Below are 72,089 nucleotides of genomic sequence, written 5' to 3'. Positions count from 1 at the left end.
GTAACATTCCATTATGATGTCATAATGCAAAATTCCATTATGATGTCATAATGCAAAATTCCATTATGATGTCATAATAAAAAATTCCATTATGATGTCATAATAAAAAATTCCATTATGATGTCATAATGTAACATTCCATTATGATGTCATAATGCAAAATTCCATTATGATGTCATAATGCAAAATTCCATTATGATGTCATAATGCAAAATTCCATTATGATGTCATAATGCAAAATTCCATTATGATGTCATAATGCAAAATTCCATTATGATGTCATAATGCAAAATTCCATTATGATGTCATAATAAAAAATTCCATTATGATGTCATAATGTAACATTCCATTATGATGTCATAATGCAAAATTCCATTATGATGTCATAATGCAAAATTCCATTATGATGTCATAATGCAAAATTCCATTATGATGTCATAATGCAAAATTCCATTATGATGTCATAATGCAAAATTCCATTATGATGTCATAATGCAAAATTCTATTATGATGTCATAATGTAACATTCCATTATGATGTCATAATGCAAAATTCCATTATGATGTCATAATGTAACATTCCATTATGATGTCATAATGCAAAATTCCATTATGATGTCATAATGCAAAATTCCATTATGATGTCATAATGTAAAATTCCATTATGATGTCATAATGCAAAATTCCATTATGATGTCATAATGCAAAATTCCATTATGATGTCATAATGTAAAATTCCATTAAGATGTCATAATGCAAAATTCCATTATGACATCATAATGTAACATTCCATCATGATGTCATAATGCAAAATTCCATTATGATGTCATAATGCAAAATGCCATTATGACGTCATAATGTAACATTCCATTATGATGTCATAATGCAAAATTCCATTATGATGTCATAATGCAAAATTCCATTATGATGTCATAATAAAAAATTCCATTATGATGTCATAATAAAAAATTCCATTATGATGTCATAATGTAACATTCCATTATGATGTCATAATGCAAAATTCCATTATGATGTCATAATGCAAAATTCCATTATGATGTCATAATGCAAAATTCCATTATGATGTCATAATGCAAAATTCCATTATGATGTCAAAATGTAAAATTCCATTATGATGTCATAATGCAAAATTCCATTATGATGTCATAATGCAAAATTCCATTATGATGTCATAATGTAAAATTCCATTATGATGTCATAATGCAAAATTCCATTATGACATCATAATGTAACATTCCATTATGATGTCATAATGCAAAATTCCATTATGATGTCATAATGCAAAATGCCATTATGACGTCATAATGTAACATTCCATTATGATGTCATAATGCAAAATTCCATTATGATGTCATAATGCAAAATTCCATTATGATGTCATAATAAAAAATCCCATTATGATGTCATAATGTAACATTCCATTATGATGTCATAATGCAAAATTCTATTATGATGTCATAATGCAAAATTCCATTATGATGTCATAATGTAAAATTCCATTATGATGTCATAATGCAAAATTCCATTATGATGTCATAATGTAAAATCCCATTATGATGTCATAATGAAAAATTCCATTATGATGTCATAATGTATCATTCCATTATGATGTCATAATGCAAAATTTTATTATGATGTCATAATGTAACATTCCATTATGATGTCTTAATGCAAAATTCCATTATGATGTCATAATGCAAAATGCCATTATGACGTCATAATGTAACATTCCATTATGATGTCATAATGCAAAATTCCATTATGATGTCATAATGCAAAATTCCATTATGATGTCATAATGTAACATTCCATTATGATGTCATAATGTAACATTCCATTATGATGTCATAATGCAAAATTCCATTATGATGTCATAATGTAACATTCCATTATGATGTCATAATGCAAAATTCCATTATGATGTCATAATGCAAAATTCCATTATGATGTCATAATGTAAAATTCCATTATGATGTCATAATGCAAAACTCCATTATGATGTCATAATGTAACATTCCATTATGATGTCATAATGCAAAATTCCATTATGATGTCATAATGTAACATTCCATTATGATGTCAAAATGCAAAATTCCATTATGATGTCATAATGTAACATTCCATTATGATGTCATAATGCAAAATTCCATTATGATGTCATAATGCAAAATTCCATTATGATGTCATAATGTAAAATCCCATTATGATGTCATAATGCAAAATTCCATTATGATGTCATAATGTAACATTCCATTATGATGTCATAATGCAAAATTCCATTATGATGTCATAATGCAAAATGCCATTATGATGTCATAATGTAACATTCCATTATGATGTCATAATGCAAAATTCCATTATGATGTCATAATGTAACATTCCATTATGATGTCATAATGCAAAATTCCATTATGATGTCATAATGTAACATTCCATTATGATGTCATAATGTAAATTCCATTATGATGTCATAATGCAAAATTCTATTATGATGTCATAATGTAACATTCCATTATGATGTCATAATGCAAAATTCCATTATGATGTCATAATGTAACATTCCATTATGATGTCATAATGCAAAATTCCATTATGATGTCATAATGCAAAATAACATTATGATGTCGTAATGTAAAATTCCATTATGATGTCATAATGCAAAATTCCATTATGATGTCATAATGCAAAATTCCATTATGATGTCATAATGTAAAATTCCATTATGATGTCATAATGCAAAATTCCATTATGACATCACAATGTAACATTCCATTATGATGTCATAATGCAAAATTCCATTATGATGTCATAATGCAAAATGCCATTATGACGTCATAATGTAACATTCCATTATGATGTCATGATGCAAAATTCCATTATGATGTCATAATGCAAAATTCCATTATGATGTCATAATGCAAAATTCCATTATGATGTCATAATGCAAAATTCCATTATGATGTCATAATAAAAAATTCCATTATGATGTCATAATGTAACATTCCATTATGATGTCATAATGCAAAATTCCATTATGATGTCATAATGCAAAATTCCATTATGATGTCATAATGTAAAATTCCATTATGATGTCATAATGTAAAATTCCATTATGTCATAATGCAAAATTCCATTATGATGTCATAATGTAAAATCCCATTATGATGTCATAATGAAAAATTCCATTATGATGTCATAATGTATCATTCCATTATGATGTCATAATGCAAAATTTTATTATTATGTCATAATGTAACATTCCATTATGATGTCTTAATGCAAAATTCCATTATGATGTCATAATGCAAAATGCCATTATTACGTCATAATGTAACATTCCATTATGATGTCATAATGCAAAATTCCATTATGATGTCATAATGTAAAATTCCATTATGATGTCATAATGCAAAATTCCATTATGACATCATAATGTAACATTCCATCATGATGTCATAATGCAAAATTCCATTATGATGTCATAATGCAAAATGCCATTATGACGTCATAATGTAACATTCCATTATGATGTCATAATGCAAAATTCCATTATGATGTCATAATGCAAAATTCCATTATGATGTCATAATAAAAAATTCCATTATGATGTCATAATAAAAAATTCCATTATGATGTCATAATGTAACATTCCATTATGATGTCATAATGCAAAATTCCATTATGATGTCATAATGCAAAATTCCATTATGATGTCATAATGCAAAATTCCATTATGATGTCATAATGCAAAATTCCATTATGATGTCAAAATGTAAAATTCCATTATGATGTCATAATGCAAAATTCCATTATGATGTCATAATGCAAAATTCCATTATGATGTCATAATGTAAAATTCCATTATGATGTCATAATGCAAAATTCCATTATGACATCATAATGTAACATTCCATTATGATGTCATAATGCAAAATTCCATTATGATGTCATAATGCAAAATGCCATTATGACGTCATAATATAACATTCCATTATGATGTCATAATGCAAAATTCCATTATGATGTCATAATGCAAAATTCCATTATGATGTCATAATAAAAAATCCCATTATGATGTCATAATGTAACATTCCATTATGATGTCATAATGCAAAATTCCATTATGATGTCATAATGCAAAATTCCATTATGATGTCATAATGTAAAATTCCATTATGATGTCATAATGTAAAATTCCATTATGATGTCATAATGCAAAATTCCATTATGATGTCATAATGTAAAATCCCATTATGATGTCATAATGAAAAATTCCATTATGATGTCATAATGTATCATTCCATTATGATGTCATAATGCAAAATTTTATTATGATGTCATAATGTAACATTCCATTATGATGTCTTAATGCAAAATTCCATTATGATGTCATAATGCAAAATTCCATTATGATGTCATAATGCAAAATTCCATTATGATGTCATAATGTAACATTCCATTATGATGTCATAATGTAACATTCCATTATGATGTCATAATGCAAAATTCCATTATGATGTCATAATGTAACATTCCATTATGATGTCATAATGCAAAATTCCATTATGATGTCATAATGCAAAATTCCATTATGATGTCATAATGTAAAATTCCATTATGATGTCATAATGCAAAACTCCATTATGATGTCATAATGTAACATTCCATTATGATGTCATAATGCAAAATTCCATTATGATGTCATAATGTAACATTCCATTATGATGTCAAAATGCAAAATTCCATTATGATGTCATAATGTAACATTCCATTATGATGTCATAATGCAAAATTCCATTATGATGTCATAATGCAAAATTCCATTATGATGTCATAATGTAAAATCCCATTATGATGTCATAATGCAAAATTCCATTATGATGTCATAATGTAACATTCCATTATGATGTCATAATGCAAAATTCCATTATGATGTCATAATGCAAAATGCCATTATGATGTCATAATGTAACATTCCATTATGATGTCATAATGCAAAATTCCATTATGATGTCATAATGTAACATTCCATTATGATGTCATAATGCAAAATTCCATTATGATGTCATAATGTAACATTCCATTATGATGTCATAATGCAAAATTCCATTATGATGTCATAATGTAAATTCCATTATGATGTCATAATGCAAAATTCTATTATGATGTCATAATGTAACATTCCATTATGATGTCATAATGCAAAATTCCATTATGATGTCATAATGTAACATTCCATTATGATGTCATAATGCAAAATTCCATTATGATGTCATAATGCAAAATAACATTATGATGTCATAATGTAAAATTCCATTATGATGTCATAATGCAAAATTCCATTATGATGTCATAATGCAAAATTCCATTATGATGTCATAATGTAAAATTCCATTATGATGTCATAATGCAAAATTCCATTATGACATCACAATGTAACATTCCATTATGATGTCATAATGCAAAATTCCATTATGATGTCATAATGCAAAATGCCATTATGACGTCATAATGTAACATTCCATTATGATGTCATGATGCAAAATTCCATTATGATGTCATAATGCAAAATTCCATTATGATGTCATAATGCAAAATTCCATTATGATGTCATAATGCAAAATTCCATTATGATGTCATAATAAAAAATTCCATTATGATGTCATAATGTAACATTCCATTATGATGTCATAATGCAAAATTCCATTATGATGTCATAATGCAAAATTCCATTATGATGTCATAATGTAAAATTCCATTATGATGTCATAATGTAAAATTCCATTATGTCATAATGCAAAATTCCATTATGATGTCATAATGTAAAATCCCATTATGATGTCATAATGAAAAATTCCATTATGATGTCATAATGTATCATTCCATTATGATGTCATAATGCAAAATTTTATTATTATGTCATAATGTAACATTCCATTATGATGTCTTAATGCAAAATTCCATTATGATGTCATAATGCAAAATGCCATTATTACGTCATAATGTAACATTCCATTATGATGTCATAATGCAAAATTCCATTATGATGTCATAATGCAACATTCCATTATGATGTCATAATGCAAAATTCCATTATGATGTCATAATGTAACATTCCATTATGATGTCATAATGCAAAATTCCATTATGATGTCATAATGCAAAATTCCATTATGATGTCATAATGCAAAATTCCATTATGATGTCATAATGCAAAATTCCATTATGATGTCATGATGCAACATTCCATTATGATGTCATAATGTAAAATTCCATTATGATGTCATAATGCAACATTCCATTATGATGTCATAATGCAAAATTCCATTATGATGTCATAATGCAACATTCCATTATGATGTCATAATGCAAAATTCCATTATGATGTCATAATGTAACATTCCATTATGATGTCATAATGCAAAATTCCATTATGATGTCATAATGTAACATTCCATTATGATGTCATAATGCAATATTCCATTATGATGTCATAATGTAAAATTCCATTATGATGTCATAATGCAACATTCCATTATGATGTCATAATGCAAAATTCTATTATGATGTCATAATGTAACATTCCATTATGATGTCATAATGCAAAATTCCATTATGATGTCATAATGTAACATTCCATTATGATGTCATAATGCAAAATTCCATTATGATGTCATAATGCAAAATTCCATTATGATGTCATAATGTAAAATTCCATTATGATGTCATAATGCAAAATTCCATTATGATGTCATAATGCAAAATTCCATTATGATGTCATAATGCAAAATGCCATTATGATGTCATAATGTAACATTCCATTATGATGTCATAATGCAAAATTCCATTATGATGTCATAATGTAACATTCCATTATGATGTCATAATGCAAAATTCCATTATGATGTCATAATGTAACATTCCATTATGATGTCATAATGCAAAATTCCATTATGATGTCATAATGTAAAATTCCATTATGATGTCATAATGTAAATTCCATTATGATGTCATAATGCAAAATTCTATTATGATGTCATAATGTAACATTCCATTATGATGTCATAATGCAAAATTCCATTATGATGTCATAATGTAACATTCCATTATGATGTCATAATGCAAAATTCCATTATGATGTCATAATGCAAAATAACATTATGATGTCATAATGTAAAATTCCATTATGATGTCATAATGCAAAATTCCATTATGATGTCATAATGTAAAATTCCATTATGATGTCATAATGCAAAATTCCATTATGACATCACAATGTAACATTCCATTATGATGTCATAATGCAAAATTCCATTATGATGTCATAATGCAAAATGCCATTATGACGTCATAATGTAACATTCCATTATGATGTCATGATGCAAAATTCCATTATGATGTCATAATGCAAAATTCCATTATGATGTCATAATGCAAAATTCCATTATGATGTCATAATGCAAAATTCCATTATGATGTCATAATAAAAAATTCCATTATGATGTCATAATGTAACATTCCATTATGATGTCATAATGCAAAATTCCATTATGATGTCATAATGCAAAATTCCATTATGATGTCATAATGTAAAATTCCATTATGATGTCATAATGTAAAATTCCATTATGATGTCATAATGTAAAATCCCATTATGATGTCATAATGTATCATTCCATTATGATGTCATAATGCAAAATTTTATTATTATGTCATAATGCAAAATTCCATTATGATGTCATAATGCAAAATTCCATTATGATGTCATAATGTAAAATCCCATTATGATGTCATAATGAAAAATTCCATTATGATGTCATAATGTATCATTCCATTATGATGTCATAATGCAAAATTTTATTATTATGTCATAATGTAACATTCCATTATGATGTCTTAATGCAAAATTCCATTATGATGTCATAATGCAAAATGCCATTATTACGTCATAATGTAACATTCCATTATGATGTCATAATGCAAAATTCCATTATGATGTCATAATGCAAAATTCCATTATGATGTCATAATGCAACATTCCATTATGATGTCATAATGCAAAATTCCATTATGATGTCATAATGCAAAATTCCATTATGATGTCATAATGCAACATTCCATTATGATGTCATAATGCAAAATTCCATTATGATGTCATAATGCAACATTCCATTATGATGTCATAATGCAAAATTCCATTATGATGTCATAATGCAACATTCCATTATGATGTCATAATGCAAAATTCCATTATGATGTCATAATGTAACATTCCATTATGATGTCATAATGCAAAATTCCATTATGATGTCATAATGTAACATTCCATTATGATGTCATAATGCAATATTCCATTATGATGTCATAATGTAAAATTCCATTATGATGTCATAATGCAACATTCCATTATGATGTCATAATGCAAAATTCTATTATGATGTCATAATGTAACATTCCATTATGATGTCATAATGCAAAATTCCATTATGATGTCATAATGTAACATTCCATTATGATGTCATAATGCAAAATTCCATTATGATGTCATAATGCAAAATTCCATTATGATGTCATAATGTAAAATTCCATTATGATGTCATAATGCAAAATTCCATTATGATGTCATAATGTAACATTCCATTATGATGTCATAATGCAAAATTCCATTATGATGTCATAATGCAAAATGCCATTATGATGTCATAATGTAACATTCCATTATGATGTCATAATGCAAAATTCCATTATGATGTCATAATGTAACATTCCATTATGATGTCATAATGCAAAATTCCATTATGATGTCATAATGTAACATTCCATTATGATGTCATAATGCAAAATTCCATTATGATGTCATAATGTAAAATTCCATTATGATGTCATAATGTAAATTCCATTATGATGTCATAATGCAAAATTCTATTATGATGTCATAATGTAACATTCCATTATGATGTCATAATGCAAAATTCCATTATGATGTCATAATGTAACATTCCATTATGATGTCATAATGCAAAATTCCATTATGATGTCATAATGCAAAATTCCATTATGATGTCATAATGTAAAATTCCATTATGATGTCATAATGCAAAATTCCATTATGATGTCATAATGCAAAATTCCATTATGACGTCATAATGTAAAATTCCATTATGATGTCATAATGCAAAATTCCATTATGACATCATAATGTAACATTCCATTATGATGTCATAATGCAAAATTCCATTATGATGTCATAATGCAAAATGCCATTATGACGTCATAATGTAACATTCCATTATGATGTCATAATGCAAAATTCCATTATGATGTCATAATGCAAAATTCCATTATGATGTCATAATAAAAAATTCCATTATGATGTCATAATGTAACATTCCATTATGATGTCATAATGCAAAATTCCATTATGATGTCATAATGCAAAATTCCATTATGATGTCATAATGTAAAATTCCATTATGATGTCATAATGTAAAATTCCATTATGATGTCATAATGCAAAATTCCATTATGATGTCATAATGTAAAATCCCATTATGATGTCATAATGAAAAATTCCATTATGATGTCATAATGTATCATTCCATTATGATGTCATAATGCAAAATTTTATTATGATGTCATAATGTAACATTCCATTATGATGTCTTAATGCAAAATTCCATTATGATGTCATAATGCAAAATGCCATTATGACGTCATAATGTAACATTCCATTATGATGTCATAATGCAAAATTCCATTATGATGTCATAATGCAAAATTCCATTATGATGTCATAATGTAAAATTCCATTATGATGTCATGATGCAAAATTCCATTATGATGTCATAATGTAAAATTCCATTATGATGTCATAATTAAAAATTCCATTATGATGTCATAATGCAAAATTCCATTATGATGTCATACTGTAAAATTCCATTATGATGTCATAATGCAAAATTCCATTATGATGTCATACTGTAAAATTCCATTATGATGTCATAATGCAAAATTCCATTATGATGTCATAATGCAAAATTCCATTATGATGTCATAATGCAAAATTCCATTATGATGTCATAATGTAAAATTCCATTATGATGTCATAATGCAACATTCCATTATGATGTCATAATGCAAAATTCCATTATGATGTCATAATGCAACATTCCATTATGATGTCATAATGCAAAATTCCATTATGATGTCATAATGTAACATTCCATTATGATGTCATAATGCAAAATTCCATTATGATGTCATAAAGTAACATTCCATTATGATGTCATAATGCAATATTCCATTATGATGTCATAATGTAAAATTCCATTATGATGTCATAATGCAACATTCCATTATGATGTCATAATGCAAAATTCCATTATGATGTCATAATGCAAAATTCCATTATGATGTCATAATGCAATATTCCATTATGATGTCATAATGTAAAATTCCATTATGATGTCATAATGTAAAATTCCATTATGATGTCATAATGCAAAACTCCATTATGATGTCATAATGTAACATTCCATTATGATGTCATAATGCAAAATTCCATTATGATGTCATAATGTAACATTCCATTATGATGTCAAAATGCAAAATTCCATTATGATGTCATAATGTAACATTCCATTATGATGTCATAATGCAAAATTCCATTATGATGTCATAATGCAAAATTCCATTATGATGTCATAATGTAAAATCCCATTATGATGTCATAATGCAAAATTCCATTATGATGTCATAATGTAACATTCCATTATGATGTCATAATGCAAAATTCCATTATGATGTCATAATGCAAAATGCCATTATGATGTCATAATGTAACATTCCATTATGATGTCATAATGCAAAATTCCATTATGATGTCATAATGTAACATTCCATTATGATGTCATAATGCAAAATTCCATTATGATGTCATAATGTAACATTCCATTATGATGTCATAATGCAAAATTCCATTATGATGTCATAATGTAAATTCCATTATGATGTCATAATGCAAAATTCTATTATGATGTCATAATGTAACATTCCATTATGATGTCATAATGCAAAATTCCATTATGATGTCATAATGTAACATTCCATTATGATGTCATAATGCAAAATTCCATTATGATGTCATAATGCAAAATAACATTATGATGTCATAATGTAAAATTCCATTATGATGTCATAATGCAAAATTCCATTATGATGTCATAATGCAAAATTCCATTATGATGTCATAATGTAAAATTCCATTATGATGTCATAATGCAAAATTCCATTATGACATCACAATGTAACATTCCATTATGATGTCATAATGCAAAATTCCATTATGATGTCATAATGCAAAATGCCATTATGACGTCATAATGTAACATTCCATTATGATGTCATGATGCAAAATTCCATTATGATGTCATAATGCAAAATTCCATTATGATGTCATAATGCAAAATTCCATTATGATGTCATAATGCAAAATTCCATTATGATGTCATAATAAAAAATTCCATTATGATGTCATAATGTAACATTCCATTATGATGTCATAATGCAAAATTCCATTATGATGTCATAATGCAAAATTCCATTATGATGTCATAATGTAAAATTCCATTATGATGTCATAATGTAAAATTCCATTATGTCATAATGCAAAATTCCATTATGATGTCATAATGTAAAATCCCATTATGATGTCATAATGAAAAATTCCATTATGATGTCATAATGTATCATTCCATTATGATGTCATAATGCAAAATTTTATTATTATGTCATAATGTAACATTCCATTATGATGTCTTAATGCAAAATTCCATTATGATGTCATAATGCAAAATGCCATTATTACGTCATAATGTAACATTCCATTATGATGTCATAATGCAAAATTCCATTATGATGTCATAATGCAACATTCCATTATGATGTCATAATGCAAAATTCCATTATGATGTCATAATGTAACATTCCATTATGATGTCATAATGCAAAATTCCATTATGATGTCATAATGCAAAATTCCATTATGATGTCATAATGCAAAATTCCATTATGATGTCATAATGCAAAATTCCATTATGATGTCATGATGCAACATTCCATTATGATGTCATAATGTAAAATTCCATTATGATGTCATAATGCAACATTCCATTATGATGTCATAATGCAAAATTCCATTATGATGTCATAATGCAACATTCCATTATGATGTCATAATGCAAAATTCCATTATGATGTCATAATGTAACATTCCATTATGATGTCATAATGCAAAATTCCATTATGATGTCATAATGTAACATTCCATTATGATGTCATAATGCAATATTCCATTATGATGTCATAATGTAAAATTCCATTATGATGTCATAATGCAACATTCCATTATGATGTCATAATGCAAAATTCTATTATGATGTCATAATGTAACATTCCATTATGATGTCATAATGCAAAATTCCATTATGATGTCATAATGTAACATTCCATTATGATGTCATAATGCAAAATTCCATTATGATGTCATAATGCAAAATTCCATTATGATGTCATAATGTAAAATTCCATTATGATGTCATAATGCAAAATTCCATTATGATGTCATAATGCAAAATTCCATTATGATGTCATAATGCAAAATGCCATTATGATGTCATAATGTAACATTCCATTATGATGTCATAATGCAAAATTCCATTATGATGTCATAATGTAACATTCCATTATGATGTCATAATGCAAAATTCCATTATGATGTCATAATGTAACATTCCATTATGATGTCATAATGCAAAATTCCATTATGATGTCATAATGTAAAATTCCATTATGATGTCATAATGTAAATTCCATTATGATGTCATAATGCAAAATTCTATTATGATGTCATAATGTAACATTCCATTATGATGTCATAATGCAAAATTCCATTATGATGTCATAATGTAACATTCCATTATGATGTCATAATGCAAAATTCCATTATGATGTCATAATGCAAAATAACATTATGATGTCATAATGTAAAATTCCATTATGATGTCATAATGCAAAATTCCATTATGATGTCATAATGTAAAATTCCATTATGATGTCATAATGCAAAATTCCATTATGACATCACAATGTAACATTCCATTATGATGTCATAATGCAAAATTCCATTATGATGTCATAATGCAAAATGCCATTATGACGTCATAATGTAACATTCCATTATGATGTCATGATGCAAAATTCCATTATGATGTCATAATGCAAAATTCCATTATGATGTCATAATGCAAAATTCCATTATGATGTCATAATGCAAAATTCCATTATGATGTCATAATAAAAAATTCCATTATGATGTCATAATGTAACATTCCATTATGATGTCATAATGCAAAATTCCATTATGATGTCATAATGCAAAATTCCATTATGATGTCATAATGTAAAATTCCATTATGATGTCATAATGTAAAATTCCATTATGATGTCATAATGTAAAATCCCATTATGATGTCATAATGTATCATTCCATTATGATGTCATAATGCAAAATTTTATTATTATGTCATAATGCAAAATTCCATTATGATGTCATAATGCAAAATTCCATTATGATGTCATAATGTAAAATCCCATTATGATGTCATAATGAAAAATTCCATTATGATGTCATAATGTATCATTCCATTATGATGTCATAATGCAAAATTTTATTATTATGTCATAATGTAACATTCCATTATGATGTCTTAATGCAAAATTCCATTATGATGTCATAATGCAAAATGCCATTATTACGTCATAATGTAACATTCCATTATGATGTCATAATGCAAAATTCCATTATGATGTCATAATGCAAAATTCCATTATGATGTCATAATGCAACATTCCATTATGATGTCATAATGCAAAATTCCATTATGATGTCATAATGCAAAATTCCATTATGATGTCATAATGCAACATTCCATTATGATGTCATAATGCAAAATTCCATTATGATGTCATAATGCAACATTCCATTATGATGTCATAATGCAAAATTCCATTATGATGTCATAATGCAACATTCCATTATGATGTCATAATGCAAAATTCCATTATGATGTCATAATGTAACATTCCATTATGATGTCATAATGCAAAATTCCATTATGATGTCATAATGTAACATTCCATTATGATGTCATAATGCAATATTCCATTATGATGTCATAATGTAAAATTCCATTATGATGTCATAATGCAACATTCCATTATGATGTCATAATGCAAAATTCTATTATGATGTCATAATGTAACATTCCATTATGATGTCATAATGCAAAATTCCATTATGATGTCATAATGTAACATTCCATTATGATGTCATAATGCAAAATTCCATTATGATGTCATAATGCAAAATTCCATTATGATGTCATAATGTAAAATTCCATTATGATGTCATAATGCAAAATTCCATTATGATGTCATAATGTAACATTCCATTATGATGTCATAATGCAAAATTCCATTATGATGTCATAATGCAAAATGCCATTATGATGTCATAATGTAACATTCCATTATGATGTCATAATGCAAAATTCCATTATGATGTCATAATGTAACATTCCATTATGATGTCATAATGCAAAATTCCATTATGATGTCATAATGTAACATTCCATTATGATGTCATAATGCAAAATTCCATTATGATGTCATAATGTAAAATTCCATTATGATGTCATAATGTAAATTCCATTATGATGTCTTAATGCAAAATTCTATTATGATGTCATAATGTAACATTCCATTATGATGTCATAATGCAAAATTCCATTATGATGTCATAATGTAACATTCCATTATGATGTCATAATGCAAAATTCCATTATGATGTCATAATGCAAAATTCCATTATGATGTCATAATGTAAAATTCCATTATGATGTCATAATGCAAAATTCCATTATGATGTCATAATGCAAAATTCCATTATGACGTCATAATGTAAAATTCCATTATGATGTCATAATGCAAAATTCCATTATGACATCATAATGTAACATTCCATTATGATGTCATAATGCAAAATTCCATTATGATGTCATAATGCAAAATGCCATTATGACGTCATAATGTAACATTCCATTATGATGTCATAATGCAAAATTCCATTATGATGTCATAATGCAAAATTCCATTATGATGTCATAATAAAAAATTCCATTATGATGTCATAATGTAACATTCCATTATGATGTCATAATGCAAAATTCCATTATGATGTCATAATGCAAAATTCCATTATGATGTCATAATGTAAAATTCCATTATGATGTCATAATGTAAAATTCCATTATGATGTCATAATGCAAAATTCCATTATGATGTCATAATGTAAAATCCCATTATGATGTCATAATGAAAAATTCCATTATGATGTCATAATGTATCATTCCATTATGATGTCATAATGCAAAATTTTATTATGATGTCATAATGTAACATTCCATTATGATGTCTTAATGCAAAATTCCATTATGATGTCATAATGCAAAATGCCATTATGACGTCATAATGTAACATTCCATTATGATGTCATAATGCAAAATTCCATTATGATGTCATAATGCAAAATTCCATTATGATGTCATAATGTAAAATTCCATTATGATGTCATGATGCAAAATTCCATTATGATGTCATAATGTAAAATTCCATTATGATGTCATAATTAAAAATTCCATTATGATGTCATAATGCAAAATTCCATTATGATGTCATACTGTAAAATTCCATTATGATGTCATAATGCAAAATTCCATTATGATGTCATACTGTAAAATTCCATTATGATGTCATAATGCAAAATTCCATTATGATGTCATAATGCAAAATTCCATTATGATGTCATAATGCAAAATTCCATTATGATGTCATAATGTAAAATTCCATTATGATGTCATAATGCAACATTCCATTATGATGTCATAATGCAAAATTCCATTATGATGTCATAATGCAACATTCCATTATGATGTCATAATGCAAAATTCCATTATGATGTCATAATGTAACATTCCATTATGATGTCATAATGCAAAATTCCATTATGATGTCATAAAGTAACATTCCATTATGATGTCATAATGCAATATTCCATTATGATGTCATAATGTAAAATTCCATTATGATGTCATAATGCAACATTCCATTATGATGTCATAATGCAAAATTCCATTATGATGTCATAATGCAAAATTCCATTATGATGTCATAATGCAATATTCCATTATGATGTCATAATGTAAAATTCCATTATGATGTCATAATGCAACATTCCATTATGATGTCATAATGCAAAATTCTATTATGATGTCATAATGTAACATTCCATTATGATGTCATAATGCAAAATTCCATTATGATGTCATAATGTAACATTCCATTATGATGTCATAATGCAAAATTCCATTATGATGTCATAATGCAAAATTCCATTATGATGTCATAATGCAAAATTCCATTATGATGTCATAATGCAAAATTCCATTATGATGTCATAATGCAAAATTCCATTATGATGTCATAATGTAAAATCCCATTATGATGTCATAATGCAAAATTCCATTATGATGTCATAATGTAACATTCCATTATGATGTCATAATGCAAAATTCCATTATGATGTCATAATGCAAAATGCCATTATGATGTCATAATGTAACATTCCATTATGATGTCATAATGCAAAATTCCATTATGATGTCATAATGTAACATTCCATTATGATGTCATAATGCAAAATTCCATTATGATGTCATAATGCAAAATTCTATTATGATGTCATAATGTAACATTCCATTATGATGTCATAATGCAAAATTCCATTATGATGTCATAATGTAACATTCCATTATGATGTCATAATGCAAAATTCCATTATGATGTCATAATGCAAAATTCCATTATGATGTCATAATGTAAAATTCCATTATGATGTCATAATGCAAAATTCCATTATGATGTCATAATGCAAAATTCCATTATGATGTCATAATGTAAAATTCCATTATGATGTCATAATGCAAAATTCCATTATGACGTCATAATGTAACATTCCATTATGATGTCATAATGCAAAATTCCATTATGATGTCATAATGCAAAATGCCATTATGACGTCATAATGTTACATTCCATTATGATGTCATAATGCAAAATTCCATTATGATGTCATAATGCAAAATTCCATTATGATGTCATAATAAAAAATTCCATTATGATGTCATAATGTAACATTCCATTATGATGTCATAATGCAAAATTCCATTATGATGTCATAATGCAAAATTCCATTATGATGTCATAATGTAAAATTCCATTATGATGTCATAATGCAAAATTCCATTATGATGTCATAATGTAAAATTCCATTATGATGTCATAATGTAAAATTCCATTATGATGTCATAATGCAAAATTCCATTATGATGTCATAATGTAAAATCCCATTATGATGTCATAATGAAAAATTCCATTATGATGTCATAATGTATCATTCCATTATGATGTCATAATGCAAAATTTTATTATGATGTCATAATGTAACATTCCATTATGATGTCTTAATGCAAAATTCCATTATGATGTCATAATGCAAAATGCCATTATGACGTCATAATGTAACATTCCATTATGATGTCATAATGCAAAATTCCATTATGATGTCATAATGCAAAATTCCATTATGATGTCATAATGTAAAATCCCATTATGATGTCATAATGAAAAATTCCATTATGATGTCATAATGCAAAGCTCCATTATGATGTCATAATGTAAAATTCCATTATGATGTCATAATGAAAAATTCCATTATGATGTCATGATGCAAAATTCCATTATGATGTCATAATGTAAAATTCCATTATGATGTCATAATTAAAAATTCCATTATGATGTCATAATGCAAAATTCCATTATGATGTCATAATGCAAAATTCCATTATGATGTCATAATGTAAAATTCCATTATGATGTCATAATGTAACATTCCATTATGATGTCATAATGCAAAATTCCATTATGATGTCATAATGCAAAATTCCATTATGATGTCATAATGTAAAATTCCATTTTGATGTCATAATGCAAAACTCCATTATGATGTCATAATGTAACATTCCATTATGATGTCATAATGCAAAATTCCATTATGATGTCATAATGTAACATTCCATTATGATGTCATAATGCAAAATTCCATTATGATGTCATAATGTAACATTCCATTATGATGTCATAATGCAAAATTCCATTATGATGTCATAATGCAAAATTCCATTATGATGTCATAATGTAAAATCCCATTATGATGTCATAATGCAAAATTCCATTATGATGGCATAATGTAACATTCCATTATGATGTCATAATGCAAAATTCCATTATGATGTCATAATGCAAAATGCCATTATGATGTCATAATGTAACATTCCATTATGATGTCATAATGCAAAATTCCATTATGATGTCATAATGTAACATTCCATTATGATGTCATAATGCAAAATTCCATTATGATGTCATAATGTAACATTCCATTATGATGTCATAATGCAAAATTCCATTATGATGTCATAATGTAAAATTCCATTATGATGTCATAATGTAAATTCCATTATGATGTCATAATGCAAAATTCTATTATGATGTCATAATGTAACATTCCATTATGATGTCATAATGCAAAATTCCATTATGATGTCATAATGTAACATTCCATTATGATGTCATAATGCAAAATTCCATTATGATGTCATAATGCAAAATTCCATTATGATGTCATAATGTAAAATTCCATTATGATGTCATAATGCAAAATTCCATTATGATGTCATAATGCAAAATTCCATTATGACATCATAATGTAACATTCCATTATGATGTCATAATGCAAAATTCCATTATGATGTCATAATGCAAAATGCCATTATGACGTCATAATGTAACATTCCATTATGATGTCATGATGCAAAATTCCATTATGATGTCATAATGCAAAATTCCATTATGATGTCATAATGCAAAATTCCATTATGATGTCATAATGCAAAATTCCATTATGATGTCATAATAAAAAATTCCATTATGATGTCATAATGTAACATTCCATTATGATGTCATAATGCAAAATTGCATTATGATGTCATAATGCAAAATTCCATTATGATGTCATAATGTAAAATTCCATTATGATGTCATAATGTAAAATTCCATTATGATGTCATAATGCAAAATTCCATTATGATGTCATAATGTAAAATCCCATTATGATGTCATAATGAAAAATTCCATTATGATGTCATAATGTATCATTCCATTATGATGTCATAATGTAAAATTCCATTATAATGTCATAATGCAAAATTCCATTATGATGGCATAATGCAAAATTCCATTATGATGTCATAATGCAAAATTCCATTATGATGTCATAATGCAAAATTGCATTATGATGTCATAATGCAAAATTCCATTATGATGTCATAATGCAAAATTCCATTATGATGTCATAATGCAAAATTCCATTATGATGTCATAATGCAAAATTCCATTATGATGTCATAATGTAAAATCCCATTATGATGTCATCATGCAAAATTCCATTATGATGTCATAATGTAACATTCCATTATGATGTCATAATGCAAAATTCCATTATGATGTCATAATGCAAAATGCCATTATGATGTCATAATGTAACATTCCATTATGATGTCATAATGCAAAATTCCATTATGATGTCATAATGTAACATTCCATTATGATGTCATAATGTAACATTCCATTATGATGTCATAATGCAAAATTCCATTATGATGTCATAATGTAAAATTCCATTATGATGTCATAATGCAAAATGCCATTATGACGTCATAATGTAACATTCCATTATGATGTCATAATGCAAAAATCCATTATGATGTCATAATGCAAAATTCCATTATGATGTCATAATGCAAAATTCCATTATGATGTCATAATAAAAAATTCCATTATGATGTCATAATGTAACATTCCATTATGATGTCATAATGCAAAATTCCATTATGATGTCATAATGCAAAATTCCATTATGATGTCATAATGCAAAATTCCATTATGATGTCATAATGCAAAATTCCATTATGATGTCATAATGCAAAATTCCATTATGATGTCATAATGTAAAATTCCATTATGATGTCATAATGCAAAATTCCATTATGATGTCATAATGTAAAATTCCATTATGATGTCATAATGTAAAATTCCATTATGATGTCATAATGCAAAATTCCATTATGATGTCATAATGTAAAATCCCATTATGATGTCATAATGAAAAATTCCATTATGATGTCATAATGTATCATTCCATTATGATGTCATAATGCAAAATTTTATTATGATGTCATAATGTAACATTCCATTATGATGTCTTAATGCAAAATTCCATTATGATGTCATAATGCAAAATGCCATTATGACGTCATAATGTAACATTCCATTATGATGTCATAATGCAAAATTCCATTATGATGTCATAATGCAAAATTCCATTATGATGTCATAATGTAAAATTCCATTATGATGTCATAATGCAAAATTCCATTATGATGTCATAATGCAAAATTCCATTATGATGTCATAATGTAAAATTCCATTATGATGTCATAATGCAAAATTCCATTATGACGTCATAATGTAACATTCCATTATGATGTCATAATGCAAAATTCCATTATGATGTCATAATGCAAAATGCCATTATGACGTCATAATGTAACATTCCATTATGATGTCATAATGCAAAATTCCATTATGATGTCATAATGCAAAATTCCATTATGATGTCATAATAAAAAATTCCATTATGATGTCATAATGTAACATTCCATTATGATGTCATAATGCAAAATTCCATTATGATGTCATAATGCAAAATTCCATTATGATGTCATAATGTAAAATTCCATTATGATGTCATAATGTAACATTCCATTATGATGTCATAATGCAAAATTCCATTATGATGTCATAATGCAAAATTCCATTATGATGTCATAATGTAAAATTCCATTATGATGTCATAATGTAAAATTCCATTATGATGTCATAATGTAACATTCCATTATGATGTCATAATGCAAAATTCCATTATGATGTCATAATGCAAAATTCCATTATGATGTCATAATGTAAAATTCCATTATGATGTCATAATGCAAAACTCCATTATGATGTCATAATGTAACATTCCATTATGATGTCATAATGCAAAATTCCATTATGATGTCATAATGTAACATTCCATTATGATGTCATAATGCAAAATTCCATTATGATGTCATAATGTAACATTCCATTATGATGTCATAATGCAAAATTCCATTATGATGTCATAATGCAAAATTCCATTATGATGTCATAATGTAAAATCCCATTATGATGTCATAATGCAAAATTCCATTATGATGGCATAATGTAACATTCCATTATGATGTCATAATGCAAAATTCCATTATGATGTCATAATGCAAAATGCCATTATGATGTCATAATGTAACATTCCATTATGATGTCATAATGCAAAATTCCATTATGATGTCATAATGCAAAATTCCATTATGATGTCATAATGTAAAATCCCATTATGATGTCATAATGCAAAATTCCATTATGATGGCATAATGTAACATTCCATTATGATGTCATAATGCAAAATTCCATTATGATGTCATAATGCAAAATGCCATTATGATGTCATAATGTAACATTCCATTATGATGTCATAATGCAAAATTCCATTATGATGTCATAATGCAAAATTCCATTATGATGTCATAATGTAAAATTCCATTATGATGTCATAATGTAACATTCCATTATGATGTCATAATGCAAAATTCCATTATGATGTCATAATGCAAAATTCCATTATGATGTCATAATGTAAAATTCCATTATGATGTCATAATGCAAAACTCCATTATGATGTCATAATGTAACATTCCATTATGATGTCATAATGCAAAATTCCATTATGATGTCATAATGTAACATTCCATTATGATGTCATAATGCAAAATTCCATTATGATGTCATAATGTAACATTCCATTATGATGTCATAATGCAAAATTCCATTATGATGTCATAATGTAAAATTCCATTATGATGTCATAATGTAAATTCCATTATGATGTCATAATGCAAAATTCTATTATGATGTCATAATGTAACATTCCATTATGATGTCATAATGCAAAATTCCATTATGATGTCATAATGTAACATTCCATTATGATGTCATAATGCAAAATTCCATTATGATGTCATAATGCAAAATTCCATTATGATGTCATAATGTAAAATTCCATTATGATGTCATAATGCAAAATTCCATTATGATGTCATAATGCAAAATTCCATTATGACATCATAATGTAACATTCCATTATGATGTCATAATGCAAAATTCCATTATGATGTCATAATGCAAAATGCCATTATGACGTCATAATGTAACATTCCATTATGATGTCATGATGCAAAATTCCATTATGATGTCATAATGCAAAATTCCATTATGATGTCATAATGCAAAATTCCATTATGATGTCATAATGCAAAATTCCATTATGATGTCATAATAAAAAATTCCATTATGATGTCATAATGTAACATTCCATTATGATGTCATAATGCAAAATTGCATTATGATGTCATAATGCAAAATTCCATTATGATGTCATAATGTAAAATTCCATTATGATGTCATAATGTAAAATTCCATTATGATGTCATAATGCAAAATTCCATTATGATGTCATAATGTAAAATCCCATTATGATGTCATAATGAAAAATTCCATTATGATGTCATAATGTATCATTCCATTATGATGTCATAATGTAAAATTCCATTATAATGTCATAATGCAAAATTCCATTATGATGGCATAATGCAAAATTCCATTATGATGTCATAATGCAAAATTCCATTATGATGTCATAATGCAAAATTGCATTATGATGTCATAATGCAAAATTCCATTATGATGTCATAATGCAAAATTCCATTATGATGTCATAATGCAAAATTCCATTATGATGTCATAATGCAAAATTCCATTATGATGTCATAATGTAAAATCCCATTATGATGTCATCATGCAAAATTCCATTATGATGTCATAATGTAACATTCCATTATGATGTCATAATGCAAAATTCCATTATGATGTCATAATGCAAAATGCCATTATGATGTCATAATGTAACATTCCATTATGATGTCATAATGCAAAATTCCATTATGATGTCATAATGTAACATTCCATTATGATGTCATAATGTAACATTCCATTATGATGTCATAATGCAAAATTCCATTATGATGTCATAATGTAAAATTCCATTATGATGTCATAATGCAAAATGCCATTATGACGTCATAATGTAACATTCCATTATGATGTCATAATGCAAAAATCCATTATGATGTCATAATGCAAAATTCCATTATGATGTCATAATGCAAAATTCCATTATGATGTCATAATAAAAAATTCCATTATGATGTCATAATGTAACATTCCATTATGATGTCATAATGCAAAATTCCATTATGATGTCATAATGCAAAATTCCATTATGATGTCATAATGCAAAATTCCATTATGATGTCATAATGCAAAATTCCATTATGATGTCATAATGCAAAATTCCATTATGATGTCATAATGTAAAATTCCATTATGATGTCATAATGCAAAATTCCATTATGATGTCATAATGTAAAATTCCATTATGATGTCATAATGTAAAATTCCATTATGATGTCATAATGCAAAATTCCATTATGATGTCATAATGTAAAATCCCATTATGATGTCATAATGAAAAATTCCATTATGATGTCATAATGTATCATTCCATTATGATGTCATAATGCAAAATTTTATTATGATGTCATAATGTAACATTCCATTATGATGTCTTAATGCAAAATTCCATTATGATGTCATAATGCAAAATGCCATTATGACGTCATAATGTAACATTCCATTATGATGTCATAATGCAAAATTCCATTATGATGTCATAATGCAAAATTCCATTATGATGTCATAATGTAAAATCCCATTATGATGTCATAATGAAAAATTCCATTATGATGTCATAATGCAAAGCTCCATTATGATGTCATAATGTAAAATTCCATTATGATGTCATAATGAAAAATTCCATTATGATGTCATGATGCAAAATTCCATTATGATGTCATAATGTAAAATTCCATTATGATGTCATAATTAAAAATTCCATTATGATGTCATAATGCAAAATTCCATTATGATGTCATAATGCAAAATTCCATTATGATGTCATAATGTAAAATTCCATTATGATGTCATAATGTAACATTCCATTATGATGTCATAATGCAAAATTCCATTATGATGTCATAATGCAAAATTCCATTATGATGTCATAATGTAAAATTCCATTATGATGTCATAATGCAAAACTCCATTATGATGTCATAATGTAACATTCCATTATGATGTCATAATGCAAAATTCCATTATGATGTCATAATGTAACATTCCATTATGATGTCATAATGCAAAATTCCATTATGATGTCATAATGTAACATTCCATTATGATGTCATAATGCAAAATTCCATTATGATGTCATAATGCAAAATTCCATTATGATGTCATAATGTAAAATCCCATTATGATGTCATAATGCAAAATTCCATTATGATGGCATAATGTAACATTCCATTATGATGTCATAATGCAAAATTCCATTATGATGTCATAATGCAAAATGCCATTATGATGTCATAATGTAACATTCCATTATGATGTCATAATGCAAAATTCCATTATGATGTCATAATGTAACATTCCATTATGATGTCATAATGCAAAATTCCATTATGATGTCATAATGTAACATTCCATTATGATGTCATAATGCAAAATTCCATTATGATGTCATAATGTAAAATTCCATTATGATGTCATAATGTAAATTCCATTATGATGTCATAATGCAAAATTCTATTATGATGTCATAATGTAACATTCCATTATGATGTCATAATGCAAAATTCCATTATGATGTCATAATGTAACATTCCATTATGATGTCATAATGCAAAATTCCATTATGATGTCATAATGCAAAATTCCATTATGATGTCATAATGTAAAATTCCATTATGATGTCATAATGCAAAATTCCATTATGATGTCATAATGCAAAATTCCATTATGACATCATAATGTAACATTCCATTATGATGTCATAATGCAAAATTCCATTATGATGTCATAATGCAAAATGCCATTATGACGTCATAATGTAACATTCCATTATGATGTCATGATGCAAAATTCCATTATGATGTCATAATGCAAAATTCCATTATGATGTCATAATGCAAAATTCCATTATGATGTCATAATGCAAAATTCCATTATGATGTCATAATAAAAAATTCCATTATGATGTCATAATGTAACATTCCATTATGATGTCATAATGCAAAATTGCATTATGATGTCATAATGCAAAATTCCATTATGATGTCATAATGTAAAATCCCATTATGATGTCATAATGAAAAATTCCATTATGATGTCATAATGTATCATTCCATTATGATGTCATAATGTAAAATTCCATTATAATGTCATAATGCAAAATTCCATTATGATGGCATAATGCAAAATTCCATTATGATGTCATAATGCAAAATTCCATTATGATGTCATAATGCAAAATTGCATTATGATGTCATAATGCAAAATTCCATTATGATGTCATAATGCAAAATTCCATTATGATGTCATAATGCAAAATTCCATTATGATGTCATAATGCAAAATTCCATTATGATGTCATAATGTAAAATCCCATTATGATGTCATCATGCAAAATTCCATTATGATGTCATAATGTAACATTCCATTATGATGTCATAATGCAAAATTCCATTATGATGTCATAATGCAAAATGCCATTATGATGTCATAATGTAACATTCCATTATGATGTCATAATGCAAAATTCCATTATGATGTCATAATGTAACATTCCATTATGATGTCATAATGTAACATTCCATTATGATGTCATAATGCAAAATTCCATTATGATGTCATAATGTAAAATTCCATTATGATGTCATAATGCAAAATGCCATTATGACGTCATAATGTAACATTCCATTATGATGTCATAATGCAAAAATCCATTATGATGTCATAATGCAAAATTCCATTATGATGTCATAATGCAAAATTCCATTATGATGTCATAATAAAAAATTCCATTATGATGTCATAATGTAACATTCCATTATGATGTCATAATGCAAAATTCCATTATGATGTCATAATGCAAAATTCCATTATGATGTCATAATGCAAAATTCCATTATGATGTCATAATGCAAAATTCCATTATGATGTCATAATGTAAAATTCCATTATGATGTCATAATGCAAAATTCCATTATGATGTCATAATGCAAAATTCCATTATGATGTCATAATGTAAAATTCCATTATGATGTCATAATGCAAAATTCCATTATGACATCATAATGTAACATTCCATTATGATGTCATAATGCAAAATTCCATTATGATGTCATAATGCAAAATGTCATTATGACGTCATAATGTAACATTCCATTATGATGTCATAATGCAAAATTCCATTATGATGTCATAATGCAAAATTCCATTATGATGTCATAATAAAAAATTCCATTATGATGTCATAATGTAACATTCCATTATGATGTCATAATGCAAAATTCCATTATGATGTCATAATGCAAAATTCCATTATGATGTCATAATGTAAAATTCCATTATGATGTCATAATGTAAAATTCCATTATGATGTCATAATGCAAAATTCCATTATGATGTCATAATGTAAAATCCCATTATGATGTCATAATGAAAAATTCCATTATGATGTCATAATGTATCATTCCATTATGATGTCATAATGCAAAATTTTATTATGATGTCATAATGTAACATTCCATTATGATGTCTTAATGCAAAATTCCATTATGATGTCATAATGCAAAATGCCATTATGACGTCATAATGTAACATTCCATTATGATGTCATAATGCAAAATTCCATTATGATGTCATAATGCAAAATTCCATTATGATGTCATAATGTAACATTCCATTATGATGTCATAATGCAAAATTCCATTATGATGTCATAATGCAAAATTCCATTATGATGTCATAATGTAAAATTCCATTATGATGTCATAATGCAAAACTCCATTATGATGTCATAATGTAACATTCCATTATGATGTCATAATGCAAAATTCCATTATGATGTCATAATGTAACATTCCATTATGATGTCATAATGCAAAATTCCATTATGATGTCATAATGTAACATTCCATTATGATGTCATAATGCAAAATTCCATTATGATGTCATAATGCAGAATTCCATTATGATGTCATAATGTAAAATCCCATTATGATGTCATATTGCAAAATTCCATTATGATGTCATAATGTAACATTCCATTATGATGTCATAATGCAAAATTCCATTATGATGTCATAATGCAAAATGCCATTATGATGTCATAATGTAACATTCCATTATGATGTCATAATGCAAAATTCCATTATGATGTCATAATGTAACATTCCATTATGATGTCATAATGCAAAATTCCATTATGATGTCATAATGTAACATTCCATTATGATGTCATAATGCAAAATTCCATTATGATGTCATAATGTAACATTCCATTATGATGTCATAATGCAAAATTCCATTATGATGTCATAATGTAAAATTCCATTATGATGTCATAATGTAAATTCCATTATGATGTCATAATGCAAAATTCTATTATGATGTCATAATGTAACATTCCATTATGATGTCATAATGCAAAATTCCATTATGATGTCATAATGTAACATTCCATTATGATGTCATAATGCAAAATTCCATTATGATGTCATAATGCAAAATTCCATTATGATGTCATAATGCAAAATTCCATTATGATGTCATAATGCAAAATTCCATTATGATGTCATAATGCAAAATTCCATTATGATGTCATAATGTAAAATTCCATTATGATGTCATAATGCAAAATTCCATTATGACATCATAATGTAACATTCCATTATGATGTCATAATGCAAAATTCCATTATGATGTCATAATGCAAAATGCCATTATGACGTCATAATGTAACATTCCATTATGATGTCATGATGCAAAATTCCATTATGATGTCATAATGCAAAATTCCATTATGATGTCATAATGTAAAATTCCATTATGATGTCATAATGTAAAATTCCATTATGATGTCATAATGCAAAATTCCATTATGATGTCATAATGTAAAATTCCATTATGATGTCATAATGCAAAATTCCATTATGACATCATAATGTAACATTCCATCATGATGTCATAATGCAAAATTCCATTATGATGTCATAATGCAAAATGCCATTATGACGTCATAATGTAACATTCCATTATGATGTCATAATGCAAAATTCCATTATGATGTCATAATGCAAAATTCCATTATGATGTCATAATAAAAAATTCCATTATGATGTCATAATAAAAAATTCCATTATGATGTCATAATGCAAAATTCCATTATGATGTCATAATGCAAAATTCCATTATGATGTCATAATGCAAAATTCCATTATGATGTCATAATGCAAAATTCCATTATGATGTCATAATGTAAAATTCCATTATGATGTCATAATGCAAAATTCCATTATGATGTCATAATGCAAAATTCCATTATGATGTCATAATGCAAAATTCCATTATGATGTCATAATGTAAAATTCCATTATGATGTCATAATGCAAAATTCCATTATGACATCATAATGTAACATTCCATTATGATGTCATAATGCAAAATTCCATTATGATGTCATAATGGAAAATGCCATTATGACGTCATAATGTAACATTCCATTATGATGTCATAATGCAAAATTCCATTATGATGTCATAATGCAAAATTCCATTATGATGTCATAATAAAAAATCCCATTATGATGTCATAATGTAACATTCCATTATGATGTCATAATGCAAAATTCCATTATGATGTCATAATGCAAAATTCCATTATGATGTCATAATGTAAAATTCCATTATGATGTCATAATGCAAAATTCCATTATGATGTCATAATGCAAAATTCCATTATGATGTCATAATGTAAAATTCCATTATGATGTCATAATGCAAAATTCCATTATGACGTCATAATGTAACATTCCATTATGATGTCATAATGCAAAATTCCATTATGATGTCATAATGCAAAATGCCATTATGACGTCATAATGTAACATTCCATTATGATGTCATAATGCAAAATTCCATTATGATGTCATAATGTAACATTCCATTATGATGTCAAAATGCAAAATTCCATTATGATGTCATAATGTAACATTCCATTATGATGTCATAATGTAACATTCCATTATGATGTCATAATGCAAAATTCCATTATGATGTCATAATGCAAAATTCCATTATGATGTCATAATGTAAAATCCCATTATGATGTCATAATGCAAAATTCCATTATGATGTCATAATGTAACATTCCATTATGATGTCATAATGCAAAATTCCATTATGATGTCATAATGTAACATTCCATTATGATGTCATAATGCAAAATTCCATTATGATGTCATAATGCAAAATAACATTATGATGTCATAATGTAAAATTCCATTATGATGTCATAATGCAAAATTCCATTATGATGTCATAATGCAAAATTCCATTATGATGTCATAATGTAAAATTCCATTATGATGTCATAATGCAAAATTCCATTATGACATCATAATGTAACATTCCATTATGATGTCATAATGCAAAATTCCATTATGATGTCATAATGCAAAATGCCATTATGACGTCATAATGTAACATTCCATTATGATGTCATGATGCAAAATTCCATTATGATGTCATAATGCAAAATTCCATTATGATGTCATAATGCAAAATTCCATTATGATGTCATAATGCAAAATTCCATTATGATGTCATAATAAAAAAATTCCATTATGATGTCATAATGTAACATTCCATTATGATGTCATAATGCAAAATTCCATTATGATGTCATAATGCAAAATTCCATTATGATGTCATAATGTAAAATTCCATTATGATGTCATAATGTAAAATTCCATTATGATGTCATAATAAAAAATTCCATTATGATGTCATAATGTAACATTCCATTATGATGTCATAATGCAAAATTCCATTATGATGTCATAATGTAAAATCCCATTATGATGTCATAATGCAAAATTCCATTATGATGTCATAATGTAACATTCCATTATGATGTCATAATGCAAAATTCCATTATGATGTCATAATGTAACATTCCATTATGATGTCATAATGCAAAATTCCATTATGATGTCATAATGCAAAATAACATTATGATGTCATAATGTAAAATTCCATTATGATGTCATAATGCAAAATTCCATTATGATGTCATAATGCAAAATTCCATTATGATGTCATAATGTAAAATTCCATTATGATGTCATAATGCAAAATTCCATTATGATGTCATAATGCAAAATTCCATTATGATGTCATAATGCAAAATTCCATTATGATGTCATAATGCAAAATTCCATTATGATGTCATAATGCAAAATTCCATTATGATGTCATAATGTAACATTCCATTATGATGTCATAATGCAAAATTCCATTATGATGTCATAATGTAACATTCCATTATGATGTCATAATGCAAAATTCCATTATGATGTCATAATGTAAAATTCCATTATGATGTCATAATGTAAATTCCATTATGATGTCATAATGCAAAATTCTATTATGATGTCATAATGTAACATTCCATTATGATGTCATAATGCAAAATTCCATTATGATGTCATAATGCAAAATTCCATTATGATGTCATAATGTAAAATTCCATTATGATGTCATAATGCAAAATTCCATTATGATGTCATAATGCAAAATTCCATTATGATGTCATAATAAAAAATTCCATTATGATGTCATAATGTAACATTCCATTATGATGTCATAATGCAAAATTCCATTATGATGTCATAATGTAAAATCCCATTATGATGTCATAATGCAAAATTCCATTATGATGTCATAATGTAACATTCCATTATGATGTCATAATGCAAAATTCCATTATGATGTCATAATGTAACATTCCATTATGATGTCATAATGCAAAATTCCATTATGATGTCATAATGCAAAATAACATTATGATGTCATAATGTAAAATTCCATTATGATGTCATAATGCAAAATTCCATTATGATGTCATAATGCAAAATTCCATTATGATGTCATAATGTAAAATTCCATTATGATGTCATAATGCAAAATTCCATTATGATGTCATAATGCAAAATTCCATTATGATGTCATAATGCAAAATTCCATTATGATGTCATAATGTAACATTCCATTATGATGTCATAATGCAAAATTCCATTATGATGTCATAATGTAACATTCCATTATGATGTCATAATGCAAAATTCCATTATGATGTCATAATGTAAAATTCCATTATGATGTCATAATGTAAATTCCATTATGATGTCATAATGCAAAATTCTATTATGATGTCATAATGTAACATTCCATTATGATGTCATAATGCAAAATTCCATTATGATGTCATAATGCAAAATTCCATTATGATGTCATAATGTAAAATTCCATTATGATGTCATAATGCAAAATTCCATTATGATGTCATAATGCAAAATTCCATTATGATGTCATAATGTAAAATTCCATTATGATGTCATAATGCAAAATTCCATTATGACATCATAATGTAACATTCCATTATGATGTCATAATGCAAAATTCCATTATGATGTCATAATGCAAAATGCCATTATGACGTCATAATGTAACATTCCATTATGATGTCATAATGCAAAATTCCATTATGATGTCATAATGCAAAATTCCATTATGATGTCATAATAAAAAATTCCATTATGATGTCATAATGTAACATTCCATTATGATGTCATAATGCAAAATTCCATTATGATGTCATAATGTAAAATCCCATTATGATGTCATAATGCAAAATTCCATTATGATGTCATAATGTAACATTCCATTATGATGTCATAATGCAAAATTCCATTATGATGTCATAATGTAACATTCCATTATGATGTCATAATGCAAAATTCCATTATGATGTCATAATGCAAAATAACATTATGATGTCATAATGTAAAATTCCATTATGATGTCATAATGCAAAATTCCATTATGATGTCATAATGCAAAATTCCATTATGATGTCATAATGTAAAATTCCATTATGATGTCATAATGCAAAATTCCATTATGACATCATAATGTAACATTCCATTATGATGTCATAATGCAAAATTCCATTATGATGTCATAATGCAAAATGCCATTATGACGTCATAATGTAACATTCCATTATGATGTCATGATGCAAAATTCCATTATGATGTCATAATGCAAAATTCCATTATGATGTCATAATGCAAAATTCCATTATGATGTCATAATGCAAAATTCCATTATGATGTCATAATAAAAAATTCCATTATGATGTCATAATGTAACATTCCATTATGATGTCATAATGCAAAATTCCATTATGATGTCATAATGCAAAATTCCATTATGATGTCATAATGTAAAATTCCATTATGATGTCATAATGTAAAATTCCATTATGATGTCATAATGCAAAATTCCATTATGATGTCATAATGTAAAATCCCATTATGATGTCATAATGAAAAATTCCATTATGATGTCATAATGTATCATTCCATTATGATGTCATAATGCAAAATTTTATTATGATGTCATAATGTAACATTCCATTATGATGTCATAATGCAAAATTCCATTATGATGTCATAATGTAACATTCCATTATGATGTCAAAATGCAAAATTCCATTATGATGTCATAATGCAAAATGCCATTATTACGTCATAATGTAACATTCCATTATGATGTCATAATGCAAAATTCCATTATGATGTCATAATGCAAAATTCCATTATGATGTCATAATGCAACATTCCATTATGATGTCATAATGCAAAATTCCATTATGATGTCATAATGTAACATTCCATTATGATGTCATAATGCAAAATTCCATTATGATGTCATAATGCAAAATTCCATTATGATGTCATAATGCAAAATTCCATTATGATGTCATAATGCAAAATTCCATTATGATGTCATAATGCAAAATTCCATTATGATGTCATAATGTAAAATTCCATTATGATGTCATAATGCAACATTCCATTATGATGTCATAATGCAAAATTCCATTATGATGTCATAATGCAACATTCCATTATGATGTCATAATGCAAAATTCCATTATGATGTCATAATGTAACATTCCATTATGATGTCATAATGCAAAATTCCATTATGATGTCATAATGTAACATTCCATTATGATGTCATAATGCAACATTCCATTATGATGTCATAATGCAAAATTCTATTATGATGTCATAATGTAACATTCCATTATGATGTCATAATGCAAAATTCCATTATGATGTCATAATGTAACATTCCATTATGATGTCATAATGCAAAATTCCATTATGATGTCATAATGCAAAATTCCATTATGATGTCATAATGTAAAATTCCATTATGATGTCATAATGCAAAATTCCATTATGATGTCATAATGCAAAATTCCATTATGATGTCATAATGCAAAATTCCATTATGATGTCATAATGCAAAATTCCATTATGATGTCATAATGTAAAATCCCATTATGATGTCATAATGCAAAATTCCATTATGATGTCATAATGTAACATTCCATTATGATGTCATAATGCAAAATTCCATTATGATGTCATAATGCAAAATGCCATTATGATGTCATAATGTAACATTCCATTATGATGTCATAATGCAAAATTCCATTATGATGTCATAATGTAACATTCCATTATGATGTCATAATGCAAAATTCCATTATGATGTCATAATGTAACATTCCATTATGATGTCATAATGCAAAATTCCATTATGATGTCATAATGTAAAATTCCATTATGATGTCATAATGCAAAATTCCATTATGATGTCATAATGCAAAATTCCATTATGATGTCATAATGCAAAATTCCATTATGATGTCATAATGTAACATTCCATTATGATGTCATAATGCAAAATTCCATTATGATGTCATAATGTAACATTCCATTATGATGTCATAATGCAAAATTCCATTATGATGTCATAATGTAAAATTCCATTATGATGTCATAATGTAAATTCCATTATGATGTCATAATGCAAAATTCTATTATGATGTCATAATGTAACATTCCATTATGATGTCATAATGCAAAATTCCATTATGATGTCATAATGCAAAATTCCATTATGATGTCATAATGTAAAATTCCATTATGATGTCATAATGCAAAATTCCATTATGATGTCATAATGCAAAATTCCATTATGATGTCATAATGTAAAATTCCATTATGATGTCATAATGCAAAATTCCATTATGACATCATAATGTAACATTCCATTATGATGTCATAATGCAAAATTCCATTATGATGTCATAATGCAAAATGCCATTATGACGTCATAATGTAACATTCCATTATGATGTCATAATGCAAAATTCCATTATGATGTCATAATGCAAAATTCCATTATGATGTCATAATAAAAAATTCCATTATGATGTCATAATGTAACATTCCATTATGATGTCATAATGCAAAATTCCATTATGATGTCATAATGTAAAATCCCATTATGATGTCATAATGCAAAATTCCATTATGATGTCATAATGTAACATTCCATTATGATGTCATAATGCAAAATTCCATTATGATGTCATAATGTAACATTCCATTATGATGTCATAATGCAAAATTCCATTATGATGTCATAATGCAAAATAACATTATGATGTCATAATGTAAAATTCCATTATGATGTCATAATGCAAAATTCCATTATGATGTCATAATGCAAAATTCCATTATGATGTCATAATGTAAAATTCCATTATGATGTCATAATGCAAAATTCCATTATGATGTCATAATGCAAAATTCCATTATGATGTCATAATGCAAAATTCCATTATGATGTCATAATGTAACATTCCATTATGATGTCATAATGCAAAATTCCATTATGATGTCATAATGCAAAATGCCATTATGACGTCATAATGCAAAATTCCATTATGATGTCATAATGTAAAATTCCATTATGATGTCATAATGTAAATTCCATTATGATGTCATAATGCAAAATTCTATTATGATGTCATAATGTAACATTCCATTATGATGTCATAATGCAAAATTCCATTATGATGTCATAATGCAAAATTCCATTATGATGTCATAATGTAAAATTCCATTATGATGTCATAATGCAAAATTCCATTATGATGTCATAATGCAAAATTCCATTATGATGTCATAATGTAAAATTCCATTATGATGTCATAATGCAAAATTCCATTATGACATCATAATGTAACATTCCATTATGATGTCATAATGCAAAATTCCATTATGATGTCATAATGCAAAATGCCATTATGACGTCATAATGTAACATTCCATTATGATGTCATAATGCAAAATTCCATTATGATGTCATAATGCAAAATTCCATTATGATGTCATAATAAAAAATTCCATTATGATGTCATAATGTAACATTCCATTATGATGTCATAATGCAAAATTCCATTATGATGTCATAATGTAAAATCCCATTATGATGTCATAATGCAAAATTCCATTATGATGTCATAATGTAACATTCCATTATGATGTCATAATGCAAAATTCCATTATGATGTCATAATGTAACATTCCATTATGATGTCATAATGCAAAATTCCATTATGATGTCATAATGCAAAATAACATTATGATGTCATAATGTAAAATTCCATTATGATGTCATAATGCAAAATTCCATTATGATGTCATAATGCAAAATTCCATTATGATGTCATAATGTAAAATTCCATTATGATGTCATAATGCAAAATTCCATTATGATGTCATAATGCAAAATTCCATTATGATGTCATAATGCAAAATTCCATTATGATGTCATAATGTAACATTCCATTATGATGTCATAATGCAAAATTCCATTATGATGTCATAATGTAACATTCCATTATGATGTCATAATGCAAAATTCCATTATGATGTCATAATGTAAAATTCCATTATGATGTCATAATGTAAATTCCATTATGATGTCATAATGCAAAATTCTATTATGATGTCATAATGTAACATTCCATTATGATGTCATAATGCAAAATTCCATTATGATGTCATAATGCAAAATTCCATTATGATGTCATAATGTAAAATTCCATTATGATGTCATAATGCAAAATTCCATTATGATGTCATAATGCAAAATTCCATTATGATGTCATAATGTAAAATTCCATTATGATGTCATAATGCAAAATTCCATTATGACATCATAATGTAACATTCCATTATGATGTCATAATGCAAAATTCCATTATGATGTCATAATGCAAAATGCCATTATGACGTCATAATGTAACATTCCATTATGATGTCATAATGCAAAATTCCATTATGATGTCATAATGCAAAATTCCATTATGATGTCATAATAAAAAATTCCATTATGATGTCATAATGTAACATTCCATTATGATGTCATAATGCAAAATTCCATTATGATGTCATAATGTAAAATCCCATTATGATGTCATAATGCAAAATTCCATTATGATGTCATAATGTAACATTCCATTATGATGTCATAATGCAAAATTCCATTATGATGTCATAATGTAACATTCCATTATGATGTCATAATGCAAAATTCCATTATGATGTCATAATGTAACATTCCATTATGATGTCATAATGCAAAAATCCATTATGATGTCATAATGCAAAATTCCATTATGATGTCATAATGCAAAATTCCATTATGATGTCATAATGTAAAATTCCATTATGATGTCATAATGCAAAATTCCATTATGACATCATAATGTAACATTCCATTATGATGTCATAATGCAAAATTCCATTATGATGTCATAATGCAAAATGCCATTATGACGTCATAATGTAACATTCCATTATGATGTCATGATGCAAAATTCCATTATGATGTCATAATGCAAAATTCCATTATGATGTCATAATGCAAAATTCCATTATGATGTCATAATGCAAAATTCCATTATGATGTCATAATAAAAAATTCCATTATGATGTCATAATGTAACATTCCATTATGATGTCATAATGCAAAATTCCATTATGATGTCATAATGCAAAATTCCATTATGATGTCATAATGTAAAATTCCATTATGATGTCATAATGTAAAATTCCATTATGATGTCATAATGCAAAATTCCATTATGATGTCATAATGTAAAATCCCATTATGATGTCATAATGAAAAATTCCATTATGATGTCATAATGTATCATTCCATTATGATGTCATAATGCAAAATTTTATTATGATGTCATAATGTAACATTCCATTATGATGTCATAATGCAAAATTCCATTATGATGTCATAATGTAACATTCCATTATGATGTCAAAATGCAAAATTCCATTATGATGTCATAATGCAACATTCCATTATGATGTCATAATGCAAAATTCCATTATGATGTCATAATGTAACATTCCATTATGATGTCATAATGCAAAATTCCATTATGATGTCATAATGTAACATTCCATTATGATGTCATAATGCAATATTCCATTATGATGTCATAATGTAAAATTCCATTATGATGTCATAATGCAACATTCCATTATGATGTCATAATGCAAAATTCTATTATGATGTCATAATGTAACATTCCATTATGATGTCATAATGCAAAATTCCATTATGATGTCATAATGTAACATTCCATTATGATGTCATAATGCAAAATTCCATTATGATGTCATAATGCAAAATTCCATTATGATGTCATAATGCAAAATTCCATTATGATGTCATAATGTAAAATCCCATTATGATGTCATAATGCAAAATTCCATTATGATGTCATAATGTAACATTCCATTATGATGTCATAATGCAAAATTCCATTATGATGTCATAATGCAAAATTCCATTATGATGTCATAATGCAAAATTCCATTATGATGTCATAATGCAAAATTCCATTATGATGTCATAATGTAAAATCCCATTATGATGTCATAATGCAAAATTCCATTATGATGTCATAATGTAACATTCCATTATGATGTCATAATGCAAAATTCCATTATGATGTCATAATGCAAAATGCCATTATGATGTCATAATGTAACATTCCATTATGATGTCATAATGCAAAATTCCATTATGATGTCATAATGCAAAATTCCATTATGATGTCATAATGCAACATTCCATTATGATGTCATAATGCAAAATTCCATTATGATGTCATAATGTAACATTCCATTATGATGTCATAATGCAAAATTCCATTATGATGTCATAATGTAAATTCCATTATGATGTCATAATGCAAAATTCTATTATGATGTCATAATGTAACATTCCATTATGATGTCATAATGCAAAATTCCATTATGATGTCATAATGTAACATTCCATTATGATGTCATAATGCAAAATTCCATTATGATGTCATAATGTAACATTCCATTATGATGTCATAATGCAAAATTCCATTATGATGTCATAATGCAAAATTCCATTATGATGTCATAATGTAAAATTCCATTATGATGTCATAATGCAAAATTCCATTATGATGTCATAATGCAAAATTCCATTATGATGTCATAATGCAAAATTCCATTATGATGTCATAATGCAAAATTCCATTATGATGTCATAATGTAAAATCCCATTATGATGTCATAATGCAAAATTCCATTATGATGTCATAATGTAACATTCCATTATGATGTCATAATGCAAAATTCCATTATGATGTCATAATGCAAAATGCCATTATGATGTCATAATGTAACATTCCATTATGATGTCATAATGCAAAATTCCATTATGATGTCATAATGTAACATTCCATTATGATGTCATAATGCAAAATTCCATTATGATGTCATAATGTAACATTCCATTATGATGTCATAATGCAAAATTCCATTATGATGTCATAATGTAAAATTCCATTATGATGTCATAATGTAAATTCCATTATGATGTCATAATGCAAAATTCTATTATGATGTCATAATGTAACATTCCATTATGATGTCATAATGCAAAATTCCATTATGATGTCATAATGTAACATTCCATTATGATGTCATAATGCAAAATTCCATTATGATGTCATAATGCAAAATTCCATTATGATGTCATAATGTAAAATTCCATTATGATGTCATAATGCAAAATTCCATTATGATGTCATAATGCAAAATTCCATTATGATGTCATAATGTAACATTCCATTATGATGTCAAAATGCAAAATTCCATTATGATGTCATAATGTAACATTCCATTATGATGTCATAATGTAACATTCCATTATGATGTCATAATGCAAAATTCCATTATGATGTCATAATGCAAAATTCCATTATGATGTCATAATGTAAAATCCCATTATGATGTCATAATGCAAAATTCCATTATGATGTCATAATGTAACATTCCATTATGATGTCATAATGCAAAATTCCATTATGATGTCATAATGTAACATTCCATTATGATGTCATAATGCAAAATTCCATTATGATGTCATAATGCAAAATAACATTATGATGTCATAATGTAAAATTCCATTATGATGTCATAATGCAAAATTCCATTATGATGTCATAATGCAAAATTCCATTATGATGTCATAATGTAAAATTCCATTATGATGTCATAATGCAAAATTCCATTATGACATCATAATGTAACATTCCATTATGATGTCATAATGCAAAATTCCATTATGATGTCATAATGCAAAATGCCATTATGACGTCATAATGTAACATTCCATTATGATGTCATGATGCAAAATTCCATTATGATGTCATAATGCAAAATTCCATTATGATGTCATAATGCAAAATTCCATTATGATGTCATAATGCAAAATTCCATTATGATGTCATAATAAAAAATTCCATTATGATGTCATAATGTAACATTCCATTATGATGTCATAATGCAAAATTCCATTATGATGTCATAATGCAAAATTCCATTATGATGTCATAATGTAAAATTCCATTATGATGTCATAATGTAAAATTCCATTATGATGTCATAATGCAAAATTCCATTATGATGTCATAATGTAAAATCCCATTATGATGTCATAATGAAAAATTCCATTATGATGTCATAATGTATCATTCCATTATGATGTCATAATGCAAAATTTTATTATGATGTCATAATGTAACATTCCATTATGATGTCATAATGCAAAATTCCATTATGATGTCATAATGTAACATTCCATTATGATGTCAAAATGCAAAATTCCATTATGATGTCATAATGCAACATTCCATTATGATGTCATAATGCAAAATTCCATTATGATGTCATAATGTAACATTCCATTATGATGTCATAATGCAAAATTCCATTATGATGTCATAATGTAACATTCCATTATGATGTCATAATGCAATATTCCATTATGATGTCATAATGTAAAATTCCATTATGATGTCATAATGCAACATTCCATTATGATGTCATAATGCAAAATTCTATTATGATGTCATAATGTAACATTCCATTATGATGTCATAATGCAAAATTCCATTATGATGTCATAATGTAACATTCCATTATGATGTCATAATGCAAAATTCCATTATGATGTCATAATGCAAAATTCCATTATGATGTCATAATGCAAAATTCCATTATGATGTCATAATGCAAAATTCCATTATGATGTCATAATGTAAAATCCCATTATGATGTCATAATGCAAAATTCCATTATGATGTCATAATGTAACATTCCATTATGATGTCATAATGCAAAATTCCATTATGATGTCATAATGCAAAATTCCATTATGATGTCATAATGCAAAATTCCATTATGATGTCATAATGCAAAATTCCATTATGATGTCATAATGTAAAATCCCATTATGATGTCATAATGCAAAATTCCATTATGATGTCATAATGTAACATTCCATTATGATGTCATAATGCAAAATTCCATTATGATGTCATAATGCAAAATGCCATTATGATGTCATAATGTAACATTCCATTATGATGTCATAATGCAAAATTCCATTATGATGTCATAATGCAAAATTCCATTATGATGTCATAATGCAACATTCCATTATGATGTCATAATGCAAAATTCCATTATGATGTCATAATGTAACATTCCATTATGATGTCATAATGCAAAATTCCATTATGATGTCATAATGTAAATTCCATTATGATGTCATAATGCAAAATTCTATTATGATGTCATAATGTAACATTCCATTATGATGTCATAATGCAAAATTCCATTATGATGTCATAATGTAACATTCCATTATGATGTCATAATGCAAAATTCCATTATGATGTCATAATGTAACATTCCATTATGATGTCATAATGCAAAATTCCATTATGATGTCATAATGCAAAATTCCATTATGATGTCATAATGTAAAATTCCATTATGATGTCATAATGCAAAATTCCATTATGATGTCATAATGCAAAATTCCATTATGATGTCATAATGCAAAATTCCATTATGATGTCATAATGCAAAATTCCATTATGATGTCATAATGTAAAATCCCATTATGATGTCATAATGCAAAATTCCATTATGATGTCATAATGTAACATTCCATTATGATGTCATAATGCAAAATTCCATTATGATGTCATAATGCAAAATGCCATTATGATGTCATAATGTAACATTCCATTATGATGTCATAATGCAAAATTCCATTATGATGTCATAATGTAACATTCCATTATGATGTCATAATGCAAAATTCCATTATGATGTCATAATGTAACATTCCATTATGATGTCATAATGCAAAATTCCATTATGATGTCATAATGTAAAATTCCATTATGATGTCATAATGTAAATTCCATTATGATGTCATAATGCAAAATTCTATTATGATGTCATAATGTAACATTCCATTATGATGTCATAATGCAAAATTCCATTATGATGTCATAATGTAACATTCCATTATGATGTCATAATGCAAAATTCCATTATGATGTCATAATGCAAAATTCCATTATGATGTCATAATGTAAAATTCCATTATGATGTCATAATGCAAAATTCCATTATGATGTCATAATGCAAAATTCCATTATGACGTCATAATGTAAAATTCCATTATGATGTCATAATGCAAAATTCCATTATGACATCATAATGTAACATTCCATTATGATGTCATAATGCAAAATTCCATTATGATGTCATAATGCAAAATGCCATTATGACGTCATAATGTAACATTCCATTATGATGTCATAATGCAAAATTCCATTATGATGTCATAATGCAAAATTCCATTATGATGTCATAATAAAAAATTCCATTATGATGTCATAATGTAACATTCCATTATGATGTCATAATGCAAAATTCCATTATGATGTCATAATGCAAAATTCCATTATGATGTCATAATGTAAAATTCCATTATGATGTCATAATGTAAAATTCCATTATGATGTCATAATGCAAAATTCCATTATGATGTCATAATGTAAAATCCCATTATGATGTCATAATGAAAAATTCCATTATGATGTCATAATGTATCATTCCATTATGATGTCATAATGCAAAATTTTATTATGATGTCATAATGTAACATTCCATTATGATGTCTTAATGCAAAATTCCATTATGATGTCATAATGCAAAATGCCATTATGACGTCATAATGTAACATTCCATTATGATGTCATAATGCAAAATTCCATTATGATGTCATAATGCAAAATTCCATTATGATGTCATAATGTAAAATCCCATTATGATGTCATAATGAAAAATTCCATTATGATGTCATAATGTATCATTCCATTATGATGTCATAATGCAAAATTCCATTATGATGTCATAATGCAAAGCTCCATTATGATGTCATAATGTAAAATTCCATTATGATGTCATAATGAAAAATTCCATTATGATGTCATGATGCAAAATTCCATTATGATGTCATAATGTAAAATTCCATTATGATGTCATAATTAAAAATTCCATTATGATGTCATAATGCAAAATTCCATTATGATGTCATACTGTAAAATTCCATTATGATGTCATAATGCAAAATTCCATTATGATGTCATAATGCAAAATTCCATTATGATGTCATAATGCAAAATTCCATTATGATGTCATAATGTAAAATTCCATTATGATGTCATAATGCAACATTCCATTATGATGTCATAATGCAAAATTCCATTATGATGTCATAATGCAACATTCCATTATGATGTCATAATGCAAAATTCCATTATGATGTCATAATGTAACATTCCATTATGATGTCATAATGCAAAATTCCATTATGATGTCATAATGTAACATTCCATTATGATGTCATAATGCAATATTCCATTATGATGTCATAATGTAAAATTCCATTATGATGTCATAATGCAACATTCCATTATGATGTCATAATGCAAAATTCCATTATGATGTCATAATGCAATATTCCATTATGATGTCATAATGTAAAATTCCATTATGATGTCATAATGCAACATTCCATTATGATGTCATAATGCAAAATTCCATTATGATGTCATAATGTAACATTCCATTATGATGTCATAATGCAAAATTCCATTATGATGTCATAATGTAACATTCCATTATGATGTCATAATGCAAAATTCCATTATGATGTCATAATGCAAAATTCCATTATGATGTCATAATGTAAAATTCCATTATGATGTCATAATGCAAAATTCCATTATGATGTCATAATGCAAAATTCCATTATGATGTCATAATGCAAAATTCCATTATGATGTCATAATGCAAAATTCCATTATGATGTCATAATGTAAAATCCCATTATGATGTCATAATGCAAAATTCCATTATGATGTCATAATGTAACATTCCATTATGATGTCATAATGCAAAATTCCATTATGATGTCATAATGCAAAATGCCATTATGATGTCATAATGTAACATTCCATTATGATGTCATAATGCAAAATTCCATTATGATGTCATAATGTAACATTCCATTATGATGTCATAATGCAAAATTCCATTATGATGTCATAATGCAAAATTCTATTATGATGTCATAATGTAACATTCCATTATGATGTCATAATGCAAAATTCCATTATGATGTCATAATGTAACATTCCATTATGATGTCATAATGCAAAATTCCATTATGATGTCATAATGCAAAATTCCATTATGATGTCATAATGTAAAATTCCATTATGATGTCATAATGCAAAATTCCATTATGATGTCATAATGCAAAATTCCATTATGATGTCATAATGTAAAATTCCATTATGATGTCATAATGCAAAATTCCATTATGACATCATAATGTAACATTCCATTATGATGTCATAATGCAAAATTCCATTATGATGTCATAATGCAAAATGCCATTATGACGTCATAATGTAACATTCCATTATGATGTCATGATGCAAAATTCCATTATGATGTCATAATGCAAAATTCCATTATGATGTCATAATGCAAAATTCCATTATGATGTCATAATGCAAAATTCCATTATGATGTCATAATAAAAAATTCCATTATGATGTCATAATGTAACATTCCATTATGATGTCATAATGCAAAATTCCATTATGATGTCATAATGCAAAATTCCATTATGATGTCATAATGTAAAATTCCATTATGATGTCATAATGTAAAATTCCATTATGATGTCATAATGCAAAATTCCATTATGATGTCATAATGTAAAATCCCATTATGATGTCATAATGAAAAATTCCATTATGATGTCATAATGTATCATTCCATTATGATGTCATAATGCAAAATTTTATTATGATGTCATAATGTAACATTCCATTATGATGTCATAATGCAAAATTCCATTATGATGTCATAATGTAACATTCCATTATGATGTCAAAATGCAAAATTCCATTATGATGTCATAATGCAACATTCCATTATGATGTCATAATGCAAAATTCCATTATGATGTCATAATGTAACATTCCATTATGATGTCATAATGCAAAATTCCATTATGATGTCATAATGTAACATTCCATTATGATGTCATAATGCAATATTCCATTATGATGTCATAATGTAAAATTCCATTATGATGTCATAATGCAACATTCCATTATGATGTCATAATGCAAAATTCTATTATGATGTCATAATGTAACATTCCATTATGATGTCATAATGCAAAATTCCATTATGATGTCATAATGTAACATTCCATTATGATGTCATAATGCAAAATTCCATTATGATGTCATAATGCAAAATTCCATTATGATGTCATAATGCAAAATTCCATTATGATGTCATAATGCAAAATTCCATTATGATGTCATAATGTAAAATCCCATTATGATGTCATAATGCAAAATTCCATTATGATGTCATAATGTAACATTCCATTATGATGTCATAATGCAAAATTCCATTATGATGTCATAATGCAAAATTCCATTATGATGTCATAATGCAAAATTCCATTATGATGTCATAATGCAAAATTCCATTATGATGTCATAATGTAAAATCCCATTATGATGTCATAATGCAAAATTCCATTATTATGTCATAATGTAACATTCCATTATGATGTCATAATGCAAAATTCCATTATGATGTCATAATGCAAAATGCCATTATGATGTCATAATGTAACATTCCATTATGATGTCATAATGCAAAATTCCATTATGATGTCATAATGCAAAATTCCATTATGATGTCATAATGCAACATTCCATTATGATGTCATAATGCAAAATTCCATTATGATGTCATAATGTAACATTCCATTATGATGTCATAATGCAAAATTCCATTATGATGTCATAATGTAAATTCCATTATGATGTCATAATGCAAAATTCTATTATGATGTCATAATGTAACATTCCATTATGATGTCATAATGCAAAATTCCATTATGATGTCATAATGTAACATTCCATTATGATGTCATAATGCAAAATTCCATTATGATGTCATAATGTAACATTCCATTATGATGTCATAATGCAAAATTCCATTATGATGTCATAATGCAAAATTCCATTATGATGTCATAATGTAAAATTCCATTATGATGTCATAATGCAAAATTCCATTATGATGTCATAATGCAAAATTCCATTATGATGTCATAATGCAAAATTCCATTATGATGTCATAATGCAAAATTCCATTATGATGTCATAATGTAAAATCCCATTATGATGTCATAATGCAAAATTCCATTATGATGTCATAATGTAACATTCCATTATGATGTCATAATGCAAAATTCCATTATGATGTCATAATGCAAAATGCCATTATGATGTCATAATGTAACATTCCATTATGATGTCATAATGCAAAATTCCATTATGATGTCATAATGTAACATTCCATTATGATGTCATAATGCAAAATTCCATTATGATGTCATAATGTAACATTCCATTATGATGTCATAATGCAAAATTCCATTATGATGTCATAATGTAAAATTCCATTATGATGTCATAATGTAAATTCCATTATGATGTCATAATGCAAAATTCTATTATGATGTCATAATGTAACATTCCATTATGATGTCATAATGCAAAATTCCATTATGATGTCATAATGTAACATTCCATTATGATGTCATAATGCAAAATTCCATTATGATGTCATAATGCAAAATTCCATTATGATGTCATAATGTAAAATTCCATTATGATGTCATAATGCAAAATTCCATTATGATGTCATAATGCAAAATTCCATTATGACGTCATAATGTAAAATTCCATTATGATGTCATAATGCAAAATTCCATTATGACATCATAATGTAACATTCCATTATGATGTCATAATGCAAAATTCCATTATGATGTCATAATGCAAAATGCCATTATGACGTCATAATGTAACATTCCATTATGATGTCATAATGCAAAATTCCATTATGATGTCATAATGCAAAATTCCATTATGATGTCATAATAAAAAATTCCATTATGATGTCATAATGTAACATTCCATTATGATGTCATAATGCAAAATTCCATTATGATGTCATAATGCAAAATTCCATTATGATGTCATAATGTAAAATTCCATTATGATGTCATAATGTAAAATTCCATTATGATGTCATAATGCAAAATTCCATTATGATGTCATAATGTAAAATCCCATTATGATGTCATAATGAAAAATTCCATTATGATGTCATAATGTATCATTCCATTATGATGTCATAATGCAAAATTTTATTATGATGTCATAATGTAACATTCCATTATGATGTCTTAATGCAAAATTCCATTATGATGTCATAATGCAAAATGCCATTATGACGTCATAATGTAACATTCCATTATGATGTCATAATGCAAAATTCCATTATGATGTCATAATGCAAAATTCCATTATGATGTCATAATGTAAAATCCCATTATGATGTCATAATGAAAAATTCCATTATGATGTCATAATGTATCATTCCATTATGATGTCATAATGCAAAATTCCATTATGATGTCATAATGCAAAGCTCCATTATGATGTCATAATGTAAAATTCCATTATGATGTCATAATGAAAAATTCCATTATGATGTCATGATGCAAAATTCCATTATGATGTCATAATGTAAAATTCCATTATGATGTCATAATTAAAAATTCCATTATGATGTCATAATGCAAAATTCCATTATGATGTCATACTGTAAAATTCCATTATGATGTCATAATGCAAAATTCCATTATGATGTCATAATGCAAAATTCCATTATGATGTCATAATGCAAAATTCCATTATGATGTCATAATGTAAAATTCCATTATGATGTCATAATGCAACATTCCATTATGATGTCATAATGCAAAATTCCATTATGATGTCATAATGCAACATTCCATTATGATGTCATAATGCAAAATTCCATTATGATGTCATAATGTAACATTCCATTATGATGTCATAATGCAAAATTCCATTATGATGTCATAATGTAACATTCCATTATGATGTCATAATGCAATATTCCATTATGATGTCATAATGTAAAATTCCATTATGATGTCATAATGCAACATTCCATTATGATGTCATAATGCAAAATTCCATTATGATGTCATAATGCAATATTCCATTATGATGTCATAATGTAAAATTCCATTATGATGTCATAATGCAACATTCCATTATGATGTCATAATGCAAAATTCTATTATGATGTCATAATGTAACATTCCATTATGATGTCATAATGCAAAATTCCATTATGATGTCATAATGTAACATTCCATTATGATGTCATAATGCAAAATTCCATTATGATGTCATAATGCAAAATTCCATTATGATGTCATAATGTAAAATTCCATTATGATGTCATAATGCAAAATTCCATTATGATGTCATAATGCAAAATTCCATTATGATGTCATAATGCAAAATTCCATTATGATGTCATAATGCAAAATTCCATTATGATGTCATAATGTAAAATCCCATTATGATGTCATAATGCAAAATTCCATTATGATGTCATAATGTAACATTCCATTATGATGTCATAATGCAAAATTCCATTATGATGTCATAATGCAAAATGCCATTATGATGTCATAATGTAACATTCCATTATGATGTCATAATGCAAAATTCCATTATGATGTCATAATGTAACATTCCATTATGATGTCATAATGCAAAATTCCATTATGATGTCATAATGCAAAATTCTATTATGATGTCATAATGTAACATTCCATTATGATGTCATAATGCAAAATTCCATTATGATGTCATAATGTAACATTCCATTATGATGTCATAATGCAAAATTCCATTATGATGTCATAATGCAAAATTCCATTATGATGTCATAATGTAAAATTCCATTATGATGTCATAATGCAAAATTCCATTATGATGTCATAATGCAAAATTCCATTATGATGTCATAATGTAAAATTCCATTATGATGTCATAATGCAAAATTCCATTATGACGTCATAATGTAACATTCCATTATGATGTCATAATGCAAAATTCCATTATGATGTCATAATGCAAAATGCCATTATGACGTCATAATGTAACATTCCATTATGATGTCATAATGCAAAATTCCATTATGATGTCATAATGCAAAATTCCATTATGATGTCATAATGCAAAATTCCATTATGATGTCATAATAAAAAATTCCATTATGATGTCATAATGTAACATTCCATTATGATGTCATAATGCAAAATTCCATTATGATGTCATAATGCAAAATTCCATTATGATGTCATAATGTAAAATTCCATTATGATGTCATAATGTAAAATTCCATTATGATGTCATAATGCAAAATTCCATTATGATGTCATAATGTAAAATCCCATTATGATGTCATAATGAAAAATTCCATTATGATGTCATAATGTATCATTCCATTATGATGTCATAATGCAAAATTTTATTATGATGTCATAATGTAACATTCCATTATGATGTCTTAATGCAAAATTCCATTATGATGTCATAATGCAAAATGCCATTATGACGTCATAATGTAACATTCCATTATGATGTCATAATGCAAAATTCCATTATGATGTCATAATGCAAAATTCCATTATGATGTCATAATGTAAAATCCCATTATGATGTCATAATGAAAAATTCCATTATGATGTCATAATGTATCATTCCATTATGATGTCATAATGCAAAATTCCATTATGATGTCATAATGCAAAGCTCCATTATGATGTCATAATGTAAAATTCCATTATGATGTCATAATGAAAAATTCCATTATGATGTCATGATGCAAAATTCCATTATGATGTCATAATGTAAAATTCCATTATGATGTCATAATTAAAAATTCCATTATGATGTCATAATGCAAAATTCCATTATGATGTCATAATGCAAAATTCCATTATGATGTCATAATGTAAAATTCCATTATGATGTCATAATGCAAAATTCCATTATGATGTCATAATGTAACATTCCATTATGATGTCAAAATGCAAAATTCCATTATGATGTCATAATGTATCATTCCATTATGATGTCATAATGCCAAATTCCATTATGAGCTCATAATTTAAATTCCATTATGATGTCATAATGCAAAATTCCATTATGATGTCATAATGTAACATTCCATTATGATGTCATAATGTAAAATTCCATTATAATGTCATAATGCAAAATTCCATTATGATGGCATAATGCAAAATTCCATTATGATGTCATAATGCAAAATTCCATTATGATGTCATAATGCAAAATTCCATTATGATGTCATAATGCAAAATTCCATTATGATGTCATAATGCAAAATTCCATTATGATGTCATAATGCAAAATTCCATTATGATGTCATAATGCAAAATTCCATTATGATGTCATAATGCAAAATTCCATTATGATGTCATAATGTAAAATCCCATTATGATGTCATCATGCAAAATTCCATTATGATGTCATAATGTAACATTCCATTATGATGTCATAATGCAAAATTCCATTATGATGTCATAATGTAACATTCCATTATGATGTCATAATGCAAAATTCCATTATGATGTCATAATGTAAAATTCCATTATGATGTCATAATGCAAAATGCCATTATGACGTCATAATGTAACATTCCATTATGATGTCATAATGCAAAAATCCATTATGATGTCATAATGCAAAATTCCATTATGATGTCATAATGCAAAATTCCATTATGATGTCATAATAAAAAATTCCATTATGATGTCATAATGTAACATTCCATTATGATGTCATAATGCAAAATTCCATTATGATGTCATAATGCAAAATTCCATTATGATGTCATAATGCAAAATTCCATTATGATGTCATAATGCAAAATTCCATTATGATGTCATAATGTAAAATTCCATTATGATGTCATAATGCAAAATTCCATTATGATGTCATAATGCAAAATTCCATTATGATGTCATAATGTAAAATTCCATTATGATGTCATAATGCAAAATTCCATTATGACATCATAATGTAACATTCCATTATGATGTCATAATGCAAAATTCCATTATGATGTCATAATGCAAAATGCCATTATGACGTCATAATGTAACATTCCATTATGATGTCATAATGCAAAATTCCATTATGATGTCATAATGCAAAATTCCATTATGATGTCATAATAAAAAATTCCATTATGATGTCATAATGTAACATTCCATTATGATGTCATAATGCAAAATTCCATTATGATGTCATAATGCAAAATTCCATTATGATGTCATAATGTAAAATTCCATTATGATGTCATAATGTAAAATTCCATTATGATGTCATAATGCAAAATTCCATTATGATGTCATAATGTAAAATCCCATTATGATGTCATAATGAAAAATTCCATTATGATGTCATAATGTATCATTCCATTATGATGTCATAATACAAAATTTTATTATGATGTCATAATGTAACATTCCATTATGATGTCTTAATGCAAAATTCCATTATGATGTCATAATGCAAAATGCCATTATGACGTCATAATGTAACATTCCATTATGATGTCATAATGCAAAATTCCATTATGATGTCATAATGCAAAATTCCATTATGATGTCATAATGTAACATTCCATTATGATGTCATAATGTAACATTCCATTATGATGTCATAATGCAAAATTCCATTATGATGTCATAATGTAACATTCCATTATGATGTCATAATGCAAAATTCCATTTTGATGTCATAATGCAAAATTCCATTATGATGTCATAATGCAAAACTCCATTATGATGTCATAATGTAACATTCCATTATGATGTCATAATGCAAAATTCCATTATGATGTCATAATGTAACATTCCATTATGATGTCATAATGCAAAATTCCATTATGATGTCATAATGTAACATTCCATTATGATGTAATAATGCAAAATTCCATTATGATGTCATAATGCAAAATTCCATTATGATGTCATAATGTAAAATCCCATTATGATGTCATAATGCAAAATTCCATTATGATGTCATAATGTAACATTCCATTATGATGTCATAATGCAAAATTCCATTATGATGTCATAATGCAAAATGCCATTATGATGTCATAATGTAACATTCCATTATGATGTCATAATGCAAAATTCCATTATGATGTCATAATGTAACATTCCATTATGATGTCATAATGCAAAATTCCATTATGATGTCATAATGTAAAATTCCATTATGATGTCATAATGTAAATTCCATTATGATGTCATAATGCAAAATTCTATTATGATGTCATAATGTAACATTCCATTATGATGTCATAATGCAAAATTCCATTATGATGTCATAATGTAACATTCCATTATGATGTCATAATGCAAAATTCCATTATGATGTCATAATGCAAAATTCCATTATGATGTCATAATGCAAAATTCCATTATGATGTCATAATGCAAAATTCCATTATGATGTCATAATGTAAAATTCCATTATGATGTCATAATGCAAAATTCCATTATGATGTCATAATGTAACATTCCATTATGATGTCATAATGCAAAATTCCATTATGATGTCATAATGCAAAATGCCATTATGACGTCATAATGTAACATTCCATTATGATGTCATGATGCAAAATTCCATTATGATGTCATAATGCAAAATTCCATTATGATGTCATAATGCAAGATTCCATTATGATGTCATAATGTAACATTCCATTATGATGTCATAATGTAACATTCCATTATGATGTCATAATGCAAAATTCCATTATGATGTCATAATGTAACATTCCATTATGATGTCATAATGCAAAATTCCATTATGATGTCATAATGCAAAATTCCATTATGATGTCATAATGTAAAATTCCATTATGATGTCATAATGCAAAACTCCATTATGATGTCATAATGTAACATTCCATTATGATGTCATAATGCAAAATTCCATTATGATGTCATAATGTAACATTCCATTATGATGTCATAATGCAAAATTCCATTATGATGTCATAATGTAACATTCCATTATGATGTCATAATGCAAAATTCCATTATGATGTCATAATGCAAAATTCCATTATGATGTCATAATGTAAAATCCCATTATGATGTCATAATGCAAAATTCCATTATGATGTCATAATGTAACATTCCATTATGATGTCATAATGCAAAATTCCATTATGATGTCATAATGTAACATTCCATTATGATGTCATAATGCAAAATTCCATTATGATGTCATAATGCAAAATGCCATTATGATGTCATAATGTAACATTCCATTATGATGTCATAATGCAAAATTCCATTATGATGTCATAATGTAACATTCCATTATGATGTCATAATGCAAAATTCCATTATGATGTCATAATGTAACATTCCATTATGATGTCATAATGCAAAATTCCATTATGATGTCATAATGTAAAATTCCATTATGATGTCATAATGTAAATTCCATTATGATGTCATAATGCAAAATTCTATTATGATGTCATAATGTAACATTCCATTATGATGTCATAATGCAAAATTCCATTATGATGTCATAATGTAACATTCCATTATGATGTCATAATGCAAAATTCCATTATGATGTCATAATGCAAAATTCCATTATGATGTCATAATGCAAAATTCCATTATGATGTCATAATGCAAAATTCCATTATGATGTCATAATGTAAAATTCCATTATGATGTCATAATGCAAAATTCCATTATGACGTCATAATGTAACATTCCATTATGATGTCATAATGCAAAATTCCATTATGATGTCATAATGCAAAATGCCATTATGACGTCATAATGTAACATTCCATTATGATGTCATGATGCAAAATTCCATTATGATGTCATAATGCAAAATTCCATTATGATGTCATAATGCAAAATTCCATTATGATGTCATAATGCAAAATTCCATTATGATGTCATAATAAAAAATTCCATTATGATGTCATAATGTAACATTCCATTATGATGTCATAATGCAAAATTCCATTATGATGTCATAATGCAAAATTCCATTATGATGTCATAATGTAAAATTCCATTATGATGTCATAATGTAAAATTCCATTATGATGTCATAATGCAAAATTCCATTATGATGTCATAATGTAAAATCCCATTATGATGTCATAATGAAAAATTCCATTATGATGTCATAATGTATCATTCCATTATGATGTCATAATGCAAAATTTTATTATGATGTCATAATGTAACATTCCATTATGATGTCTTAATGCAAAATTCCATTATGATGTCATAATGCAAAATGCCATTATTACGTCATAATGTAACATTCCATTATGATGTCATAATGCAAAATTCCATTATGATGTCATAATGCAAAATTCCATTATGATGTCATAATGCAACATTCCATTATGATGTCATAATGCAAAATTCCATTATGATGTCATAATGTAACATTCCATTATGATGTCATAATGCAAAATTCCATTATGATGTCATAATGTAACATTCCATTATGATGTCATAATGCAAAATTCCATTATGATGTCATAATGCAAAATTCCATTATGATGTCATAATGCAAAATTCCATTATGATGTCATAATGCAAAATTCCATTATGATGTCATAATGCAAAATTCCATTATGATGTCATAATGTAAAATTCCATTATGATGTCATAATGCAACATTCCATTATGATGTCATAATGCAAAATTCCATTATGATGTCATAATGCAACATTCCATTATGATGTCATAATGCAAAATTCCATTATGATGTCATAATGTAACATTCCATTATGATGTCATAATGCAAAATTCCATTATGATGTCATAATGTAACATTCCATTATGATGTCATAATGCAACATTCCATTATGATGTCATAATGCAAAATTCTATTATGATGTCATAATGTAACATTCCATTATGATGTCATAATGCAAAATTCCATTATGATGTCATAATGTAACATTCCATTATGATGTCATAATGCAAAATTCCATTATGATGTCATAATGCAAAATTCCATTATGATGTCATAATGCAAAATTCCATTATGATGTCATAATGTAAAATTCCATTATGATGTCATAATGCAAAATTCCATTATGATGTCATAATGCAAAATTCCATTATGATGTCATAATGCAAAATTCCATTATGATGTCATAATGTAAAATCCCATTATGATGTCATAATGCAAAATTCCATTATGATGTCATAATGTAACATTCCATTATGATGTCATAATGCAAAATTCCATTATGATGTCATAATGCAAAATGCCATTATGATGTCATAATGTAACATTCCATTATGATGTCATAATGCAAAATTCCATTATGATGTCATAATGTAACATTCCATTATGATGTCATAATGCAAAATTCCATTATGATGTCATAATGTAACATTCCATTATGATGTCATAATGCAAAATTCTATTATGATGTCATAATGTAAAATTCCATTATGATGTCATAATGTAAATTCCATTATGATGTCATAATGCAAAATTCTATTATGATGTCATAATGTAACATTCCATTATGATGTCATAATGCAAAATTCCATTATGATGTCATAATGTAACATTCCATTATGATGTCATAATGCAAAATTCCATTATGATGTCATAATGCAAAATTCCATTATGATGTCATAATGCAAAATTCCATTATGATGTCATAATGTAAAATTCCATTATGATGTCATAATGCAAAATTCCATTATGATGTCATAATGCAAAATTCCATTATGATGTCATAATGTAACATTCCATTATGATGTCAAAATGCAAAATTCCATTATGATGTCATAATGTATCATACCATTATGATGTCATAATGCCAAATTCCATTATGAGCTCATAATTTAAATTCCATTATGATGTCATAATGCAAAATTCCATTATGATGTCATAATGTAACATTCCATTATGATGTCATAATGTAAAATCCCATTATGATGTCATAATGCAAAATTCCATTATGATGTCATAATGTAACATTCCATTATGATGTCATAATGCAAAATTCCATTATGATGTCATAATGTAACATTCCATTATGATGTCATAATGCAAAATTCCATTATGATGTCATAATGCAAAATGCCATTATGATGTCATAATGTAACATTCCATTATGATGTCATAATGCAAAATTCCATTATGATGTCATAATGTAACATTCCATTATGATGTCATAATGCAAAATTCCATTATGATGTCATAATGTAACATTCCATTATGATGTCATAATGCAAAATTCCATTATGATGTCATAATGTAAAATTCCATTATGATGTCATAATGTAAATTCCATTATGATGTCATAATGCAAAATTCTATTATGATGTCATAATGTAACATTCCATTATGATGTCATAATGCAAAATTCCATTATGATGTCATAATGTAACATTCCATTATGATGTCATAATGCAAAATTCCATTATGATGTCATAATGCAAAATTCCATTATGATGTCATAATGCAAAATTCCATTATGATGTCATAATGCAAAATTCCATTATGATGTCATAATGTAAAATTCCATTATGATGTCATAATGCAAAATTCCATTATGACGTCATAATGTAACATTCCATTATGATGTCATAATGCAAAATTCCATTATGATGTCATAATGCAAAATGCCATTATGACGTCATAATGTAACATTCCATTATGATGTCATGATGCAAAATTCCATTATGATGTCATAATGCAAAATTCCATTATGATGTCATAATGCAAAATTCCATTATGATGTCATAATGCAAAATTCCATTATGATGTCATAATAAAAAATTCCATTATGATGTCATAATGTAACATTCCATTATGATGTCATAATGCAAAATTCCATTATGATGTCATAATGCAAAATTCCATTATGATGTCATAATGTAAAATTCCATTATGATGTCATAATGTAAAATTCCATTATGATGTCATAATGCAAAATTCCATTATGATGTCATAATGTAAAATCCCATTATGATGTCATAATGAAAAATTCCATTATGATGTCATAATGTATCATTCCATTATGATGTCATAATGCAAAATTTTATTATGATGTCATAATGTAACATTCCATTATGATGTCTTAATGCAAAATTCCATTATGATGTCATAATGCAAAATGCCATTATTACGTCATAATGTAACATTCCATTATGATGTCATAATGCAAAATTCCATTATGATGTCATAATGCAAAATTCCATTATGATGTCATAATGCAACATTCCATTATGATGTCATAATGCAAAATTCCATTATGATGTCATAATGTAACATTCCATTATGATGTCATAATGCAAAATTCCATTATGATGTCATAATGTAACATTCCATTATGATGTCATAATGCAAAATTCCATTATGATGTCATAATGCAAAATTCCATTATGATGTCATAATGCAAAATTCCATTATGATGTCATAATGCAAAATTCCATTATGATGTCATAATGCAAAATTCCATTATGATGTCATAATGTAAAATTCCATTATGATGTCATAATGCAACATTCCATTATGATGTCATAATGCAAAATTCCATTATGATGTCATAATGCAACATTCCATTATGATGTCATAATGCAAAATTCCATTATGATGTCATAATGTAACATTCCATTATGATGTCATAATGCAAAATTCCATTATGATGTCATAATGTAACATTCCATTATGATGTCATAATGCAACATTCCATTATGATGTCATAATGCAAAATTCTATTATGATGTCATAATGTAACATTCCATTATGATGTCATAATGCAAAATTCCATTATGATGTCATAATGTAACATTCCATTATGATGTCATAATGCAAAATTCCATTATGATGTCATAATGCAAAATTCCATTATGATGTCATAATGCAAAATTCCATTATGATGTCATAATGTAAAATTCCATTATGATGTCATAATGCAAAATTCCATTATGATGTCATAATGCAAAATTCCATTATGATGTCATAATGCAAAATTCCATTATGATGTCATAATGTAAAATCCCATTATGATGTCATAATGCAAAATTCCATTATGATGTCATAATGTAACATTCCATTATGATGTCATAATGCAAAATTCCATTATGATGTCATAATGCAAAATGCCATTATGATGTCATAATGTAACATTCCATTATGATGTCATAATGCAAAATTCCATTATGATGTCATAATGTAACATTCCATTATGATGTCATAATGCAAAATTCCATTATGATGTCATAATGTAACATTCCATTATGATGTCATAATGCAAAATTCTATTATGATGTCATAATGTAAAATTCCATTATGATGTCATAATGTAAATTCCATTATGATGTCATAATGCAAAATTCTATTATGATGTCATAATGTAACATTCCATTATGATGTCATAATGCAAAATTCCATTATGATGTCATAATGTAACATTCCATTATGATGTCATAATGCAAAATTCCATTATGATGTCATAATGCAAAATTCCATTATGATGTCATAATGCAAAATTCCATTATGATGTCATAATGTAAAATTCCATTATGATGTCATAATGCAAAATTCCATTATGATGTCATAATGCAAAATTCCATTATGATGTCATAATGTAACATTCCATTATGATGTCAAAATGCAAAATTCCATTATGATGTCATAATGTATCATACCATTATGATGTCATAATGCCAAATTCCATTATGAGCTCATAATTTAAATTCCATTATGATGTCATAATGCAAAATTCCATTATGATGTCATAATGTAACATTCCATTATGATGTCATAATGTAAAATTCCATTATAATGTCATAATGCAAAATTCCATTATGATGGCATAATGCAAAATTCCATTATGATGTCATAATGCAAAATTCCATTATGATGTCATAATGCAAAATTGCATTATGATGTCATAATGCAAAATTCCATTATGATGTCATAATGCAAAATTCCATTATGATGTCATAATGCAAAATTCCATTATGATGTCATAATGCAAAATTCCTTTATGATGTCATAATGCAAAATTCCATTATGATGTCATAATGTAAAATCCCATTATGATGTCATAATGCAAAATTCCATTATGATGTCATAATGTAACATTCCATTATGATGTCATAATGCAAAAATCCATTATGATGTCATAATGCAAAATTCCATTATGATGTCATAATGCAAAATTCCATTATGATGTCATAATAAAAAATTCCATTATGATGTCATAATGTAACATTCCATTATGATGTCATAATGCAAAATTCCATTATGATGTCATAATGCAAAATTCCATTATGATGTCATAATGCAAAATTCCATTATGATGTCATAATGCAAAATTCCATTATGATGTCATAATGTAAAATTCCATTATGATGTCATAATGCAAAATTCCATTATGATGTCATAATGCAAAATTCCATTATGATGTCATAATGTAAAATTCCATTATGATGTCATAATGCAAAATTCCATTATGACATCATAATGTAACATTCCATTATGATGTCATAATGCAAAATTCCATTATGATGTCATAATGCAAAATGCCATTATGACGTCATAATGTAACATTCCATTATGATGTCATAATGCAAAATTCCATTATGATGTCATAATGCAAAATTCCATTATGATGTCATAATAAAAAATTCCATTATGATGTCATAATGTAACATTCCATTATGATGTCATAATGCAAAATTCCATTATGATGTCATAATGCAAAATTCCATTATGATGTCATAATGTAAAATTCCATTATGATGTCATAATGTAAAATTCCATTATGATGTCATAATGCAAAATTCCATTATGATGTCATAATGTAAAATCCCATTATGATGTCATAATGAAAAATTCCATTATGATGTCATAATGTATCATTCCATTATGATGTCATAATGCAAAATTTTATTATGATGTCATAATGTAACATTCCATTATGATGTCTTAATGCAAAATTCCATTATGATGTCATAATGCAAAATGCCATTATGACGTCATAATGTAACATTCCATTATGATGTCATAATGCAAAATTCCATTATGATGTCATAATGCAAAATTCCATTATGATGTCATAATGTAACATTCCATTATGATGTCATAATGTAACATTCCATTATGATGTCATAATGCAAAATTCCATTATGATGTCATAATGTAACATTCCATTATGATGTCATAATGCAAAATTCCATTATGATGTCATAATGCAAAATTCCATTATGATGTCATAATGTAAAATTCCATTATGATGTCATAATGCAAAACTCCATTATGATGTCATAATGTAACATTCCATTATGATGTCATAATGCAAAATTCCATTATGATGTCATAATGTAACATTCCATTATGATGTCATAATGCAAAATTCCATTATGATGTCATAATGTAACATTCCATTATGATGTCATAATGCAAAATTCCATTATGATGTCATAATGCAAAATTCCATTATGATGTCATAATGTAAAATCCCATTATGATGTCATAATGCAAAATTCCATTATGATGTCATAATGCAAAATGCCATTATGATGTCATAATGTAACATTCCATTATGATGTCATAATGCAAAATTCCATTATGATGTCATAATGTAACATTCCATTATGATGTCATAATGCAAAATTCCATTATGATGTCATAATGTAACATTCCATTATGATGTCATAATGCAAAATTCCATTATGATGTCATAATGTAAAATTCCATTATGATGTCATAATGTAAATTCCATTATGATGTCATAATGCAAAATTCTATTATGATGTCATAATGTAACATTCCATTATGATGTCATAATGCAAAATTCCATTATGATGTCATAATGTAACATTCCATTATGATGTCATAATGCAAAATTCCATTATGATGTCATAATGCAAAATTCCATTATGATGTCATAATGCAAAATTCCATTATGATGTCATAATGCAAAATTCCATTATGATGTCATAATGTAAAATCCCATTATGATGTCATCATGCAAAATTCCATTATGATGTCATAATGTAACATTCCATTATGATGTCATAATGCAAAATTCCATTATGATGTCATAATGCAAAATGCCATTATGATGTCATAATGTAACATTCCATTATGATGTCATAATGCAAAATTCCATTATGATGTCATAATGTAACATTCCATTATGATGTCATAATGCAAAATTCCATTATGATGTCATAATGTAACATTCCATTATGATGTCATAATGCAAAATTCCATTATGATGTCATAATGTAAAATTCCATTATGATGTCATAATGCAAAATGCCATTATGACGTCATAATGTAACATTCCATTATGATGTCATAATGCAAAAATCCATTATGATGTCATAATGCAAAATTCCATTATGATGTCATAATGCAAAATTCCATTATGATGTCATAATAAAAAATTCCATTATGATGTCATAATGTAACATTCCATTATGATGTCATAATGCAAAATTCCATTATGATGTCATAATGCAAAATTCCATTATGATGTCATAATGCAAAATTCCATTATGATGTCATAATGCAAAATTCCATTATGATGTCATAATGTAAAATTCCATTATGATGTCATAATGCAAAATTCCATTATGATGTCATAATGCAAAATTCCATTATGATGTCATAATGTAAAATTCCATTATGATGTCATAATGCAAAATTCCATTATGACATCATAATGTAACATTCCATTATGATGTCATAATGCAAAATTCCATTATGATGTCATAATGCAAAATGCCATTATGACGTCATAATGTAACATTCCATTATGATGTCATAATGCAAAATTCCATTATGATGTCATAATGCAAAATTCCATTATGATGTCATAATAAAAAATTCCATTATGATGTCATAATGTAACATTCCATTATGATGTCATAATGCAAAATTCCATTATGATGTCATAATGCAAAATTCCATTATGATGTCATAATGTAAAATTCCATTATGATGTCATAATGCAAAATTCCATTATGATGTCATAATGCAAAATTCCATTATGATGTCATAATGTAAAATCCCATTATGATGTCATAATGAAAAATTCCATTATGATGTCATAATGTATCATTCCATTATGATGTCATAATGCAAAATTTTATTATGATGTCATAATGTAACATTCCATTATGATGTCTTAATGCAAAATTCCATTATGATGTCATAATGCAAAATGCCATTATGACGTCATAATGTAACATTCCATTATGATGTCATAATGCAAAATTCCATTATGATGTCATAATGCAAAATTCCATTATGATGTCATAATGTAACATTCCATTATAATGTCATAATGTAACATTCCATTATGATGTCATAATGCAAAATTCCATTATGATGTCATAATGTAACATTCCATTATGATGTCATAATGCAAAATTCCATTATGATGTCATAATGCAAAATTCCATTATGATGTCATAATGTAAAATCCCATTATGATGTCATAATGCAAAATTCCATTATGATGTCATAATGTAACATTCCATTATGATGTCATAATGCAAAATTCCATTATGATGTCATAATGCAAAATGCCATTATGATGTCATAATGTAACATTCCATTATGATGTCATAATGCAAAATTCCATTATGATGTCATAATGTAACATTCCATTATGATGTCATAATGCAAAATTCCATTATGATGTCATAATGTAACATTCCATTATGATGTCATAATGCAAAATTCCATTATGATGTCATAATGTAAAATTCCATTATGATGTCATAATGTAACATTCCATTATGATGTCATAATGCAAAATTCCATTATGATGTCATAATGTAACATTCCATTATGATGTCATAATGCAAAATTCCATTATGATGTCATAATGTAACATTCCATTATGATGTCATAATGCAAAATTCCATTATGATGTCATAATGCAAAATTCCATTATGATGTCATAATGTAAAATTCCATTATGATGTCATAATGCAAAATTCCATTATGATGTCATAATGCAAAATTCCATTATGATGTCATAATGCAAAATTCCATTATGATGTCATAATGCAAAATTCCATTATGATGTCATAATAAAAAATTCCATTATGATGTCATAATGTAACATTCCATTATGATGTCATAATGCAAAATTCCATTATGATGTCATAATGCAAAATTCCATTATGATGTCATAATGTAAAATTCCATTATGATGTCATAATGTAAAATTCCATTATGATGTCATAATGCAAAATTCCATTATGATGTCATAATGTAAAATCCCATTATGATGTCATAATGAAAAATTCCATTATGATGTCATAATGTATCATTCCATTATGATGTCATAATGCAAAATTTTATTATGATGTCATAATGTAACATTCCATTATGATGTCTTAATGCAAAATTCCATTATGATGTCATAATGCAAAATGCCATTATGACGTCATAATGTAACATTCCATTATGATGTCATAATGCAAAATTCCATTATGATGTCATAATGCAAAATTCCATTATGATGTCATAATGTAAAATCCCATTATGATGTCATAATGAAAAATTCCATTATGATGTCATAATGTATCATTCCATTATGATGTCATAATGCAAAATTTTATTATGATGTCATAATGTAACATTCCATTATGATGTCTTAATGCAAAATTCCATTATGATGTCATAATGCAAAATGCCATTATGACGTCATAATGTAACATTCCATTATGATGTCATAATGCAAAATTCCATTATGATGTCATAATGCAAAATTCCATTATGATGTCATAATGTAACATTCCATTATAATGTCATAATGTAACATTCCATTATGATGTCATAATGCAAAATTCCATTATGATGTCATAATGTAACATTCCATTATGATGTCATAATGCAAAATTCCATTATGATGTCATAATGCAAAATTCCATTATGATGTCATAATGTAAAATCCCATTATGATGTCATAATGCAAAATTCCATTATGATGTCATAATGTAACATTCCATTATGATGTCATAATGCAAAATTCCATTATGATGTCATAATGCAAAATGCCATTATGATGTCATAATGTAACATTCCATTATGATGTCATAATGCAAAATTCCATTATGATGTCATAATGTAACATTCCATTATGATGTCATAATGCAAAATTCCATTATGATGTCATAATGTAACATTCCATTATGATGTCATAATGCAAAATTCCATTATGATGTCATAATGTAAAATTCCATTATGATGTCATAATGTAACATTCCATTATGATGTCATAATGCAAAATTCCATTATGATGTCATAATGTAACATTCCATTATGATGTCATAATGCAAAATTCCATTATGATGTCATAATGTAACATTCCATTATGATGTCATAATGCAAAATTCCATTATGATGTCATAATGCAAAATTCCATTATGATGTCATAATGTAAAATTCCATTATGATGTCATAATGCAAAATTCCATTATGATGTCATAATGCAAAATTCCATTATGATGTCATAATGCAAAATTCCATTATGATGTCATAATGCAAAATTCCATTATGATGTCATAATAAAAAAATCCATTATGATGTCATAATGTAACATTCCATTATGATGTCATAATGCAAAATTCCATTATGATGTCATAATGCAAAATTCCATTATGATGTCATAATGTAAAATTCCATTATGATGTCATAATGTAAAATTCCATTATGATGTCATAATGCAAAATTCCATTATGATGTCATAATGTAAAATCCCATTATGATGTCATAATGAAAAATTCCATTATGATGTCATAATGTATCATTCCATTATGATGTCATAATGCAAAATTTTATTATGATGTCATAATGTAACATTCCATTATGATGTCTTAATGCAAAATTCCATTATGATGTCATAATGCAAAATGCCATTATGACGTCATAATGTAACATTCCATTATGATGTCATAATGCAAAATTCCATTATGATGTCATAATGCAAAATTCCATTATGATGTCATAATGTAAAATCCCATTATGATGTCATAATGAAAAATTCCATTATGATGTCATAATGTATCATTCCATTATGATGTCATAATGCAAAATTCCATTATGATGTCATAATGCAAAGCTCCATTATGATGTCATAATGTAAAATTCCATTATGATGTCATAATGAAAAATTCCATTATGATGTCATGATGCAAAATTCCATTATGATGTCATAATGTAAAATTCCATTATGATGTCATAATTAAAAATTCCATTATGATGTCATAATGCAAAATTCCATTATGATGTCATAATGCAAAATTCCATTATGATGTCATAATGTAAAATTCCATTATGATGTCATAATGCAAAATTCCATTATGATGTCATAATGTAACATTCCATTATGATGTCAAAATGCAAAATTCCATTATGATGTCATAATGTAAAATTCCATTATGATGTCATAATGCAAAATGCCATTATGACGTCATAATGTAACATTCCATTATGATGTCATAATGCAAAAATTCATTATGATGTCATAATGCAAAATTCCATTATGATGTCATAATGCAAAATTCCATTATGATGTCATAATGTAAAATTCCATTATGACGTCATAATGTAACATTCCATTATGATGTCATAATGCAAAATTCCATTATGATGTCATAATCCAAAATGCCATTATGACGTCATAATGTAACATTCCATTATGATGTCATGATGCAAAATTCCATTATGATGTCATAATGCAAAATTCCATTATGATGTCATAATGCAAAATTCCATTATGATGTCATAATGCAAAATTCCATTATGATGTCATAATAAAAAATTCCATTATGATGTCATAATGTAACATTCCATTATGATGTCATAATGCAAAATTCCATTATGATGTCATAATGCAAAATTCCATTATGATGTCATAATGTAAAATTCCATTATGATGTCATAATGTAAAATTCCATTATGATGTCATAATGCAAAATTCCATTATGATGTCATAATGTAAAATCCCATTATGATGTCATAATGAAAAATTCCATTATGATGTCATAATGTATCATTCCATTATGATGTCATAATGCAAAATTTTATTATGATGTCATAATGTAACATTCCATTATGATGTCTTTATGCAAAATTCCATTATGATGTCATAATGCAAAATGCCATTATTACGTCATAATGTAACATTCCATTATGATGTCATAATGCAAAATTCCATTATGATGTCATAATGCAAAATTCCATTATGATGTCATAATGCAACATTCCATTATGATGTCATAATGCAAAATTCCATTATGATGTCATAATGTAACATTCCATTATGATGTCATAATGCAAAATTCCATTATGATGTCATAATGCAAAATTCCATTATGATGTCATAATGCAAAATTCCATTATGATGTCATAATGCAAAATTCCATTATGATGTCATAATGCAAAATTCCATTATGATGTCATAATGTAAAATTCCATTATGATGTCATAATGCAACATTCCATTATGATGTCATAATGTAAAATTCCATTATGATGTCATAATGTAACATTCCATTATGATGTCATAATGCAAAATTCCATTATGATGTCATAATGTAACATTCCATTATGATGTCATAATGCAAAATTCCATTATGATGTCATAATGTAACATTCCATTATGATGTCATAATGCAAAATTCCATTATGATGTCATAATGCAAAATTCCATTATGATGTCATAATGTAAAATTCCATTATGATGTCATAATGCAAAATTCCATTATGATGTCATAATGCAAAATTCCATTATGATGTCATAATGTAAAATTCCATTATGATGTCATAATGCAAAATTCCATTATGACATCATAATGTAACATTCCATTATGATGTCATAATGCAAAATTCCATTATGATGTCATAATGCAAAATGCCATTATGACGTCATAATGTAACATTCCATTATGATGTCATAATGCAAAATTCCATTATGATGTCATAATGCAAAATTCCATTATGATGTCATAATGTAAAATTCCATTATGATGTCATAATGCAAAATGCCATTATGACGTCATAATGTAACATTCCATTATGATGTCATAATGCAAAAATCCATTATGATGTCATAATGCAAAATTCCATTATGATGTCATAATGCAAAATTCCATTATGATGTCATAATGTAAAATTCCATTATGATGTCATAATGCAAAATTCCATTATGACGTCATAATGTAACATTCCATTATGATGTCATAATGCAAAATTCCATTATGATGTCATAATGCAAAATGCCATTATGACGTCATAATGTAACATTCCATTATGATGTCATGATGCAAAATTCCATTATGATGTCATAATGCAAAATTCCATTATGATGTCATAATGCAAAATTCCATTATGATGTCATAATGCAAAATTCCATTATGATGTCATAATAAAAAATTCCATTATGATGTAATAATGTAACATTCCATTATGATGTCATAATGCAAAATTCCATTATGATGTCATAATGCAAAATTCCATTATGATGTCATAATGTAAAATTCCATTATGATGTCATAATGTAAAATTCCATTATGATGTCTTAATGCAAAATTCCATTATGATGTCATAATGCAAAATTCCATTATGATGTCATAATGCAAAATGCCATTATTACGTCATAATGTAACATTCCATTATGATGTCATAATGCAAAATTCCATTATGATGTCATAATGCAAAATTCCATTATGATGTCATAATGCAAAATTCCATTATGATGTCATAATGTAAAATTCCATTATGATGTCATAATGCAACATTCCATTATGATGTCATAATGCAAAATTCCATTATGATGTCATAATGCAACATTCCATTATGATGTCATAATGCAAAATTCCATTATGATGTCATAATGTAACATTCCATTATGATGTCATAATGCAAAATTCCATTATGATGTCATAATGCAAAATTCCATTATGATGTCATAATGCAAAATTCCATTATGATGTCATAATGCAAAATTCCATTATGATGTCATAATGCAAAATTCCATTATGATGTCATAATGTAAAATTCCATTATGATGTCATAATGCAACATTCCATTATGATGTCATAATGCAAAATTCCATTATGATGTCATAATGCAACATTCCATTATGATGTCATAATGCAAAATTCCATTATGATGTCATAATGCAAAATTCCATTATGATGTCATAATGTAACATTCCATTATGATGTCATAATGCAAAATTCCATTATGATGTCATAATGTAACATTCCATTATGATGTCATAATGCAACATTCCATTATGATGTCATAATGCAAAATTCTATTATGATGTCATAATGTAACATTCCATTATGATGTCATAATGCAAAATTCCATTATGATGTCATAATGTAACATTCCATTATGATGTCATAATGCAAAATTCCATTATGATGTCATAATGCAAAATTCCATTATGATGTCATAATGTAAAATTCCATTATGATGTCATAATGCAAAATTCCATTATGATGTCATAATGCAAAACTCCATTATGATGTCATAATGTAACATTCCATTATGATGTCATAATGCAAAATTCCATTATGATGTCATAATGTAACATTCCATTATGATGTCATAATGCAAAATTCCATTATGATGTCATAATGTAACATTCCATTATGATGTCATAATGCAAAATTCCATTATGATGTCATAATGTAAATTCCATTATGATGTCATAATGCAAAATTCTATTATGATGTCATAATGTAACATTCCATTATGATGTCATAATGCAAAATTCCATTATGATGTCATAATGTAACATTCCATTATGATGTCATAATGCAAAATTCCATTATGATGTCATAATGCAAAATTCCATTATGATGTCATAATGTAAAATTCCATTATGATGTCATAATGCAAAATTCCATTATGATGTCATAATGCAAAATTCCATTATGATGTCATAATGTAAAATTCCATTATGATGTCATAATGCAAAATGCCATTATGACATCATAATGTAACATTCCATTATGATGTCATAATGCAAAATTCCATTATGATGTCATAATGCAAAATGCCATTATGACGTCATAATGTAACATTCCATTATGATGTCATGATGCAAAATTCCATTATGACATCATAATGTAACATTCCATTATGATGTCATAATGCAAAATTCCATTATGATGTCATAATGCAAAATGCCATTATGACGTCATAATGTAACATTCCATTATGATGTCATAATGCAAAATTCCATTATGATGTCATAATGCAAAATTCCATTATGATGTCATAATGTAACATTCCATTATGATGTCATAATGCAAAATTCCATTATGATGTCATAATGTAACATTCCATTATGATGTCATAATGTAAAATTCCATTATGATGTCATAATGTAAATTCCATTATGATGTCATAATGCAAAATTCTATTATGATGTCATAATGTAACATTCCATTATGATGTCATAATGCAAAATTCCATTATGATGTCATAATGTAACATTCCATTATGATGTCATAATGCAAAATTCCATTATGATGTCATAATGCAAAATTCCATTATGATGTCATAATGTAAAATTCCATTATGATGTCATAATGCAAAATTCCATTATGATGTCATAATGCAAAATTCCATTATGATGTCATAATGTAAAATTCCATTATGATGTCATAATGCAAAATTCCATTATGACATCATAATGTAACATTCCATTATGATGTCATAATGCAAAATTCCATTATGATGTCATAATGCAAAATGCCATTATGACGTCATAATGTAACATTCCATTATGATGTCATGATGCAAAATTCCATTATGACATCATAATGTAACATTCCATTATGATGTCATAATGCAAAATTCCATTATGATGTCATAATGCAAAATGCCATTATGACGTCATAATGTAACATTCCATTATGATGTCATAATGCAAAATTCCATTATGATGTCATAATGCAAAATTCCATTATGATGTCATAATGTAAAATTCCATTATGATGTCATAATGTAAAATTCCATTATGATGTCATAATGCAAAATTCCATTATGATGTCATAATGTAAAATCCCATTATGATGTCATAATGAAAAATTCCATTATGATGTCATAATGTATCATTCCATTATGATGTCATAATGCAAAATTTTATTATGATGTCATAATGTAACATTCCATTATGATGTCTTAATGCAAAATTCCATTATGATGTCATAATGCAAAATGCCATTATTACGTCATAATGTAACATTCCATTATGATGTCATAATGCAAAATTCCATTATGATGTCATAATGCAAAATTCCATTATGATGTCATAATGCAACATTCCATTATGATGTCATAATGCAAAATTCCATTATGATGTCATAATGTAACATTCCATTATGATGTCATAATGCAAAATTCCATTATGATGTCATAATGCAAAATTCCATTATGATGTCATAATGCAAAATTCCATTATGATGTCATAATGCAAAATTCCATTATGATGTCATAATGCAAAATTCCATTATGATGTCATAATGTAAAATTCCATTATGATGTCATAATGCAACATTCCATTATGATGTCATAATGCAAAATTCCATTATGATGTCATAATGCAACATTCCATTATGATGTCATAATGCAAAATTCCATTATGATGTCATAATGCAAAATTCCATTATGATGTCATAATGTAACATTCCATTATGATGTCATAATGCAACATTCCATTATGATGTCATAATGCAAAATTCTATTATGATGTCATAATGTAACATTCCATTATGATGTCATAATGCAAAATTCCATTATGATGTCATAATGTAACATTCCATTATGATGTCATAATGCAAAATTCCATTATGATGTCATAATGCAAAATTCCATTATGATGTCATAATGTAAAATTCCATTTTGATGTCATAATGCAAAATTCCATTATGATGTCATAATGCAAAATTCCATTATGATGTCATAATGTAACATTCCATTATGATGTCATAATGCAAAATTCCATTATGATGTCATAATGCAAAATTCCATTATGATGTCATAATGTAAAATTCCATTATGATGTCATAATGCAAAACTCCATTATGATGTCATAATGTAACATTCCATTATGATGTCATAATGCAAAATTCCATTATGATGTCATAATGTAACATTCCATTATGATGTCATAATGCAAAATTCCATTATGATGTCATAATGTAACATTCCATTATGATGTCATAATGCAAAATTCCATTATGATGTCATAATGCAAAATTCCATTATGATGTCATAATGTAAAATCCCATTATGATGTCATAATGCAAAATTCCATTATGATGTCATAATGCAAAATGCCATTATGATGTCATAATGTAACATTCCATTATGATGTCATAATGCAAAATTCCATTATGATGTCATAATGTAACATTCCATTATGATGTCATAATGCAAAATTCCATTATGATGTCATAATGTAACA

This window comes from Eleutherodactylus coqui, chromosome 8, assembly GCF_035609145.1.
Source record: "Eleutherodactylus coqui strain aEleCoq1 chromosome 8, aEleCoq1.hap1, whole genome shotgun sequence".
Lineage (NCBI taxonomy): Eukaryota > Metazoa > Chordata > Amphibia > Anura > Eleutherodactylidae > Eleutherodactylus > Eleutherodactylus coqui.
The sequence above is the reverse complement of the archived record's forward strand: the minus strand, read 5'-3'. Positions refer to the sequence as shown.